The 72,089-nt window shown below is 31.9% G+C and overlaps 6 protein-coding genes across 6 annotated transcripts; 2 read left to right on the top strand and 4 right to left on the bottom strand.

The window, feature by feature from the left end:
• Nucleotides 1-6,607: 6,607 nt before the first annotated feature.
• Nucleotides 6,608-9,212, top strand: LOC124839876 (beta-carotene hydroxylase 2). Its single transcript, XM_047315810.2, has 7 exons — nt 6,608-7,078; nt 7,308-7,367; nt 7,499-7,570; nt 7,885-8,019; nt 8,211-8,336; nt 8,818-8,874; nt 9,041-9,212. The coding sequence occupies exons 1-7, from the start codon at nt 6,692-6,694 to the stop codon at nt 9,122-9,124; spliced, it is 921 nt and encodes a 306-aa protein (XP_047171766.2). The 5' UTR covers nt 6,608-6,691; the 3' UTR covers nt 9,125-9,212.
• Nucleotides 9,213-11,765: 2,553 nt separating this feature from the next.
• LOC124839875 (putative polygalacturonase) lies at nt 11,766-15,431 on the top strand. The gene is made up of 6 exons (XM_047315809.2): nt 11,766-11,960; nt 12,485-12,817; nt 13,783-13,903; nt 14,000-14,174; nt 14,260-14,330; nt 14,474-15,431. Exons 1-6 carry the CDS (start codon nt 11,859-11,861, stop codon nt 15,172-15,174), a joined length of 1,503 nt encoding a protein of 500 aa, XP_047171765.2. The 5' UTR covers nt 11,766-11,858; the 3' UTR covers nt 15,175-15,431.
• A 404-nt stretch (nt 15,432-15,835) lies between these two features.
• Nucleotides 15,836-19,235, bottom strand: LOC124839878 (putative serine/threonine-protein kinase At1g01540). Its single transcript, XM_088112737.1, has 7 exons — nt 18,673-19,235; nt 17,485-17,589; nt 17,263-17,385; nt 17,003-17,170; nt 16,450-16,573; nt 16,149-16,355; nt 15,836-15,916 (listed from the first exon to the last, which is right to left on the bottom strand). Exons 1-7 carry the CDS (start codon nt 19,233-19,235, stop codon nt 15,836-15,838), a joined length of 1,371 nt encoding a protein of 456 aa, XP_087968863.1.
• Nucleotides 19,236-32,542: 13,307 nt separating this feature from the next.
• On the bottom strand, nt 32,543-36,930 carry LOC124839871 (NADPH-dependent aldo-keto reductase, chloroplastic-like). Its single transcript, XM_088113164.1, has 7 exons — nt 36,709-36,930; nt 34,418-34,468; nt 34,198-34,274; nt 34,011-34,098; nt 33,428-33,703; nt 33,038-33,286; nt 32,543-32,840 (listed from the first exon to the last, which is right to left on the bottom strand). The coding sequence occupies exons 1-7, from the start codon at nt 36,826-36,828 to the stop codon at nt 32,754-32,756; spliced, it is 948 nt and encodes a 315-aa protein (XP_087969290.1). The 5' UTR covers nt 36,829-36,930; the 3' UTR covers nt 32,543-32,753.
• A 13,470-nt stretch (nt 36,931-50,400) lies between these two features.
• Nucleotides 50,401-55,247, bottom strand: LOC148199642 (glutaminyl-peptide cyclotransferase-like). Its single transcript, XM_088113918.1, has 11 exons — nt 55,042-55,247; nt 53,369-53,425; nt 52,595-52,630; nt 52,387-52,451; nt 52,041-52,104; nt 51,622-51,739; nt 51,445-51,542; nt 51,214-51,284; nt 51,034-51,064; nt 50,788-50,842; nt 50,401-50,666 (listed from the first exon to the last, which is right to left on the bottom strand). The coding sequence occupies exons 1-11, from the start codon at nt 55,225-55,227 to the stop codon at nt 50,458-50,460; spliced, it is 990 nt and encodes a 329-aa protein (XP_087970044.1). The 5' UTR covers nt 55,228-55,247; the 3' UTR covers nt 50,401-50,457.
• Nucleotides 55,248-64,544: 9,297 nt separating this feature from the next.
• Nucleotides 64,545-68,647, bottom strand: LOC124821687 (VAMP-like protein YKT61). The gene is made up of 6 exons (XM_088114151.1): nt 68,331-68,647; nt 67,924-68,021; nt 67,631-67,735; nt 67,414-67,479; nt 66,778-66,864; nt 64,545-64,837 (listed from the first exon to the last, which is right to left on the bottom strand). The coding sequence occupies exons 1-6, from the start codon at nt 68,521-68,523 to the stop codon at nt 64,787-64,789; spliced, it is 600 nt and encodes a 199-aa protein (XP_087970277.1). The 5' UTR covers nt 68,524-68,647; the 3' UTR covers nt 64,545-64,786.
• Between the last annotated feature and the right edge of the window lie 3,442 nt (nt 68,648-72,089).

The following is a 72,089-nucleotide window of genomic DNA, read 5'->3' as shown; positions in this document are numbered from 1 at the left end:
TTCAAAAACAATTTTCAATATCAGAATGCATACCAACTTGCTCAAATGGTAAATCCTAAGTTCCTCAATTCAGATAATTTCAAACAACATAACCATTCAGATTACTCAACAATTCAACCACCAATGTCATAAATAAATCAATCTCAAACAGATTAAACAAGCAATTTAACATTCTTAAAGAATCTATAATTAGAAAATAAGTTAATTAGTTTCCTTTACTTAATAAACCGATCAAATACTAAAAAACTCATAGAAACAACTCTAAACACATAAGAAACTTTTTTTGTTTCTATGAACAACAAAAACATGATCAAGGTACACCATTAAGACCATTGATCAGTAGAGACTCTTATAGAAGACTCAAACCCCACATGCAAACTAGAATAGTCCACATGCATAAAAAAGCGCACATACTAAGAAAAGCAGCATAAAACTAACTTACTCTATATGAGAAACCAATCAGATGGAAGTGAAGAGCTTGCTTCAAGGATTACTCTGGCGGTATCCAATCTTCCAATAGATAAAGAGATGGTTAGAAAGTTTAGAGAAAGGATAAAAAACTCTAAAAAAAAAGAAGTTTAAAGAGATAGTACGATATAACATAATGAAACGTTTTAAAAACTCTATTTATACTTTAAACTTTTATTATTAAAATAATCTAGTTTCATCATTCTATATACACTATCAATTCTAAAACATCATTTTCTAGGCTCTTACATATTTAAATAAAAAAAATTCAAAACTTTTAAAAAATAAATAAAAGTATTAAAAACAATTATTAACAATTTCACTATTTTACAAATTTTTAAATTATAATTATATAATAATATAGTTTTATGTATAAAACACAATTTTTAGTTTATAGAATTATTACTATGTAGTAATATTCATTTATGTCATTTTTAAATTTACCGATATTCAAAAAATTAGTTTATGAGAAACTTATATACTAAACATTATTCCCTCATGTTTATAATGTTTTCAATCTAAAGAAAAAAAATTCTAAATTAACTTATGTTTATATGTTTCAAGAAAAACATTTTTTATAATTTTTTCTTAAATTAATTGTTGTCTATTTTTATTTAATGTAATATATAGATTTAAAAAGTGATAAATGTAACGCTCTTATTAGACAACTACATTATGCTAAAGATTTCACTAAACATCTAAAAAAAGAGTTATCAATTCAGTCTCTCCACACATGATTTAAGTCCTGACCTATATAGATCAGGATTTAAGTCTTGACCTGTATTATTTGGGTCAGGATTTAAGTCTTGACCTGTATTATTTGGGTCAAAAAAGTCCATAAAACTAAAAAGTTTCTCATTACAAAAGTTCACAAGACCAAAGCGACCACAAAAGTCCTATGAAACAAATCAACCCATGGACTTTTTTTAAACATGAAAAATTATTGATTTTTTAAAAATAAACTATTGGACATATAAACAACAATCAATATGAAAATCAAAACTTCAGCTCAAACCAATTTTGTCTTGGGCCTTCTCGTGTTGCCTTCCTCCCAGGTTTGTCTCGACATTTTTCCAAGTTAACCTGTCACGACCTTCTGCCATCCAAACTTTTAGCTTGGATTGACTCGTCTCGTCCTTTGGCTTGGGATGACCCATCTCAACCTTCGACCCAGGATGACTTGTCTCAACCTTTGGCTCAGGATGACCTGTCTCTATCTTCGACCCATGTAGGTCCGTCTCGACCTTCGGCCTGAGGCAACCCGTCTCAACCTTTGGTATAAGATTATTCGTCTCAATTTTTGGCCTGAAACGGTCTGTCCCAACCTTTGACTTGGCTCGAAGTGTTGTTTTTAAGAGTTCATTAAAGTCTTGTAGTGGGACCAAGTCTACCTTGACCCTGAACTTAACCCACTTTAAGATGAGACATTAATGACTGAGACTTTTATTGGCACCCTCATTTGGTGGCCCCTTAAGAAAGAGCTTATTTAAGAGTGAGTTTGTTAAATTGACAACTCTATCTCATAATATGTTTGTAGTTCTCTATGAAGAAAAATTTTCAAAATATAAATTTCATCTCATTAAATAGAATCAAACAAATATATTATTGTATAGAATACTTGCACAATTATACATTCATCTACCCCTTACAGTGTTGAGTACTCTCATATGCAAAACCACATGCTCTTATGTAACATATGATTATAGTAGTAGAAACCATATATGAAACAACATAAGATAAACTAGCATATTTTGAAAGAACAAAATCATTTATAAAACTAACATTTCACACATCACATTGTTTCACTAAACATTCCAACATATAGATCATACCATTCATATTATATATATATATATATATATATATATATATATATATATATATATATATATATATATCAGTATTGACATTATACACCACTTTCGGAAGACACAAGTCCTAAATTAAACTAATAGATTATGCATTATTTGTCATACTACCTCTTGCTCACACAAAACCACATAATTAGGAACTAATCTTTCTCTAATAAAAGGGTGCATTTTGTATAATTTGCTTGAAAAAATTCTCTTTCACATTAATTTAGGTTATATGAACCTCCATCGACTCTTACTATGTGAGTCTGATGATTGGTAGAATCGAGATAATCTTGCCAAGGAATCTCTATTGAATACACATCCTAAAATATGATAACATATTATTTCCTCCTTAGAAATACTACATTAACATCACTTGCACATTCAATCAACAATATTAGTATATTATGGTTGTTGCTTAGACTCTACTCAGTCTTAGTAGATTATAGGTCTTGCCCTTGCTCTATTCAACCACCCACCCACACACGCAAACTAGGTAAATCATAACAAGTTTGCATAATTCATAAAACTTGACAGATATATTAATTTGATCTATTGGTTCCAATTGGTATTTTTATCTCTTTTATAAGTCATGTTATATACATTTTAGTTCTAAAATCTAGTAACATGAGCCAATTTAACCAATGTAATATACCTATCCTCAAATTATTCTTCAATCATATAAAATAATGGTTTAATCATTTTGAACATCCTTATTTTTGGAGGTTTTTCTCAATTAGGTCCTCGTATTCAAAATGGTCTCAATTAGGTCCTTTATTGTATAAAATTGAATCAATTTAGTCCTCGCCGTTAATTTGGGTAGACGGTGTTAAAAATTGTTGTCCGTGGCAGAATGATGTTACCAAATTTTACTAACGTGGCCTGAGTTGAATTTCTTTTATTTGCATATTTAAAAAACATTAATCAAAACATCTCCAAGGAATGCAAAGGGTGGTTATCAAAAACCCAATAACTAGAATCAAACTTACCCAGAAGAATCCAGAAGCTGAAATGAGTCTTCTTAAACTCATCAGGAAGATCTTCTTCCAAAAGCGGATCGTCCTCCTCCTCATCACCCTTTTTCCCTAAAAACTCGGACTGGGCCAGCAACCTCGACTGCGAGGACAGAGTGAGAGGGTTTCCATTGAATTCCTTGATTCCTTAAATTAGGATTTCAATCTTCCAATTTAGGGATTTCAATCTGCAGATTTTTTTTTCTACGATCGGTTTCCTCTCTTTAACAGTCACGTGCACGCCAGGGAGTTAGTGTTTTCCATAATCACTTTCTGTCCATATTCAAGATTTTTCCCTTTGTTTGCTCTTTCACTTTCTCAATAGATAATGATTTCCCGGTTCCGGGACACCCGCAAATGTACAGATTCTCCACCTTTATTTGCTCACCATCTATTATTCAGTCAACAAAGAAAAAGTCAAAAACACCACTACATAAGAAGACATTGAGAAAGAAAAGAATCTCGACCCCTACCTTTGGGATTCCACCTTGGTTTCACAGCTATCGGATCAGCTTGGTTTTCATCTTTGCCGAAATTGTTTACCTGCAAACGAACGACAAGCAATCGATCACAGGAATTGAAAGAGATGAGAGAGCATATGTAGGGGAATTAGGATTTTGAGAATTACATTGCGGGAGTGAGAGAGAGTGAGAGAGGTAACAGGACAGAGTGAAAGAGGTAACATGAGAGAGAGTGAGAGGTAACAAGACACGTCATTAAAAATTCCGCCACACTATGCCACGTCATTAAAAATTGTACAGTCAGCAAGCCAAACTACACAAATTTTAACGTCATCCAATAAATTTAACGGCAAGGTCAAAATTGACTCAATTTTACAAAAAAAGAGACCTAATTGAGAACTTTTAGAATACGAGTACCTATTTGAGAAAAACCTTCACAAATAGGGACGTTCGAAATGATTAAACCAATAATTCAAACTAACGTGCATACCAATACTCAACAACAATAATCGTGCTTTACAATTCACCAAATAAGTAAATAAATGATAGTAAAATCACGTTCAAACAAATCAAATAATTCATCTTATACTAAAATGGAAAATAAGGTAACTTTTCTTACTTGAATCAAGTCATACTAACTATTGAGCTTAAAGGATTCTAATTCTCATAAGATAATCTACTTATACAAAAAAAATTTCAAATAAATTATTCGAATACATCTTTGTGATCACATCCAAACATATATTTATTTAAATCTAATAAAGTCACATGCATGGAAGTAATTCTTCTATATGTAAGTACATTTTCAAAAATGACTCAAAAATAAAGTAAAAGATGAATTTATTCTATATTATGACAAAAAAGAAAGGTTATACCCTATACTAGAATGTCCAGGACAATTTTTCATATTAAAAAAAAGACCAGTAGAGATGTGATAACTTTGAGAGGATAAATAAATAAAAAATTAAAAAGACGATAATTTTTGATAAATTAAATTTAATGAACTAAATTAATAAGTTTATTCCTTTTAATAATAATCAAATTTCATTTATAAAGCACCACTTTCTATTCTACCTACTTTTAATTAGTGCCGTCAAAATGGATTGAAACCCGTGAGCCAACTCGGCTCACCACGGGTTTGAGCCGAGTTGGATTAGAAAAAAATGCAAAATTTTTTATGCGAGCCAATTTTGACCCGGCTCACTAAGAACCCGACTCACACGGGTTGAACCCGTGGTGGGTCGGGTTGGCTCACCAACCCACCTATTTTTTTTAATTAAATTAAATTAATTATTCAAATCCTATTTTTTTTTATTAAAATCAAATTAATTATTCAAAATGCACAACCTTTACTTAGCAATAAAGCCTTTCACACTACTGTCTTTCCAAAAGTTCTCTTTTACAAATAAAACCCTAAGATTATAGATTGGATAATATTATAGATGAAGATAAAGAAGAAGATGCTTCAAGAGAGCATAACACTGTGGATTTATCCATCAGGACTCCAATTTAATGGATGAACATTATATATCATTTGTTTTATCTTGTTTTTAGACCTATCATGACAGTTTTATCTTGTGCTATATATTTTTGTTAACGGCTATATGTAGTTTCTTGGTCAAACTATGTTTCATTAAAGTAAATTGGCAAAATTTTTGTGCTTAGCTTAGAATATATATAACAATATATTTCTTTTGTTTCATTTTCTTTTATATCAATTGGACCAATTATTAGTGTTTCAATTTGATCGATGAAAGTAACATGTTATAAGAATTTGAGAAGAAGAGGGTGAAAAAAAAGTTAATTAAGTGAGCCAATGAGTCAACCCGTTTAACCCACCAACCTGTGGTGGGTCGGGTCAGGTTCGAATTTTTTCGACTCGCTAATAAATGAGCCGGGTTGTGTTGACTCACTAAATGGCCAACCCGTGGTGGATCGGGTCGGATCGGGCCGGATTACCCGTTTTGACAGCTGTACTTTTAATCTCACAATAACACTCTACTAAATTATTTTATCAAGTGGTGTATATATATGATTGCTCTTATATGTTGACGAAAATTCTTAAATTTTCATTATTTTATAATTAAGAGCAATATTTAATAAATATTGTCTTTATAAGTATACAATCAAATACAAATTGCATAGGAAGATATTTAATTTCCCAGATAGAAAGTACGATAAATATTAACTACTAATTGATTAGTAGATAACAAATATTAATAAAAGTCATTGTTTTCTTCTGCTATGTTTTTATTACTTTATTATCATTTAAGATTTATTAATTACTATGCATTAATATGTAATATTAACACTACATATTCAAGGTTGGTAAACAGGGACAGTTAATATATATAATATATATATTAAAGGAACTGATTTTTGTATAAAAAAATTGATTTTTTTTCTACATTCACCCCTGATGATATTTTTTAATCAGGACTGTTTCTGTCATTGTATACTTTGAATTAGGACAGTTATATTTCTGCGTCTTTCTTTGCATATTAGCGAAGATGATGAAAACACAACCTCCACGCTTTCAAATCGTTTGATTCAAACGTCAGTAAGACTCTCGTTTCCATCCGCATGAATAGAACTCACCTACATGCAAACATAAGTAAAAGAAATAAATAATAAAAATTAAAAGGATTTATTTGGTGAATTAAGGATTTTTATTGTTAAAAAAAATAAAAAATTATCCATTGGTTGTGTCAGCGCATTTCAGCAATATTTTTCTGTTTCTACAGTGCCCCCACACAAAAGAACGAAAGAGAAAAATTGTGGACTCTGTTCATCCCCTTTTAAAACCTTCACTTCAAACCTTTCCTCTTCACACACAACACAAATACCTCTCTCTTTCTCTCTCTCTCTCTCTTACACACTCACACACACTTCAACCATGGCGGTAGGACTCTCCGCCGCCATAACCTTGAAGCCCTTCCTCCGCTACCACCATCCCCACTTTCCCAAACCAATTCCAACCACACTTCCTTTCTCTCCCTTGAGAAATTCCCACCACACAACCTTCTTGAAGACCCAAAAGTTGTCACCTTTCACTGTCTCTGTCCTAACGCAGGACCCCAAAAAAAGCACCCACATGGAAATTGAGGACCAGGAGCAGCCATCACCCTCTCCTCCCCAACTCTTGTCACCAAAGTTGGCGGAGAAGTTGGCCAGAAAAGAGTCCGAGAGGTTCACCTACCTCGTCGCTGCTGTCATGTCCAGCTTCGGGGTCACATCCATGGCAGTGCTCGCTGTTTATTACAGATTCGCGTGGCAAATGGAGGTAAAATTTGACCCCTTTTCTTACTCTTCTTGCCCAGGTTTCAAAAAAGGTTGCATGTTCCATGTGATCCCGATGTTGCAAAAAATTACTGATAAACGAGATAAATGTGATTCTGTTGCCGTCTTTTTTACAATTGTTGCTTGTGTGTCTTTGACATTGTTGTCATGCATGATTGGTGATTTGCATGTGAAGATAATTTGGTTGTGAAATTGGGTTTGGTTTTGTGTAGGGTGGAGAAGTGCCTTGGTCTGAAATGTTTGGCACATTTGCTCTGTCAGTGGGTGCTGCTGTAAGTAGTCCTGTTGACTGATTATGATTTCAATTCATTCAGTATTTTTTTTTATGGTTTGGGGATTCATATCGGGTATGTCTTTTGAGAATTTCGATCAGAAAATTCAACTGGGTATGTCTGATTTTCAGGTGGGTATGGAGTTTTGGGCTAGATGGGCTCATAAAGCTCTCTGGCATGCTTCCTTGTGGCACATGCATGAGGTATGCTTTCAGTTCTTTCATCTGCATCCTGTTTCTTCTTCACTGTTTAACTCAATTTACTCAAGTACTTTGTTTAGTTCATTCTGGTCCTCATATTTAAGTGAATTTATTTTTTAGTGTTTACATTTTATTTGACAGACCAATTCCCATAAAAATGAACATTCTTAATACACTTTTTTTACTAATTGTTTGCACCACAAAGTGTCAAATGATTCGGTTTTTTGGTGAATCCTTGTGATGTCTCAGCAACCAATGACCAGAAACTACATGATCTGCTTCACACAAACTAACAAATTTCTTTACTTCAATTGCAGTCCCACCATCGACCAAGAGAAGGACCCTTCGAACTGAACGATGTATTTGCCATAATCAATGCTGTCCCTGCCATCGCTCTCCTTTCCTACGGTTTCTTTCACAAGGGACTCTTCCCTGGTCTTTGCTTCGGTGCGGTGAGTGAATTCTCAAAAATTCAAACTAAATATATTAATCCTTTTTGTTATATCTTAATTAAGAGTTTGATTGGGAGTGAAATTCTTAATTAACAGTTTTGTAGGAAAAGAGTTTTCATTAAACAATGATTACTGCATAGACTTTATTGTCAAATGAACACTTTTACTAAGATACCTTCAACTATGAACAGGGTCTTGGAATTACTGTCTTTGGGATGGCCTACATGTTTGTACACGATGGCTTGGTTCATAAGAGATTCCCTGTGGGCCCCATTGCCAACGTGCCCTATTTAAGAAGAGTGGCTTCTGCTCACCAAGTAATTATCATCATCATTAGATAACATTATGCACAAAAAATAATTCTTTTTTATTATAATAAATGTTCTCACTTTCTGATCCATCTTTATACTAATAATACCATTCTGAATAATACATCTTCATCTTGGTATATTCTTTTATACAATTCGTGTATGCCTTTACACTTCACTATTTTTATATATTTACATTCTTAAAACCCATATTGTCTATTATTTTATTTGTATTTTAACTTTCGGGAATTTAAAAAATTAATTTAATCATCAAATTATGATTTTTACTCAGTTTTTAATTTCAAGACTCTGCTACATTAGTTTGCTTTAAGATTTGTGTTTTGAATTTAAGATCCCTGTTAAGGAGAAAAAAGAGATAGATAAACATACTTAACATTTTGATTTTCTCAAAGCAAAAGTAAGTAAGTATTTGTGTTAAGTTCATTTTCATGTTCTGATACCCGTGATACTGTTCTTGTCTTTATCTCAGCTTCACCATTCAGAAAAATTTGATGGTGTGCCGTATGGGCTGTTTATGGGACCAAAGGTATGCTGCATTTTGTTTCTTTTCGTTGTTCATGTCTATTTTATAATTCTTTTAAATTTATATTTCAGGTTTTAGTTTTCTATTCTTCTTGGAATTATTAATTTTCTGTTGATTACCTCAAACTTTGATCATTAATGTCACTGAAAATGTTAAATATGGGATGCAGGAAGTTGAAGAAGTGGGAGGGCTAGAAGAGCTGGAGAAAGAGATAAGTAGGAGAGCAAGATTATACAAAAACAGTTCATCATAAAAGCTAGTACAAATCCTTAGCTGTTTCAAAGAATCACCAATGTAAAGCAGAAATCTGAAATAAATTGATCCAAAAAATTTTGCTAGCATATACATATATAAAATCCTTTACAGCATGACATAACATCAAAGATAAACATGAAATAACAATAATAAAGAAAAGGTGGTGGTTGCAAACATTTCTGCAAACATTTTCTTATTCTGAGGTTTATTCTCTGTGTGATGAAGTCCAAAACATGGTTAAAAATAGGTTGGAATTGGATGAGGTCAATTCAAAACAGATTAAACTTTATAATCTGATTGGCTAATGGATTTGTTTTTTTTATTATGGAAAGTCTAATATTAAATAAAAAGTTAGAATTTTTTATTTTTTATATAAAATTAAGTTGATGTGGAACTCATTCTGAACTGAACTGACTGTGGTGCCTAAAATTTTGGCTTTGGTTTTGGCCCTGTCCCTAGTTGACAGGGGTAGGGAGCATTTGGCCAAAGTCTCTTTCTGTGGGGCATTGAGCTATGCATGCCACTCAAATGGGATTTGGCACCATTAATTACATATACCTGAAAGGGTAGGGTATGGATTACTTCACTCAAACATTGGCACACAATCTCAATGTGGATAACAATCATTCATTAGGATTTTCCTTTTTGCATAAAATGTTAGCATATGAGAAATAACACATTATAATAAAAAATAAGACATTTTTTATTCAAGTTATACATTAAATACAAAAAATAAGACATTATAATAAAAGAATTATAATAATTCACGTCTTCCCCTAGTAATAAAACAACACCCTTTCTAGTACATCTCATATTAACGTTGTGTTACTAGAAGGAGACAAATGACAAATAAAAGCAGAAGAAAATGTACATTTCATCTCTGTATAATTAGGTCAGAATCACGAATACCATTGTTTTGTCGTTGTTATGCTTGTTATCTCAAACCATTTTTAAGATAGTCATGTTTCATATTTGATTGGCCATGTTTAAATATCAGTTTTGATTATGATTTTTGTATGAAATTTTTCTCTGACTCTTGAAAAAAATAATTTAAATTTATTTTAAATCTTATAAAATTGACGAAATATATATCTATTTCTATAATTTAAATTATTCTTATTTTTAATTTACATAACATCTCGGACATCAACAAACCCTGAACTATAACTACTATTAACATCATTCACCTTGCCACTTTTTGAAAACAAGCATTTTTATGAATCAATACAAGAGACTGAAGTGATTTTTAAAGAATGTAACTAGAGAAGGATTAATACTCAAACAAAAGAAAAATAAAAGTTTAAATGTTTTTGTTTACCAAATTAAAAATTCAATTTTTAGTTCCTGTAATATCAAAATGAAATATCCACGTCATCATTAATTTTAATATCTAACAAGGAAAAAAAGTGGATTTTAGTATTAGGAAGTAAAAAGTCACTTTTAAATTTGAAAATAAAAAGCAAAACTTGACCTACATTTAAAGGATAAAATAAACATCAATTAAGAAAAAACTTTGTGTAATATTCGTTCAGTTTATATATTCTCTTAAGATCCAAATACTGAAAATATGGTCAAATAAATTAAATATAAACACAATATATCTTTTTTTTTTCAATTTTTACTAAAGGCTTTGACAAAATCATACAAATCGAGAAAATAATTAATTAGTCCATTTTTTATTTTTTATTTTTCTATTAATGTTTGGAAAACACATCAAGAAAATTAATTAATTAATCTATTTTTTATTTCTATTTTTATTTTTATTTTACTAATCTGTGGAGTCTAATGTGAGAAAGATAATAATGTCAATTACTATTTCTCAAACTCTCTTCTCATTAAAAGCACCACATGTAAATCATGTCTTTAATAAGGACACATAAGGAAAAATAAAAATTAAATTTATTAAAATTATAAATTACCTTATTTTAATCACCATTTTCCTTTTCAAAATCCTTTCTTATAATAGACACGAGAGGTATTATATTGTATGTACTATCCACATAATAACAAGTGCTACAAGGTGACATGTTACAAAAGCACACTAGATAATTGAATTCACTTTGAACTCTAATATTCAACTCATGTTTTCAAGTTTGAACAAAAAATCATAACAATTTTTAAAAATAAAAAAACACAACATAGTGACACACCATGAAACAAAATATCCAAACACATAATATATATTATAGCTAACATGCATTTTTTTTCAATGATACACATAAAAATGATGGACATATAGATTCTTTGTAATTATTTCATCATTGTTATTTCATTTGTAGACGCATTAGTAAAGTAATGCTTCTTCCTAAAGTTTAGCCTTTTTGAATAATGTAACTTACAAATCATAATTATGCCATATCACGTTCTTAGAGTCGTGCAGTGTTCCAAGAGCAAGAACTTTTTGAAAGAACTGTCAACAATGGAGCAAAATTTCTACATGTGAACCTACCTATCATGATAGTTGAATAAGTAACTGTTCAAGATCTTCCCAGAAAGGAAAATGGGGTTTTAAAAATGGCAAGACATCATGGTACATTCCCATACACGATAACATCTTTTGCTGTAACTGCCATCACATGTGACCATACTGTGGTTTCCTGACACGTAACTACACTTCTTATATTCTATAATGTAGCATTGCATCTCACCACGATCCTCAGATTCTCCGATAATCTCTCCTCAGATATACTCTTCTCCATTCTCCACAGTAATTCTAATAATTTTCTTTAAATATGATCCCTTTGTCTTCTGTGCCACCAAGGATATTAAACCGAAAGAAGCATCACAGTCACAGTCAAACTATGAAGCTGTGTCCAAAATTCAGTGACTCCTATGTAATTGTTATTTTCTGTGTGTGCATTGAGCTTTCCTGATATATACAATGTTTTTTTTCTGAATTTTCGTAGTGTATTTCAGTGTTGTAGAAACCCAACACTGACTATACATGAAACAAATTCATAGTATATAAATGGTGTAAACAAACGGGTTTTACAGGATTAAGTTAGGCTTTTTCTTAACATGGTTTTTTTGTGAGATTTATTGTTTATTGGGTCTATCATATTATTGAATGTTTAATTTCATGGTCGATATGCATGTCTGTACGCGTGAAGGATGTGTTGGATATCATTTTGGTTCCTGTGTTTGCACGTTCATGGAACCCTCTTCTTCCTTTTCTTTATTCTTATGTACATAAAGATTACTTTTCAAGGCGTTAAACAGCGGTTAGAGTTCTCTCGTGAACTGATAGTAGCCATGGAAACCTACAAAATACGTTAGAGTGGTTTAAATTTTAAAACCTTAAAATAATGAATTAAGGATCAGTAAACTGGTGTTTGAGTTGTCTGGTTTTATTGTGCAGGTTGTTGGGGTGATCTTCACAGTTTTGTTGCTGGGATTACAAGGAGTGAGGATTGTTGAATGCAAAGTAGCCAATGAATTGGATTACCTTGAGTACCCTGCTATCAGCTGCAGAAAACACACAGCATTTTTGACTGATTTTGGTGGTGTTGGAGATGGAAAAACATCTAACACCAAGGCCTTTCAATATGCCATTAGCAACCTCAGTCATTATGCATCTGATGGTGGAGCTCTACTTGTTGTGCCACCAGGGACATGGCTAACGGGAAGCTTCAATCTCACAAGCCATTTCACCCTTTTCCTCCAAAGTGAAGCCACCATTCTTGCATCTCAGGTATTTTATTCATTCTACCCTCCTCTTTTTCTGAATTAAAACATTCTCTTCGTCTTTCATTTTTTTAATTATCAGAATATTTGACGGTTTCATGTTATAGCATGTGGCCAATCATGTAATTATTGAGATGCAACACAGGTTACAAAATTGTACTTTTGTTTAACTAATAAATATATAATATGATCTCGTTTCTGCATGCACATATGTGCACCCTATTTTATAGTGTAAAAATACATTGATGAAAGCTATTGTTGGAAACCTCACATTGATTAGAAATAAGAAAAAATTATATTATATAAGTGGGTGTAGATATAATTTTAATTACAAGCCAGCCTTATCTTAATCATAAGTCAGGATTGAATTAAATTTAAAATCTATTTCTTTAGTATCAGAGCAACCATGCCATCTGAAACGTATTTTAGTGAAATTTGTTGTTTGTTAAATCTATTGGACTATTTACTCTTGAACCACTATTATACTAAAGATATTGTTGGAGATTCCATGTTAACTAGAGATAAGACAAATTTATATTATATTATGTAAGTGAGTCCAAACCTAATCTCAATTACAAGTCAGCCTCATCTTAATTATAAGTCAGTATAAGATTAAATTAAATTTAAATTTAACTTCTTTAGCATTAGAGTGGCCATCTGAAACCTATTTTAACAAGAATTGTTGTTTGTTGATCTAGTGTGCTATTCACTGTTAAACCACTATTATCTATTAATGTCTAGTCTTATACTCAAGATGTATATATCTTGGGAGAAAAAATGTTATTTTCTTTCTGATGTTGTTATTTGTTACAATTCATTATTGGAATTTGGCTACCTAATATCATTTCACTTACTTTTCTCCTTTTCTTCTAACTATGAATTATTGGCACGTTAGTTAAGCTACATTTGACATCATAATCTATAGTTATTTATTTATTTTGATGTTTATTGACCATCGACTCATATTGACAGGATGAATCAGAGTGGCCAACACTTGCTGTTCTACCATCATATGGCAGAGGAAGAGATGCTCCCGATGGAAGATTTAGTAGTCTCATTTTTGGAACTAACCTCACCGATGTAGTAATCACTGGTAACTACTAGCCCTATAACTAAACAACTATTAGAATTTGTTAAGGTAATTTCTCATTGGAAATCCCTTTTCATGTCACTTTTTTGTGTTCATAAGGTTACAATGGTACAATTGATGGACAAGGATGTTATTGGTGGGACAAGTTCCACAAGGGTGAATTGAAACTCACCAGGCCTTACACAATTGAGATTATGTTCTCTAATCACATCCAGATATCAAATCTTACTCTGATCAATTCTCCATCTTGGTTTGTCCATCCAATTTACAGCAGGTGTCACAATGATTTTCATTTGTATACATGCTTTAATCTTAATGCTCAATATTTTCTGTTGTTCTTATCATCCATGTCTCTACAGTGACATCATAATTCAGGGACTGACCATTCTTGCTCCTATTGACTCTCCTAACACAGATGGAATAAATCCAGGTGATTTATATAATTCTTTTACTATAATTATAAACAGAAGATGAACACAGTGGCATTCGCGTGAAAAATTTTCAATTACTACTAAACAATATTGGTGCTATGCAAAATTTAGCCATTGCCTAACTATGTCCTCGTTTTAGCAGATTCTTGCACCAACACTAGAATTGAAGATTGCTATATTGTCTCTGGTGATGATTGTATAGCAATAAAAAGTGGGTGGGATGAGTATGGAATAAAATTTGGAATGCCAAGCCAACACATCATAATTAGAAGGCTTGAATGTGTATCCCCTGATAGTGCTATGATTGCTTTAGGCAGTGAAATGTCTGGTGGAATCCAAGATGTCAGAGCTGAAGACCTTACAGCTATCAACACTGAATCAGCAGTTAGAATAAAAACTGCAGTTGGTAGAGGTGGATATGTGAAAGACATATTTGTGAAAGGGATGAACTTGAAGACCATGAAGTATGTGTTTTGGATGACAGGTTCTTATGGCTCACACCCTGACCCTGACTTTGATCCCAAAGCACTTCCCAACATTACTGGAATAAACTACAGAGATGTCTTTGCAGATAATGTAACATATTCTGCAAGACTTGATGGAATTGCTAATGATCCCTTTACAGGAATCTGCATTTCTAATGTCACTATCCATAGTGGTGATAAGAAATTGCAATGGAATTGCACTGATGTTGAGGGTGTGACAAGCAATGTGTATCCTAGGCCTTGTGAATTGCTCCCAGAGAAGAAAGAGAAAATTGAGTGTCCTTATCCAGATGACAAAGTGCCCATCGAAAGTGTTCAGCTGAAGACTTGTTCCTTCAAAAGTGTGTCATTCTTTTAAGAGAATGATATAGTCATTCATATGGGAGTTTTGAAAAATCAAACTTATAGAATAAATGGTATGTTTTTCTTATTACCCAAATGATATTTTTAGGTTTGGAATATCATGATATCAGTAATAGGTGTCAAACGATGATTTCATCAACTATGGTGATCCTATATGTGACCAGAAATATAGTGGAAAATTCAAGTGTATTGGCTCGTATAAACTGAAAAATCCATGTTTCGATAAGAAGAATACTAAATTGCATTTGATTACTGCAAGGTTGTCACTGTCACTGTTTGAACCATTGCTATAATTTGCTATAAATTAAGAAGCAAAAACACTAACGTGAATTTGTAATTTGTACCCTGATTGGAAGACACTGTGTGGCTACTTAACAACTGCTAAATTTTAAGGAGCTTGTTGAAAAAGTGGTTACATTCTGGCCCTACTTTAGTTTAATCTCTCATGCACTACAGAGGATGAATGAATAAGAGGAAGAAATTTTCTACGGATCTTAGTAAATTGACATTTGACTAAATGAAGTATGCACAAGAATAAAGCTCAAGTAACTCATTAACAACATGAAATAATTGAAAACTTCTTTCAAATTGGTGTGTATACTATAAGAACAGTACTGTTGTTTTCTTGCCATTTTCTGAAGGTAAATTGCTGCTGTTTACATCTTGGTATCACCTATTTTTTTCTGATTTTCTGTCCAGTGATTGGCTTCTAAAGTCTTCATGGCAATTTGACGTTCCTTCAATAAATGAGGAAGAGGGAATTAAAAATCAGGTCCAAGTTAAATATGGTTTTGGTTACAAAAGATATTTAGTCCCCATAAAAGTTTTTACTGATTTTTAATCCTTGCAATTGATTAAATGAAATGATTTCTGTCTCTCATTACAAATGTTTTTAGCATAACTTTGTTAGATGTAAGGACTAAAATGAATGAAAGTAGGACCTAAAAATGAATAGATAATGGTTATTACCTCAAAAAGAAGAATGTTGGTTTCAAGCATGCAAACCACATCTCTCATCTTGAGTCTAGGATTCACATCAGGATCTACACATCTTAGAGCAACCAAAGCAACCTGTTTAAGTGCCTTGGAAGAAGGCATTTTAAGCAATTTTGAATCTATTGCATTCTCCATCTTCCCATTGGAAATCATTGATTTGAACCAGTCCACTATATTAGCCTGCAATTTGGAATCATGTTAGATTCATTATCTGAAAGACAAGTGTGCAGAAATGAAAACCAGCAACTGATGAATCCAACACGGGTAGTTGTACCTGTGTATGGCCGTGATATGAAGGGAATTTTCCTGATACAATCTCCATAATAAGTAATCCAAAATCATAAATATCATTACCCTCAGTTAAGTTACTACTTGCATGACAATCTGGAGCTTCATAACTGGAGCTAAAAAAATGAAAATGAATTTGAAAATTGAGTGTTAGTTGAATCAAATAAGAAGTCTCTTTTTATGATCCTTCAATGTTGTTAGAATGGTAAATTTAGTAATTTTTAATAATTATTTTAAAAGTCATAGATAACATGAATTCTGAATGAATGACAGTGTAAAAAATATTATACAGACAAAACAGAGAAATTAACATCATAAAGTATTGTATGATAAGAAATGGTTCACCATGTGTATTGTATGAAATTATGTAGTAAGTTTGTTTGAAGTCCCACGTTAATTAACTGGTGATAAGGTCAATTTACCATATACAAATAGATGCAACCGTTTATTTTATAATTGTAAGACTGAGTTAAGCTTAAAAGTCCATTTGTTAATAAAGATAATTAATTTGATAATTTTGTGAAGGAAAGACAACTGACCCCAATGCTTCCACTTCAAGTATAATGTGACTCCTTTTGGAACTGAGAACCTCAACAAGGCCAAAATCAGATATTTTTGGATTCCATTTGTGGTCCAGCAAAATATTACTAGTTTTTAAGCTGCCATGGAGAATCTTTGGTTTAACTTCATCATGAAGGTATGCCAGTCTGCATAAATAATTTGCCTTTAGGTACTATTATATCAATATTTTTTTTTTTGTAGATAAAGTTATAATGAATACATAAACATCTGTTCTCACCCTTTTGCCACACCGTGAATTATGTTCTTTCTTATATCCCATGTTAGAGGGCTGATTTGTGCAGGAAATTCATGAAGCCAGTGGTGCAGACTTTCATGTTCTACATATTCAGAAACTGACATCCTGATAGAGAAAAACAATTTAAATATTCAGGATGTTGGATATGATCGAAACTTGATATACAGAACCTTTTAGCTTTAGAAATTGACTAGTAGTATATACCTGTAAGCACCCTCTGCACAATATCCAAGTAATTTGACCAGGTTATTGTGCTTTGCAAGTCCAATTGCTTCCATTTGGGATGCAAAAATTTCCTCAGGTTGGTGACTATGAATCAGGTAAAAAGTTCAAGTCATTATTCACATGTTTGCATCAAATTCAATGGAGACATATTTTTCACCATTAGAGTGTGATCATTCATTCTATATAATATAATTGTTTGGTCAACCATGAACCCAACCCTCAACAAGTCTTTAAATCCCACATGAACCATCCCTCAGGTTATAAAAAAAATTAACACTAAGAATAATTATACTAACCTTAAGTTAAATCATAACCATTTGGGTCGTAATTAAACTAACACTAATTAGAAACTGATCTCAAAATCTATAAATACATGTTTGCTATGTAGGTAGTTGATTACTTTTTACTATACATTTATTGCTAGTCCTTTCGAATAAACATTGACTTTGGCATTATAATAGAAGCAAGGCCCAATTTGGCCCAACATAGGACATGTAAAACCAAAACAGAAAATAGCATATCAGAAGAATATACCAAACAATAATACTGTATATAGGACTTTTATGTCCGATATATTCTTCTATTGTAATATTTTCTGTTTTGGTTTCACATGTGCTTTGTTGGAGGCTAAATTGAGCCTTCTATTAGAGTGTTTTCTACAAGTATCACCTGAGTTCGACCGAATGACAAGGAGATTAGAGACAAAACCTTGACCTAAGCTTAGAGATTAGAAACCCTTTAAGTAATAGACTTAACCTCGATCTCATATACCAAAACACATTCTATTTGATCAAGTGTCAGCAAACAACAAACTGGAACAAAATATGCATAACAAAATATAGAAGGAAGTTACTTCATACTTTTGTCAAGCAATATGAAGAAGTTTTTCTTGATGATTCTAATTAGATTAAGCTTAAAAAACCCATTTCCGTCTTCACTAAATTCCATAAATTTAGCAAAGCAATAGTGAATGCATTCAGGAATGCAGATTACAAACAGGATTAAAGCATCATGTTAAAATTTATTGTAAGTTGTTACTAAGAAATCAAATTTGACAATCACATAGCTCAATAAATATGCATCTTTTTCTCATCAATATGAACTAGTAAACCCTATAAAATTGAACTGAATAGGAATTTAAACAAAAATTCCATACAAGTAATGTACCTTTTACATACTAGCCTCTTCACTAGCACTTGATAATTACTTGGTAACAAACCAAGATATACAATCCCATTATCTCCACTTCCAAGCTCATTTTCTTTAGAAAATCCATTGGTAGCATCCTCTATCTCCTTAAGGCTAAAGTTCCACCCTTTACTTTTATCATTGACTGTGCAACATAACTTACCTTTTGATCCCAAACCTTCCAAATACCTATCATTCGAACTGTCATATCCCATTGGATAAAACTGACCAGGTATGAACAACTCATGATTGTAATAACCCGATGACAACTTCTGAAAGTTCATACTATGTTCTGAGACATTCCCTGATGCTGATAGTAACCTCTTGTCAAGAGAGGAAGAGCTAAAATCATCATTGTGGTGCTTGCATGCTATTGATTTAGGTAAAGAAAAACGAGGTTTGTATGGTTTTTTACGAGGATAATATACGAAGCAAAAGCACAAAATGATGCAGCTCACAACAATGAATGCTGATATTGAAACTGCCACAATCAAAACCCACAATGGTATGCCAGTGAATGGTGTTGATAATGAAACCTTCATTTCTGTGATGATGGTTTGGAAGAGAGAGAGTATTGTGAGAGTTGTTGAGTTTGATGCGGAAAAATTTAGACTATTGGAAATTGAAGCTTCGTTATAGGTTTTGAAAGTTTCTTTTTTATCAAATATTTCTGGTACTATTTGAATATAGTTTTCTGCTAACGTTTACGTCTATTGTTTTCTGTGATTTATTTTTAAATGGCTTGTTTATTATAAATAAAGCATTTTAAATATAGAAAAAAAAAAGATCTTTCTGGAGGGTAATATTGTAGACATGGCTTTGTTTAAAACAATACGAGAATTTCATAAGGATTTCTAAATAGGCATGTTTGTTTAGATAAAGAAAAACATTTTTTAATAAAAAAATTAACATTTTCATTTTCATTTATTTTCTTATCAAATTTTTAGTTTTCACTTTTAATGTATTAAACTTACCCAATTCAGTTTAAGTAAGATTTTTTTTTTTCTATCTGATTTTACATTTTATGTTTAGAGTTTATTGATGATATGTAAGAAAATTATATTCTCAATTAAAACTATCTATTATTAGTAGTAGAAAAAACTATTTGTCGGTATAACTTGAAAGTTTATAATATTTAAAAGTTCATTTAGATGTTATAACAAAAACAATTAAGATAATACACGAAATATAGTTTAGTCATGTTTTTTTATGATGAAACATCAAAAAGGTAAGAAATGGAATAAAAATATTGGATCAATTTATGATTATTCATTATAAAACTAGATTTATCTTTTAATAATTATATAGATCTAGGTTTTTTCTTTTAAGACGAATAATCAAAATATGGAGCAGGATTGTTTATGTTATTGTTTGTCGTTTTTCGCATATTTATTTGGAATACTCTATGATGTGATATAATTTAGGGTTCAACTATATAGAGAAATAAATAAATAGAAAAACATACAAGATGAGTGTAATAAAGAAAACTATGAGAAGTTTGACGTGATAAAATTAAATTAAAACGACAGACTTTGTATTGGATTATGTTGAGAAGGATTTATTAAGAACATTCAACATTAAATAAGGCATGAGTTAACTCTACTATTCAATTTTTCACTTAGGATGTAAACTAATTTTTTCAAGTAAAGAAGAAAGCGAAACCTAAAAATTTAATCATTCATATTATTTCATGTACGATGTACAATAAAATAGAGTATTAATACAGTGTAAGCACTAGGTAACTTAAGATATAATTTTAAACTTTACTTTATGACTCTAATCATATAGATGAGGGTATGAGATGGTGAGAAATTGATTAATGTTTCTATTACCCGTGTGAATGTAAGAGTAGTCACATATCTCATAAGAGTTTTAAAAGCTACCTTAAGAAATTCTAGAAAAACATGAACATGACCACTTTGGAGACATCCAATTAGATCTTACAAGTGTTATTTTCTAGAGCTAGTACCTAATGTGTCTTTCCAAAATTGTCTAATTAATGATATGGATTGTGTTGAATGTTATGTAATTAATTAAATGAATTATTTATGAAAATCAAGAGTTGTTATGATGAATGTTTTGTGTTATGTCTTAATTTAGTTTAATTAGCTTATTCTCTAATTATATCAAACTGCAAGGCAAGTATGCTGGAAGCGAAACCCACATCGACACCTATGGTTTCATCCCTTCATCTGGTCAGTCATGGCTCTATTGTCTTTCCCGATGCTACGCTCTCTCCTTATCATCATGCGTTCTGAACTTGCTTTCTCCTTCAACAAACTCTCCCAGTTCATTCACCAGCCACATGACAAATCATTGGAAAGCTCTCAAACGAGTTTTAATTTACCTAGTGTCGAAAAATGCTCACAAAAATAATAAAATCAGGATATTATAAGAAAGAAAAAAGAAAAGTAAGAAAATAAGAGAAAACAGGATAATGAGAGAAAAATGTGTGTTTCTGGAAGAGTAAAGGTCTATTTATAGACCGTATGAAGGCCTTAGCTTGCAGAGAAGGAACAAGAAAATCGGGCACCGGTTCATTTGCAACGAGCTTGCAACGTTCAAAACAAAACCAACAAAGTTTGACCGAAACTTTGGCGAAGGATCCACGAGAGAATCTTTGATATTTTTCGCAGTTTATAACAATAGCCCACATATTACAAAACATAAGAAAGAAAGAAAAACGAACAAAAGAGATAGAAAAAAAAATATTCCGGATTTCATAAGATGTAATGCATCAGAACTAGTGTAACAAACTATATGAATCAATCTTAGATTGAGAAACTTAACATACAGTGTAGTTGATATAGTAAACTATCTGAACCAGAGACACTTGACGTGTGTTAAAGGTTTATCAATCACAATCCTTGTTGTTATTGTTGTGATTCGTTTACTAGGTCATGTGTGTGCTCGATATTCATGAGTACTCTAGATCTGATGCAAGCGACCCCACTCGTCACTCATATAGGTGATTTCATCAAGTGTAAATGTTATGTTTATCACTATTCTTACTTCTTGAGCTGTTGTTTTAATGGTAGATTACCTCTGTTTGTTGTTTTTGTTTGTGCGAGTAGATGTCCCTGATGTAGTATAGAGACGTGTAAGGATGGGGAATTCTTGGGTTTTTATTAAAGGATTTTATTTAATAAGCTTTGAAAATGATGTAACCAGATATTATATTTGAACATTTTATGTTTTTATCTTAATTTCGATTGTTCAATTAATAAAGTTTTTATTAGTATTGTTTTTTCACTTGAAATATTTTGAAATTGATCACAACTTGTGACATTCTGAAATGGGGGTGTACATAATCTCAATGTCATGCATATTGAAAAACTTTTCTTTGACAACATCTTCAACATCATGATGAATGTTAGTGAAGAAACAAAAAATAATGACTACTTAAGAAAAAATTTAGCTCTATATTGTGGCTGAAGAGACTTGGAGTTGATCTCGCAAGCTAATGGTGGATTGCTTAAGCCAAGAGCAAATTACACCTTAACAAAAGAGGACACTAAAGTAGTTTGTCGGTAGATGGGAGAGCTTAAAATGCCTGATGATTATACTTCAAACTTGGCAAAATGTGTAAGACCCAAGAAATTTAGAGTTTATAAATAAAATTTGACTAATGATTTATTAGAATTTGCATGAGTTTACAAGGTGAGTAGAAAATAAAGTTCTATGATATTTAATTATTTTGTTGATATAAGTGTAACACATGTTATAAATAAAATGTGAAACCTTTGTTTGATTTTACTTATATTTTTGTTTAAGGGCAAAAATGTTTTTTCCATTTTTGTAATTGAGGTGCGAAAATTATAAATAAAGGTGTATGAAATAAAGAAAGATACTTTAAATAATAGAAGTTGAAAATTTGAAAAATAAATAAAGGGTTAAATATGTTTTTAGTCCCTGAACTATCAAACGATTTTGGTTTTAGTCCCTACTTAGAACTTTGATGGTTTTTAGTCCTTATTGTTTTGAAACTCTGAGTAATATTCCTTAAAATTGGACGGTGTTAAGTTTCAGTGGATGTGGCAAACGGCGTTGCCACGTGATCACTGATCTGCTCTATTCTCTGTCTACCACATTGGATGTTTAAGTGTTTGAATTGAGATTAAGTTAGTTAATCACTTCGTGAGCGCGGACGTCGTTTCGAATGGCGTGTGCAAGAAGCGGAAGGTATCGCGGTCATGGCGGTCGCACCTGGCGTCGGGGAGCTGGAGCCTGAGCCGGGAGCAGGGGAGCAAGCTGCTCGGGAGGCAGTTCCGCGACGATATCCTGTACGTTTGCGACTGGCCGAGTTGCGTGCACAAGGAGGAGAAGAGGAAGTACCGCCTCTTTAGAGGCGTTTTCAAGAACTTCAAACGCACTAGGGTTTGGAGAACCATTCACGACGGCAATAAGAGGAAATTTCCCCTTCACGGTTTTCTTTTTCTTTTTATCATCGCTCAAGCTTCTTCTTTCTGTGTTACGGCAACAAGAGGAAATTTCCCTTTGGTTCAGTGTGTACAATCACTCCACCGTTTCCTCCACCAACATTAACATCAGTGCCACCTCCTTGTCCTTGGTTTCCCTTTTCTACACCAACATTTACACCACCATTCCCTACATCTACCGCGGTCTCTTTCTCTTCCTTCCAATCTGCATACTTTGCAGGTTTAACTTAAGAAAACTGTAATAATCTGAATGAGAAAAAGACAACTCACCTAATAATCTGCATACGTTTTCAGATTTAAAAATGTATTTCCAATTATGTAATGAATAAATTTAGAATTCGTTTTCAGATTCATTTTAGAAACCTGTAATGCATTTTCATATTAGAAATCCAAAATGCAATTTTAGATAAGAAAATATATTTTGAATTGGAAAATCCAAAACATGATATAAAAAATTGCCCAATCTAAAAGTGCTAACCACGGGCAATTTTTATTTTTCTAACAGTGCATGAAGAAACAATGGAGTGGAGGAAGAAAGAGTCTTCCTTAATCTTAAAAACAAAGAGACTGTCGAAAAGCATAGCCTGAAAAAAAAATTGAATTAACTAAAATAATTGTGAACTATTCTTCATTTTTTGTGTTGTTTTGTAGGAATTGTACTGACCAGGATGTAGCAAATCAGTGATGGCTTTGGGCATTGATGTGGTGGGAAGCATGGACTTCCAGTAAAATTTCCTCTTGTTCAACGTACACGATATCGTCGCGGAACTGCCTCCCGAGCAGCTTGCTCCCCTGCTCCCGGCTCAGGCTCCAGCTCCCCGACGCCAGGTGCGACCGCCACGACCGCGATACCTTCCGCTTCTTGCACACGCCATTCGAAACGACGTCCGCACTCACGAAGTGGTTAACTAACTTAATCTCAGTTCAAACACTTAAACATCCAACGTGGCAGACAGAGAATAGACCAGATCAGTGATCACGTGGCAACGCCGTTTGCCACATCCACTGAAACTTAACACCGTCCAATTTTAAGGACTATTACTCAGAGTTTCAAAACAATAAGGACTAAAAACCATCAAAGTTCTAAGTAGGGACTAAAATCAAAATCGCTTGATAGTTCAGGGACTAAAAACATATTTAACCCATAAATAAATTATGTTTTCAAAACCACTTGAGATATTATAGAGATATTTTAGTGAGCACTACTTAGGTGGTTTCTTTTAGTTTTAATATAATTTATTTTTAAAAGATAAAAGTGAGTTTATTAAAAGAGAAATAGAAATAAAATAAAGGGAAGGCGTAGAAAAATAGCTACGTAACATTTGAGTGAAAAGAACTATGAGACAAAGAACTTGAAGAGGAGATAACAGAGACGTAGGTATGTGGTTGATTGATCTTCAATCTTAAAGTTTTATAATTGATTAAAGTATGGAAAGCTTACCTTTATTTTATTATTTTATTATATGATGAATTTGAGAATATATTTGGAAATATGAGAACCTTACTTTTCTTTACCGTATGATGAATGTGAACATCTTTTTATGATTATGAAAAGCTAATGGTGATTAATTTAATTGAATGTTTAATATCATGATTGAATATTTTGGTGTGATAGGATGATTTATTAATTTTTGGGTTGATCCTGTAATCATAAATAAATTGTATTGTTTCTTGTACGTTATCACGTTATTATGCATTTGGAATTCAAGTAATTGAATTCTAAGTAATTGAATTCTACGTAATAGAATTCTGTAAGAAATCACATAATTAAATGCTATAAGAATTCACATAATTGAATTCTATATCAAGAGAGATTAGAAGTTTGTTTTTTTTATTTGGAATATAATAACGGTAGGGTTTCGTTTAATTGAAATTAAAATTAAAAATTAGGGTTTTGGAGATTCTTTTAATTTAGGGTTAATTGGAATTAGGGCTAGTTTTAAAAACTAATCCCTGATCAGTGATCAAGTCAAGGGCGTTGCTCCCTCCACCACCATCCTATACTTCCTCCACCTCTCCACATTATTTTAAATACAATTATATTCTTAAGTTAAAAAGATTTTTACTTTTACCCTATTTTAAATAATTTGAAACCCTAATTTTACTTTCACAACACCCACCCACGAAACTCTCTTCCCCTTTCCCCATTTTCGTTTCACCTCCCCACCTCCCGCACTTTCATTCCTTTTTCTTTCTAGTTTTTTTTTTGTTTGAAAGCTTCCATTGTCGCCGTGGTGTGAAGGAGCGTCGCCACCGTGGTGTGGAGGAACATCGAGGAGCGTCCACAGCATCAACCAGCGTGAGGAAGTATACATCAACGGAGGTGACATCCTTCAACGGATGTCCCCTAATAAAACAAACTCTAAAATACAAAAAAGTAACCTTTAAACGGAGGTGACATCTTCAACGGATGTCAACATCCGTTTAAGGTAAAACGGATGTTGACATTCGTTGAAGGATGTTGACATCCGTTGAAGGATGTTGACATCCGTTGAAGGATGTTGACATCCGTTGAAGGATGTTGACATCCGTTGAAGGATGTCACCTCCGTTTAAAGGTTACGTTTTTTATTTTAGGGTTTTATTTCAAGGTTTATTCGAATACGAGGAAGCACGACACGCACTGCCCCACTCCACGCACTGCACCACGAGAGCGACACTACACCACGAGAGGGAGACTGCTTGATAATTCTTTCCACCACCACCAACTTTTGCAACTTGTAGTATCTCACAACGACGAAAGAAAGAGAGGAAGAAATATAATGTTAAAAGGAAAGAAAAATATTTTACTCATGTACGAGACTAGAATAGGTTATTAGTGAAATAGGTTGTGAATGGGTAAAATTAAAAAATAATAACCCTAAAAATAAAATTTTACTGAGGGACAAAATAGTAAAGGGAAGGTGGAGGAAGGTGTGGTGGTGGAGGGAGCAACACCCGAACAATAATAATCATAATTTTAATTGGGCTAGCTACGGCTTACAGTCCCAAGTAATTGGAGTGTGCAGAATTCATAATTATTGACACTAATTAATAAAATAAAATTAAAAAAGGAAAGATGAAAATGTTAAATTATAATATTAATTATTATAATTATAAGAAGAAAATTTATTATTATTTATTTAGTAATTAATTGGAAATCAAATTAATTTATTGGAAAAGAAAATTAATTTAGTGTAAAAAGGAAAATAATTGATTTTTAAAGTAATTAAAAATCAAATTAATTAAAGTAATCATGATTTGTTATTTTTGGATTGGGACGTGATTTTTAAAATATCATAAAGATTTATATTTGGTTGGCAAAAAACTATATATATATATATATATATATATATATATATATATATATATATATATATATATATATATTAATGTGTGAATGATGAAAAGGGAGGTGTGGATAGTATTTAGTTTGACTATGGGTTATGTTTGGTTGACTTTCTGTATTAAGAGTTGTAAAACCAATAAGTGGAGATGCATAGAATGAGTTATGAATTTTAATGTATTGAAAGTTAAGTTGAGGTCTTGTTAGTCGTAAACATTTGAAGAGAGGGATGTGTCTATCATGTACCTAGTAAATCTTGAGTTTTGAACTATCTATCGTGTGTTAATGAGCCTGTATGGGGAAGCTACATGCGATATGTTTATGAATCTGTATGGGGAAGTTACAGGTGATATGTTTATGAACCTGTATGGGGAAGTTATAGGTGATATGTTTATGAACCTGTATGAGGAAGCTACAGGTGGTATGTTTATGAACCTGTATGGGGAAGTTACAGATGGTATGTTTATGAACCTGTATGGGGAAGCTACAGGTGGTATGTTTTTGAACTTGTATGGGGAAGCTACAGGTGGTATGTTTATGAACCTGTATGGGGAAGCTACAAGTGGTATGTTTATGAACCTATATGGGGAAGCTACAAGTGGTATGTTTATGAACCTGCATGAGGAAGCTACAAATTATATGGTTAGGTACAGGAGACATACCAAGGTCCTTATTGATGATGTTGGGAATTTGTAGTGATGATGTGTTGAAGACGTTATATATAGGATAACGTTGATGGTATAATCGTGATAAGGTTAATGAGGATACTGATGATGGTAAGAGTGTAAAAATGATTATGTTAGTAGGATAACACTGTAGATGATTGATTTATTATTGAGTTGTGCTTGTTTCCTATGTACAAATTTTATTGTCATTGGTTGTGCTATGGTAGCCTACCCATATTTGTTTGTGTTGTGGTTGTGTGTGTGTTTTGCGATGATCATATGACATTTGGTTATATGGGAGCAGAAGATGTTACAGAAATGCATGATAGAGACGCGAGAATGGGCAGACGACTTGGGTTATCTAAAGCTTTTGTGCTATAAATTTTAGAAACAATGTAATAGGGTTTGCTTTATTTCGTTTGATTTTATTAATTTCGGTATTATATAAGTTGATTTTCGCGATGGTTTTATGATTTTAAAATTTTAAAATTTTCCTCATAATCGAGACATCCCAAAAATCGGGATGTTACAAAATATGCTAATAAAAGGGTAGTATTTATGGTATAAAGAGTCATGATTGTCATTATTTATGGAGACATACTCCCAATTGCGTTTAGGTCTTTGTCAATACACGTGTTAATTCTCTAATAGTAATTAATCACTTCTTCAAATATTTATGCTTAACGATGCTAAAGGAGAATTCACTAAGAAAGTTGGAGGAAAATATTCCACTTATTCTTTACAAATTGGAAAGAATATTACTTTTTGCATTTTTTGATTCAATGAAACATCTTCCTATTTATCTTCCATATGAAGCATGACTTGATGGACCAGTACAATATAGGTGAATGTATCCATTTGAAAGGTTTATAGGAGAATTAAGGTATTCAGTAAAAAACAAAGCAAGAGTGGATTGATCAATCTTTGCAGCTTACTTGCATCGTGTGACAACATACTTTTATTCACATTATTTCAAAAATTTCATGTTATCATCCAACAATGTTAGGAATGAAACATAATTAATGGCTAACTAAAACATGTCACTCAACATTATTAGTGTTTCGACAAGTTGGCCATCGCGTAGGCAAGAAGTTCACTAATTGGTTAATTGATGTTGAATTCAACTTTGCTCATGTGCATGTGTTAATCAATTGCTCTGAACTTAAATCATACCTTGAGTATGTTCTAAACTCATTCTTAACTTGTTAATCCTAAAATTTCTATAGTTACTAATTGTGTTCATATTTAACAGCTTCTTCCTTGTGGCTGAGCAAGTCTTAGAAGGACGTTCTTATATTTGAATACACTTAGAGTTTCCTCACTGGTTCAGATATGAAGTATTTATATGTTTCCGATAATTAAAAAAGTAGTTGTTATTACACTTGATGTAACTTTTGATTGTGACATATTTCTAAGTTTATAACTAGTCATTAAATCCCACAATTCAAGAGTTAAGGGATTTGAAAAATTGACCCATAAGATGCGTCAAAGAATGGCACACGTACTTTGCCAATAGGTACAAAGGAAAGAAGACAACTAATTTTGGTGTGTTCGTCAAGGGCCTCACAATGGGTGGTTATGATGATTTATATGGGATAATTCATAAAATATATGACCTAGAGTACAACACTTCTACTTATCCAAAGAAAGTAGTTCTTTTTTGTGAATGATTTGATCCTTCTAGAAGTAGTACAAGAATGAATCCTAGGTATAATATTGTTGAACTAGAAATGAGTTTAAGATATTGACTGTTTGACCCATTAATTCCAGCAAGTAATGTTAGACAAGTTTATTATGTCTTATATCCACCATTTCACAACATTAGCAAACATGGTTAGTTTATTCCAATACAAACCAAGCCTAGGGATCACATTGACTCAGATGAGGTTGAAGAGGATATCCCCTACCAAGTTGAGAAAATGTCACATCCCCATGAAATTATTGAAGTTGAACGTGTATCTGCATTTCATGACCCTGATGGTGATGTTGAAGAATTAGAAGGAGAAATACAAAAAGAAAAAGAACCACTAGTACAAAAACAACTTATAACGTCACGTGTTCAACGTCCAACCACTGAATAATCAACGTTAAAAATGAGCGATGACTTTTTTGTAAATAAATGCAATTATTAAACGTCGTTTAGAATTGTAATTTGACGTAAAAGGATATAAAACATCGAATGACTTTTAAATTCGTCGTCAAAAGGTTAGTGAATTCAATAAAAATTTGAGCGGGAGATTGAAAATTCATTAACTTTATCTTAGCGCGCGATACCCCCTTCTCTTCTCAAACTTTTCTCGAACGAGGTTTGACGAGCATCACATGTAATCTTTCTTTCATTTGATACAAATACATGTTAATTAATTACTTTAGGTATGATTTTTGTTACTTTTAACTGATTATTTTCGTGCTCTTGTCCTTCATAAGCGCATTCTGCTTTCTCTCACACTGTGACAAAACTTTATTTCGAAGAACCCACGTTTTGAAGATTAGTTTTCGTTTTCGTTTTGAAGAACTTATTTGTTAAACTTGATTGTTGTTTTTTTGTTGAACTTGTTTGTTGTTGTTGTTTAGTTGAACTTGTTTGTTGTTATTGTTTGATCGAACTTGTTTGTTGTTGGTTATTATTGTTTGTTGTTAATACTACACTACACATTCATAGTTCACACTTTATAAAATACTAAAAATTGAAATTTGTTGTTTTTTTGCTTTTTAGGTCTCGTAGAGTTCTAAAGAAGGATCACAATTAATTAAATAAAACAAAAAAATTGATTATTTGACGTTGAGTTAACGTCGTATATTAACAAAATTCGACATTCCGTAAAAAATTTTAAATTCGACGTAAATTTAACGTCTCTCACTAGTACAATAAAGAGAAACGGCATCAGTTGCTTATGCTTATAGGCATCGGTTCTACAACCGAGGTATATCTGGGCGAGGTAAAAAGGTTAAACTTTATGCCTCGGTTATAGGCCGGGATAAAATGAGACAGGAATATGCCTCGGTTCTTAGATAACCGAGGCAGTAGAGTGTATTTTTTTTTATTTTTTCATACTTCAGACTCTCATTCACGGTTCATTCATTCTCCTCATTCGGTTCATTCATTCTCAATCATTCTCTCATGCCAAACAAACCCAAGAATTCTCCCAAAATTTCTTCCAATTTTAGCTCCCAAAATTTCTTCCAATTCAACTCAAAAATTTAAAACAAACAAGAAAACTGTAACAGGAATCAATCAAACGGTGGTCCATACTCAATCAGCAATACAGTGTCATCAATGTCCAAAGCCAGAGGAGCAAAATGCGTCTCACAAACGGCGGTCCATACTCAATCAGCAACACAGTGTCATCAATGTCCAAAGCCAGAGAAGAAAAATGTGTGTCACAAAGCAAATGGCATACCCAAATTTCTTCCTCTTCGCACATGGTGAAACAGAGCCAGAAGCATCTCCCCCACAGATCTACCCACAGACCATGCAGTTCCGACTACCACCAACGGCGTGGTTCAGCTTCTTCGCGCCAGCTAAACCGTCGATAGAAGCATCTCCGACCACCACCATCTCCCCCACAGATCTGCCCTCCGCCACTCCATGCGCGCAGATCTGCCCTCCATGCGCCCAGATCTGCCCGCCGCCCCCTCTATGAGCGCAAATCTGCCCACCGTCACCTCCCTCCGTCACCGCTGCGTCCTCGTCGCCGTTGCGTCCTCGTCGCCGTCGCGTCCTCGTCGCTGCGTCCTCGCCGCCGCCGCGTCCTCGCTGCGTCCTCGCGTCCACCGTCGTCGCACGTCGCAGGAGAAGAGGAAGAGAAGAAGAGGTCGTCGTTGGAGAAGAGAAGAGCGTCCTCGCCGCAGCCGCGTCCTCGCCGCCGCCGCGTCCTCGCTGCGTCCTCGCGTCCACCGTCGTCGCATGTTGCAGGAGAAGAGGAAGAGAAGAAGAGGTGGTCGTAGGGAGAAGAGGAAGAGAAGAGGGGAAGAGAAGAGGGGAAGAGGATGAGTATTTTGGGGGAAAAGTTTTTCTGGCTCTCGATTTAAGGCCCGCACAGTCGAAGCCAATTATGCCTCGGTTCTATCCTCCAGCCGAGGCTGTATCTTTGGTATATGAGGATTAGGCCTCGGTTCACTCTGACAACCGAATCAATATCTTCTTTAGACATCGGTTTCTTAACAACCGAGACATATAGTGCTTTTAAAATTACGAGACTGCCACCGCGTTTTGATATGCTTCGGTTGCATAAAAACCGAGTCATAATGTCCGAGTTTAAAACGTCATTTTTTACTAGTGTCTTGATATGACGTCGTTCACAAATTGACCGTTAAAAACCCAAAATATTCGACGTTGTACGTGATTTTTGTACTAGTGAACATGAAAAAGAAGAAAAAGAGCATGATGACGATGATAATTATGATGATGACGATGACAACAATAACCATTATAACGACAAGGATGATGACAATGATTGAGTTAGAAGATTTCTTGTGTTTTGTCAAACTTTAAATTGAAATACAAAGTTATAGTGTATAGCAAGTACAAAGTTGTATGCATAAAGTTTAAATTCACTTGTTTTTTATGCTAAATAGGATATCCATATGTTGTGACAAAAGTCAATCATTATAAGTACACATGTTTGTTTAACTTTATTTAATAATATATGCGTGACTTAATCCTTTACAATATTTTACTTTATTTTAAACCATTTCATTACAATAATAACAAGATAATGTCCATCACATGCTGATAAAGGTATGAGGATAACAAAACCTAAGAGGCAACGACATGCACACTATATATTAAGGCTTCCTTCAGCACTACCATCCACAACTACCCCCACTCCACTCAACGAAAGGTTATCATGTGCAGCACACCCTCTTTTGGTATCCACAATAGACCCTCCTCTTCAACCTACATCAGACCCTCCTATTGATCCCACAATATTCTTTATATTACTTAATAAATTTTGTTTACAAAAACCTAATATATCTTAATTTGGAAAATTCTTTATCACTTTAATTATATCAATAAATATTTTTAATGTTAGTGTTAAGTTAATCATGAATAAAAAAAATAGTTAGGAAACATTAAGGATTTGAAATTAAAAAATATTTTTATAAAAATTAAAAAGCATTAAATTTACCTTGAACTAAAATTATATTAAATTTTAAAAGCAAATAGAATAAATAGTCAGTTTAGTACAATAAATAATATGTTTCTATTTTAATATAATAAAAAGTTATAATTTTAGTTAAAAAATTATTTTTTTTAATTTTGTTTGAATTTTATTGTTAAAATAATTAAGTATATATTTGATTTTTATTCATTGTCATATATTATTATTAAATAAAAATAAAAATAAATTAAATTATATAAGATTTTTATTAATTGTTATTTCAATTTTTTTACTTAATTCTGTAGCAAACGCATCCTTAATGAAAATCACACAAAAATCACTCAATTGTATATCAAAGAGAAATATGAATGAGTATCAAGATGCTAAGTTTGATCCAACCAGTAATTTAATACAATTTGCTAAAATCAACAATTGAACAGTGCACCTATTCTCAGAACCGTACACCAAAGCCAGTGACGAACTCCTACTCCACGTTCCATTCACTCTATCGAACTATAGCAGATTGCTCAGATTTCACCATCCCATAATTCCTCGACAGTTTTGTAGGCACCACAAGTTTCATGGACGAATGTGGTGCCCCTCAGTAACCTTGCCTGCAAGAACAACCACCCCTGTCATAAAACTTGACAATGCTTCCATCAAACTGAATTTCAGATCAAAGTGGCATACTTATTAATTGACAAATTCCAACTATTATGCTTGCAAAAATATAGGAAAAAATACAAAGAGGGATTTGCTAGATGGATCAGATATAAACTCTTCCTCTAGGTTGACAATTAAATAATGTTACCTGCTGAATCTCAGAAAATTTAGCGAGTAAGTCCGCAGGGATAGACCAGCCAAAAATATCAAAATTCTCCTTTATCCTTGCTTCATTTGTACTCTTGGGAAGCACACTATGACCCATTTGAAGTCCCCAGCGAAGAGCTATTTGTGCAGGAGTTTTGCCTAGCTTCTCCGCAGTCGTATTTAAAACTGGGTGCTTAAGAACATCACTTTTATGCCAGGGTGTTCCAGGGGAACCCAAAGGTGAATATCCCTAAACATGTACAATAAAAAGATCACAGATGAAATAAGAAAAATTAGATACGAGATAATGTTTCATGACAACAAACAGGCTGGTTTATAAATAGCGACCATAATGCGAAGACAATTCTAGAGTCTAGAGTTATAAACTTACAGAGAGGTGGACACCTTTGGATTTGCAGAAAGCTCTCAGCTTCTCTTGCTGCCATGAAGGATGACACTCCACCTGGTTGACAGCAGGAGGAACACGAGCAACTTCAAGCAAATCTGCCAGCTTTTTGGTGGAAAAATTGCTCACGCCTATAGCCCGAGCCTTGCCAGAGTCAAAGAGTGCTTCCATTGCCTTCCATGTGTTAGGTATGTTTGCTTGCACAAGATTTTCAGGATTAAAGCCTTGTGTTCCTTTTTTCATTGGAGTTGGCCAGTGGATCTGAAAAGACAACCGAGTTTTCAATTGTGTATATCATCAGTATCAATGCACCCAATTTTGAAAAAACAAAAATCTAAAACAAAACAAAAGCCGCTAAACAGTGCAAGAAATGTTAATTTAATTTTTTACTTATACTCATTAGTTAGTTATTTAAGGCTTACGAGATTTAACTTTGACAGTCAGGGAGATTTAGTTCGTAGAGTAATTAGAGTTACTTTGTGGGGCTGCAATAATTAGAGAACTAAGAGATGTGGATTTTAAATAACGAGATGTTGAGAAAATTGTGAGCTTTAGTGATATTACATACAAGATACAAGTCTACATAATCAAGCTGCAAATCTTTCAAAGTCCTGTCCAATGCCAGCGGTACATCTTCTGGAGCATGATCAGTATTCCTACAGATCATCTTAAATCCTTGAGTTATAAGCAGTGAAGACTATTAATTTAGCTTAAAAACGGAACTAAACTGATTAATCTAGAATCTAAAATCAAACCAGAGTTTAGATGTAATCCACAAATCCTCGCGCTTCACTACACCCTCCTCAAACAGCTTCTTCAACATAGAGCCAATCTGCATCAGATTTAATGAATCATTTCCTTCACACATATGACCAATCACTTTCAATCATTTACTGAAAATAGCTAGTTGTGCTGTTTAATCGATATAACATGACACCAAATGAGCAAGAACAAACGCCTAGTGGTGACAATTACCTCCTTCTCGTTCTCATAGATGTGAGCACAATCGATGTGGCGGTAACCAATCTGCATCAAATTAATAAAACCAAAGATCCTTGTAATGAATCACAGATTTTCAAATAGTGAAAGAGAAACTAGTTGGTTGTTGCAGAGTGCAAAACAGAGAATAATAATCTTATTTAGATAAATAAAGAATTTATTATGATAGAACAGAAAGGTACAAGAAGTCCCCAAAAACTAAAGAAATCAAGACCGAAGATTAAAGGAACAAAACTAGAAAACTAAGAAAAGGACCACATGTAGAACACCACGAGGAAGCAAGAAAAGCTATTGAATTCATTACAAAAACGGAATTCAGTAAAACATCTTAGGAATCTCTCTCCTAGCGCTAAATCCTTTAAAATTAACGCACAGAAGTACTAGAGATCCTAGGGGGAAACCCAATGTTCAAAACTCAATCTGAATATATAAAGCAGATAGAAATCTTTGAATTTGAAGTAAATCACTCTAATCAATTCCATTAAGAACAATATGACTTAACCATAGAGTCAGAAATCGATTTCCAAAGATTAATATAAAAAGAAAGAAGCATTATTAGTTGACATTGAGAAACTGAAAATAGGATCGCTAAATATAAACCCAAAGACTCAAAGCTTCTTAAATGGATTAGAAGAAAGATAGATTGAAACCAGCAACACATAAAGTGAACTTAGAGAATTTCCTATCATGCAAATTTCTTTAGAGAAACTTCCAGGAAGGAGCAGATCGAGCTGAAGAATACAAACGAGTAAGAGAAGCATTGTGCAAACTAATAAAATTGCTCGATATAACTGTCTGAACCAAGGTTTTATGCTAATAACTATGTGGCGGGACTACACTATATCGGCAGTGCTATAATAGAATTTGACTCGATAAAGCAAGTGATACACTTCAGATGATAAAATTTGTTTATAACTAGAATAAATCAGCTGTTAAGGTTATCATAGATACATAGACAGAGTTGGATTACGATTTCAGATTGTCTTGTTTTAAATTTTCTCATTATCCAAAAAGCAAGGGTATGTTGGCAAATGCTAGTGAGGTTCGCACACCTAATTTTATTTTAAGTCAACTATATTAACAAGAAATTATAGTTACGACTTTATTAAAATTCATCTAAACTGTACCTTGTTAATTTATTCTAAGTAGAAAAAAATAAGTACATTAACAATTTACTTTGTCCTAGAACAAGTAATAAAATTCAAAGTAATAAAAGTAATACAGAGCTGACACTAACACGTAAGAATTCATATTAAAATATCATGAGTATAACTTCCCTAAAGAAAAAACAAATTTATAGAAGATTTCCAGCCACAATTATTCACGATCACCACCAAGACATTTGTCAGCCCGATTAGAATTATAGTCGTCATCAATAATTTCATCACCTTCAGAAATAAACTTATGCATAAAGATAACTTTTTAACTTTTTTTCCAATGTTAATGAAAAATATTAAATAATATTTGAATTTGATTAAATAAGAGTTTAAGTAATATTCAATTTTTTATATTAGGTATAGAGTAAGAACAAGTATTTATATATCTATTTTGTTGTTGTACCAGTTTTAAAGTATTAAAATATTCTTAATTTAAACTTTTATTAGTATTATATATATATATATATATATATATATATATATATATATATATATATATATATATATATATATAGATAATTATTTAGTAAATGTTTAAAGTGATACAAGTGTACTACTCCCAATTACAGAAACAACCATTTCACAAATTTCCATGTATCAAATATTCAAGACAATAATAGGTATGCGTTTTCACTTCAAACGATCTACTCTAAAAAAAAGCTGAGGTATATACTGAAATTCACACACCACCATACCGTCCCATTGCGATACTAATAACAACGACATCAACTGTAACGATGACTATAGTGGTAGTGATCGTCCTTAATTAAGGTATTTTAAATGGATGTCCTGGGGTATACATATAATGGTCACGAAAGTGGTAATAACCACTACTCAATCACGATGCAATCATAAAATGCTCAAACACATCGGCGCATGTATGATCATAGTCATTATTCTTCTACAATCATGACCATTGTGAGAGACCAAACATCATTAGTGACATTTATCCGCATCTCAAGAGTTTTGGAGTGCAATTACAGTGAAACGATCACACACACTCATGAACAAATACATGTTAGCGTAACGTAACGTTCAGTATCAACAATCATCAAAATAAAACCAATCAAATCAAAATTGAAAGGAGAATCGAAATGGTAACGAGAAAACCTTGATGGCAGCAGCGACGGCTTGAGCAACAACGCCGGGATCGGATTGCCAGGTTCCCAAGGCGATGGCAGGGATCTTGGCTCCCGTGTTGAGGTCGAAGAATCGAATATCGTTCGACATTTGTCTCGCAAACCGAAAGCTTCAACGGTGCCGCTGAAAAATGGAGAAAAAGAGAATGGACTTTTCTTGCCTCACTGTGGGTGGCAGAGTCTGTTATAGAGTTTGTTTCTGTCACTGATGAAATAGAATATGACCGAGTAATGCCCTTTTTTTTTTAGTTGTAAGGTTAACTTTTTTTTTAGTTAAATTTATAAATTGTATTTTATTAATTATTAAATTAAATTATATATATGTACTTCGCACTTATAGTTTATAAATTTGATATAAAATAATATTTTTAACGGAAAATTATATTACAGTTTCTCTATACAATTCTATAGAAAACACATGTCGGGATTTTTTAGTCTAAGATCAAATACAGTTTTAAAATATAAAAACATTCAATTTAATCTTATTTCATAATATTAATTTTTTTTTCGGTTTTATCATATTACTTTAAAGAATTTTAGTTAATTTAGTTTATATTTTTTTCAAATAAGTTAATACATTCTTTCGTCACTACTAATACTATCAATGCTAATATGACACAAATAATAAGGAACGCTGGTAACATTTTTATTACCAATTTAGTGGAAGAGATTATTTTTAACTATTTTTCCAAAAAGTAGCTTTAAATGAAGATTATTCAAAATAATGAAATAAAGTTAAAAAAATCATTTTTTTAACTTTTTCATTTTTTATAATACTTAATTATTTTTTTATATGGGTATGATTAGACAATTTTTTTGTATATAATATATCTAAGAAGATAAAAGTATTTTACACGAAGGGGAAACGACAAAAATTATTTTTGTTTATAGGCAGCGGTTCCACAACTGAAGTATATAAAGACGACGCAAAAAGGGTAGGCTTTTTGCCTCAATTACAAACCAAGGCAAAAACGGGTAAGATTTTACCTTAGTTCTTAACTAACCGAGGCAGTAATATATTTTATTTTTATTTTAGGCCTCGGTTGGTACTGAACCGAACGGTTCGCACCTCGCCAAGCCCTAGCCGCGTCGTCGTCATTCTTTCGCTGTCATCACAGTGCCCTTGTCGCGCCCTCGCCCTACCCTAGTCGCGTCTTCACCGTTCTTTCGTTGCCATCGATGATCTTCCCAAGTTGGTTGTCTGCAAGAAAGGAAGAAGAAAGAAGCTTGAAGCTTCTATGTTCGCGGGTTCGCTCGAGATAAATGGCAGAGAGAAGAGACTGGGAATAGAACCTCTGAATAGGGTTTGTTGAGAGAAACCAACAATAGGGAAAAAACTGGTGTTTCCCTTCTTTGCAATACCAACCTAAAACCAGTGAGAAAGGGGGAAGAAGATAGGTACCCCCTAGCAACCCTCTCGCGCGAGACAAAGAAAGGGAGAAGAACAAAACCTCTGTTTGCTTCTTGAATTGCAGAACGCGTCTGACATCTTCTTCCTTCTCTCAAGGTTCCAATACAATGCAGGGGACTCTATTTGCACGCGGAAAGATGAGTTAGGTTGGAAGATGAGCGCGAGAAGAAGGCACATGGGAGATGGGAGAGGAAGACGCTCTTGCACGAGAAGAAGAAGAACGAGGAGGCGTGCGCTAGGGGAAGAAGAAAACTGTGTAAACTCTTTTCATGTTTGAGTAATTTGAACCAGTGAAAGAGTTACTACCTCGGTTCCACAAATAACAGAGACAGTAAGAACACTACTAACTCGGTTTATCTGATAACCGATGCCTAAAGACCTAAAAAAAGGGATTGAAACGTTCAATTTCAAAGAATGAACGTTCGGTTTTATGCTTCGGTTTCGTAGATAACCGAGGCAGTAGAGTGCATAGGCTTCAATTCTACAAGTAACCGAGTCAGTAAGGCCTTTAGGTCGTGGTTTAGAGAAGACTGAAGTCGTAGAGGTCGACAAAAGGGATTGGAACGTTCGGTTTCAAAGAATGAACGGTTTTATGCTTCGGTTTCCTAGATAACCGAGGCAGTAGAGTGCATAGGCTTTGGTTCCTAGTGAACCGAGACGTATAAGTTTGTCTTAATTACAAAAATGTCACCGCGTTTTAATATGTTTCGGTTTTGTAAAAACCAAAACGTATAAGACGCGTTAAAAGACTGTTTTTTACTAAGTGAATAAACTTTTTGAAGTGATCTTATCTAAGATTAAAATTAATTTGTGTGTCAAAAATAAAATGAATTATATTTGTGTTTATTGTAATATTTGTTTTTCGTAAAAGTATTGATAGAGTTGTACTATTATGTACTACAACTTATTATTGTACATTTGAATCCTTAGTTTTGGGTGTAAATCCGTCCATAGGAGACATTTTCTTTTTCACTTGGAAGACCGGAAAATTAATCAGTAACATTTTACAGGTTTGTGATAAAATATACGAATTATACATGCTCTAGATTTTACGAAACCTGATTAATTTATTTTAAAAAGTATGTATATGGGTCTCGTTTAAAACAGAAAATTATGGAAGAAGTTAAGTTGTGATACGAAATAGTAATATTATTTGGAAGAAGTAGCCAAAAACATGCACGAGTTTTGACCATCGTAATAAAGTCATAATATGTGATGACAAGTGTAATATAAAGTCACTCCCTTACATAATTTGATTAAAAACATAATTAGATTAAACATTAATTTGTAAAAAAAAACGTACATGCACGAGTTTCCTTCACTTCATTGTCACCTGCGCTTCTCCCTTCTAACCTTTTATTCCTCTTCCTTTACATCTTGTTCTTCTCATCGTTAACCAATATACATAGTTTGGTTGTGTTAAGAAATTGAAAAAAGGTACATGGAAAATTCTGTCTTATTAAAAATGGATACTTTATTTTGATGTTTCTCGTATGTGTAGAAAGAGCGACCAAACGAGGCAAAGAAAGACAGAGACGAATATTTTCTCTTTTAATTTTATTAATGTATGAATTTTCCTAAATTTGTATTTATCAAGTTACATTTATTGTTTTTTTTTTTAAATTGTTCTCTAGTGTTTGCCCTGTTTTGTTCATTTTGAATATGGTTTTGTAGAGGCTTTAGGCTGATCTTATTCTGTTTTTATTTCTACATTTGAAAAAAAAAATCCTAGAGGCCAAGTTGTGTGCTTACTTCTCAAATTTAAAAATTCTCCAAAATTTTCATAATACACTAAAGTTGTTACACATAATAATGATTTCACTTAATAATCAAATTACTCTAAAGTTGTGAAATTAGTTCAAAACCAATTACTCTAAACTCATCATAAAATTACACAAATTCAGTTCAAAATCAATTAACATTGAATTCGTTAGAATGTATGATAACTTCAGTTCAAAATAAATTATACTTAATTATGTTGTCAAAAGTGAACATGACTTTAATTAAAATATGATACCCATTGAAGTTACTAATGGCTTGCACGAGTTCTCTTATGTAAAAGTTTTAACAGAAATCGTAAGTACCTTGTACAATTTCTTCTAATTAATTAGCGTTTAACTTTATGTTTTTAATCAAATTATGTGAGAAAGGGTTGACATCATATTACACAAAAGTCGTCATCATGTACTATGACTTCATCACAATGGTTAGAACTTGTACATACATTTGGTGAGCTCTTCCAAACAATTATTAGACTTTGAGGACAGAAACGTAAAAATCCAAACAAAAGCACTTTACTCTTTTAAAGTGTAATACCCACGTGACAAGAGAGAGAAACAGAGAAACTGAGAAATGAGAGGAACGAAAGAGAGAGATGCTCTGCTAGGGTTTTCACCCTCCTTCAGCCAACACCGGACACCACCACCACACCCCGGAGCACACACTGGAATCAGCCAAGTATCAGAGTCAGAACACAGCAGACAAAACAGAGAATGCTCAGGTACTGTATAATACTTCTTTTGAATTTTCATTAACCTCAAATAGAGTATGATTACAGCTTTTATACATGAGAATAAACTGAAAACTGAAATATTGTTTTGTTTAAACTAACACTCCTCCTAAACAAAACATGATTTTTGATGAAAAAACCCCTTTTCACCGATCGAATCGGTAAAACTTTGCATCTGATGAATCTAAGCGTTTTCCACCGATTAATAATCGGTACAAATGCTTCCTTTGGTCTCGGAAACGATTTTCACCGATTAAACTCGTGAAAACACTTTCTTCCAGACGAATTTCCTTCCAGAGATGAAAACCCTAGGTTTTCATAGTTCTGTTCTGTAGATCTACCTTGATCTCCACCTTCTTTACTCCGATCTGCTTTCTAAGTATTAGAAAGTGTTCTCCTTTCAGTGCCTTAGTGAATAGGTCTGCAATCTGGTCCTCAGATCTGCAGTATACAACTTCGAGCTTCCCTTTACTAACTTGTTCCCTGATGTAGTGGAAACGAGTTTCAATATGCTTGCTCCTGCCATGTGATGTAGGATGTTTGGTCAGGTCTATGGCTGACTTGTTATCCACAAGTAGTTTGACCTTCCCTTCTACTTCAATCTTCAATTCACTCATCAATGCACTCAGCCAAGCCGCCTGACAAATCGCTTCACAGGCTGCAATATATTCAGCCTCACATGAGGAAAGAGCCACTACTAGTTCTTTTATAGAGCTCTAGGAAATTGGTGCTCCATTCAAGAAAATTACATATCCTACAGTGCTCTTCCTATCACTTTTGTCTCCACACCAATCTGAGTCAGAGTAAGCATTAATTCCTACCTCTCCTTCTGATTCCCCTCCAGGTAGTAAAATCCCAAAGTTATGTGTACCTTTTAGATATCTCAGAATCCGTTTAATGGCCATCAGATGAGAAATTCTAGGATTCTGCATATATCTACTAACCAGACCCACATTGTAACTGATGTCTGGCCTAGTATTGCACAAGTATCTTAGGCTTCCAACCATTTTCCTGTATTCAGTAGGATCAACCCCTTCCTCTTCAGGATCCTTCTCAAGTTTCAATCCCACCTCTGTTGGAGTATTTGCAGAATTACAATGATTCATGTTAAACTTGTTTAACATATCCAATGTATATTTGGACTGATGCATCACCAATCCCTCATCAGTTTTAGTGAACTCAATTCCAAGAAAGTAGTTTAGTTGTCCTAAATCACTCATTTCAAATTCTTGTAACATTTGGAATTTGAAATTAACAATTCTTTCAACACTGCTTCCTGTGATTAGCATATCATCCACATATAAGCACACTATTAACATCTCTTTTCTTCCACTGTGCTGATAACTCTGAACATACACTCCATGTTCAGAAGCACACTTCTCAAAGCCAATGTTACTCATGACTCCATCTATCCTCTGGTTCCAAGCCCTAGGAGCTTGCTTAAGTCCATACAGAGCCTTCTTCAATCTATATACTTTGTCAGGATGCTTCTTGACTTCAAATCCTTGAGGCTAAACCACATACACTTCTTCCTCCAGATTACCATTTAGGAATGCAGACTTTACATCTAGTTGATGTAAGGTCCAGTTGAGTTTTGTTGCCACAGAAACCACCAATCTAATTGTTTCCATTCTGGCCACAGGTGCAAATACTTCTCCATAGTCTATTCCTGCCTGCTGCAAGAATCCTTTTCCCACTAGTCTAGCCTTGTACCTTGTCACCACACCTTGTGGGTTTATTTTAGACTTATAAATCCACTTAAGTGCTATTGGTTTCTTGCTGGGAGGCAGCTCAGTTAATTCCCAGGTCTGGTTCTTCTCAATTGAACCCAGTTCTTCTAGCATAGCCTTGTACCACCTTTTGTCTTTCACAGCTTGTTCAAACTCCACTGGTTCGGCTTCTGCTATCAAGGCATAGTGAACAAATTTTCCCTCTGCAGAAATAGTTGCATCAAAGGCTAGATCATAATCCTCAAATATGCTGGTGGTTGAGTCATTCTAGATGACCTTCTTACACTCTCCTCCCTCCTAAATACTTTTGGTTCTGCTGTAAGTTCATCTTCCAACTCAATAGTTGGTCCTCCATTTTCTTTTGACTCCCACTACCATGTCCCAGTCTCATTAATTATCACATCTCTGCTAATAGAGGTTGTCCCTGTTGTAGGATTATACAGCTTGTATCCACCTGTAACATGATACCCCACCAGTATCAATGGAACTCCTCTATTATCCAGCTTCTTTCTTAGTTGTCTGGCACATGTTTGTAACATAGGGAACCAAAATATTTCAGATGCTTTACATCTGGTTTTGCTCCTGTCCAGGCTTCCTCTGGAGTAACATCATTTAATCTCTTTGTTGGAGATAAATTTAAGATATAGGTGGCTGTCATAACTGCCTCACCCCATAGAAAATTAGGTAACTCCTTGCTCTTCAACATGCATCTCACCATGTTTAAAATAGTTCTGTTCTTCCTCTCTGCAGCCCCATTGTGTTGAGGTGTGTAGGGAGGAGTCACTTCATGAACTATTCCCTCTCTTTCACAGTAGTTTCTGAATTCAGTGGAGGTATACTCCCCTCCTCCATCTGTTCTCAAAATTTTTAACCTTTTTTCACTTTGCCTTTCCACCATACTCTTAAATTTTTGAAACTGTTGTAGCACCTCACCTTTTCTTTTCAATAAGTAGACCCAACACTTTCTAGTCCAGTCATCTATGAATAACAGAAAATACCTGCTACCCCCAGGTGTTTCTACTTACATAGGTCCACATACATCTGAATACACTACCCCAAGCTTTTCTGCTGATTTCTGGGGTAAGACCCTTTTAAAGCTTCCCTTTGTCTGTTTGCATTGAACACATTCCTTGCAAACTGTTTCTGGTATATCAACCTTAGGTAGACCCATCACCATCTTCTTTTGGCTTAACTGAAACAGATCTTGGAAATTCAAATGTCCAAATCTGAGGTGCCACATCCATTCATCCTTACTCTCTGTAGCAGTAAAACAGTTGTGATCTACTGCCTCCATTACTACTTTGAAAGTTCTATTTTGTGATAGCTGAGCCTGCACAACCACTCTCCCATTCTGATTGAAGATACTAAGACAATTATCCTCCATCTTCATCATGTAACATTTCTGTAAAAGTTGTCCCAGACTTAACAGATTGGTCTTCAAACCTGGTACAAACAGTACCTCTTCTATTATTACTTCTCTACCATCTTCACCTCTGAGTACAACTCTGCCAGACCCCTCAGCCTCCAAACTGCTGTTATCAACAAATTTGATCTTCCCATGTTCCACCCCCTGCATTTTCACAAACCAGTCCTTTCTCCCGGTCATATGAGTGGAGCATCCAGAGTCTAGGTACCATACAATATTTTCTGGTTGTTTTCCATCATCTTGGGCCATCAATATCACTGCTTCACAGTCTGATTCTTCCTCCTGTGCCAAATTTGCCAATTTCTTGGGTTTATTTTTCGCCCCTTCTCCTTTGCAGCACTCTTTTGCATAGTGACCCAGCTTCTGACAGTTGTAACATTTAACCTTCTTCTTGTCAAATTTCCACTCAGCATCAGAATTCTTTGAATTTTTCATTTTTCCTGACCCACTGGACTATATACCTTGCTGATCCTGTGAGTCTTTCCCTTTCTTGAATCCTTTTCCACCGTTCTTGAACCCTTTCCAGCCTTTCAACTGTGATCTGGCCTGTAAGGCTTGTTCATGACACTGTTTTCGCTCATTGAAGTGAAATTCATGAGCCTCTAATGAGTTCAATAGCTCTTCAATTTCCATAGTTTCCTTCCTTCGGGTCTCCTCAATTGCAACCACCACATTGTCAAATCTGGATGACAGAGTCCTCAAGATTTTGTCAACTATGTATTCATCCGAAATCCCATCTTTACAAGCCCTCATCTTATTCACCAATTCTTGTACCTTATCAAAATAATCAGCCACGGTTTCACTCTCATCCATGACTAAAATCTCAAACTGCCTTCTCAATGCCTGCAATTTCACCTTTGTGTTTTTGTCTCCATCACCATAGGTCTTCACTAGGATGTCCCATACCTCCTTAGCAGTAGCAGCCTTGGAGATCTTGTTGAAGATCTTTGGGCTGACACACTGATATAGCAAGAATCTTGCCTTGTTGTCCAGTTTCACTTGCAGTTTATAATTCTTTTTCTCTTCTTCAGTAGTCCTATCACTCAACTCAGGTAACCCTTCTTGTATCACCTCTGAAACGTCCTGGAAACCAAAGATGGCTTGCATCTTGATGCGCCAGTCATCAAATTGCTTCCCATCAAATACTGGTAATGGTCCCTATATTCCTCCAAATCCTGCCATCCTTTCTTGCTGAAATTTTGTGGTTTCTTTGATTTTTTCACACAGCCAAAGATTTTCTCTTATGGATATACTCACTTCCAGACAAAGATTACACACCCACTTCACACTTTCACCAGGAAACAGTCGTAGCTCTGATACCATATTAGACTTTGAGGACAGAAACGTAAAAACCCAAACAAAAGCACTTTACTCTTTTAAAGTGTAATACCCACGTGACAAGAGAGAGAAACAGAGAAACTGAGAAATTAGAGGAACGAAAGAGAGAGATGCTCTACTAGGGTTTTCACCCTCCTTCAGCCAACACCGGACACCACCACCACACGCCGGAGCACACATCGGAATCAGCCAAGTATCAGAGTCAGAACACAACAGACAAAACAGAGAATGCTCAGGTACTGTATAATACTTCTTTTGAATTTTCATTAACCTCAAATAAAGTATGATTACAGCTTTTATACATGAGAATAAACTGAAAACTGAAATATTGTTTTGTTTAAACTAACAACAATGTCGTCATTACGTACGTCTTAACCTCTTTCAAAATAAGTTAATTCTATTTGGTAAAAAAACTTACTTTCACTACAAGAAATATTGAAATTAGCGACAAATATTTAATAATAGATGCATTTTTGTTAATAATAATTTGTTATCGGTGGATTTAATGACAGGTTATGTCACGAAAATATTTGTCGAGAATTGCATTGATAAAGTATATGCATAAAATATATGTTGATAACATCGTCGTAAACTACTACATCATTACCAACAAATAAAAGTAGTCCATAATCACTTGAGAAAATTTGATTAAAAATTTTGAAGGTATGTTTCCCTCTTTGAAAAAAATCTTGGAGAGAAAATAGAGCCTCCTTCCGTTAGTGCATTGTGTGATGCAACCTTGTCTCATCGGCCGCTATCGTCTTCGTTTGTGTGGTCGTGGTGTGTTCGCAATGGTAGTTCTCTCATTCTTTGATTTGGCAAAATCGTTGTCTTGTAACTAATTCTCACTATTCTTATGTTTTCTAGGTCATTGGTGAGGCGCGTGACGTCATTCAGAGACTTAAGTCATTAATAGGTGTGACCATTTTTATCTTTCTTTGTTGAGAACTAATTGCCCGAATGTTCTATTTTTTATTGGTCTTTTATGCATTAGTACATGTTTCTGTGCATGCGATTAAGGGCAAAGATTGGACCACTCAAACAATATTCAAAAGTTATGAGTCTATCGAGAAGGAGGTTATCCATGGGTTACACAAACACCAATAACATTTAAGTCAACTATATAATGGATCAATACCACTCTTTACCCAAAACCTTAAGACAATAGATTAATGGGTCTTTCACCTTTTTATACTGCTCTACTTTTTCATTTCTATCTAATGTGGGACTTGAACTCACACTTGGATTCCTTACAGGTTTTACTGCAAAACTAAAAAGAATAGTAGAATCCTTGCTTAGGTCACGAACTGAACAAAATAGGGTGTATTAGTTTGCAATTTGGTAGTAGCATTAGTTACCTTCTTGAACCAAGTAGGATGAAAATAGTGATAAAGGGAAAGAAAACAAAAGCTTATGTCAGATGGGACAACTGAATTTTTTCCTATTTCACTTTGAAGCGTAACTCAATGACTTTAAGTTTATTTTATTTTTATGCTTCAAAACATTGACCAAATACGTAAATACTATAGACAGTGAAATTTTACAATGTTATGTAAAATGACTTAAGCTTGTGTATCTCTGTTGTGTTTTGTCATTCTTTAGTTCTATAAACATGATGTATCTCTAATTTTCTTTTGTATAAGTTTTCATCACAACCTAATAATACAAATTGTGTTTTCCTCTCTTCTCCTTTTCTTCAATACCTTACATACATGTTTGTAAATTAATTAGCATCGCTTTTTTGTTTTAAGGACGTTAATGAGTCACTTAATCTACTTTTACTCCTAATTTCAGGAGAATATAATACAGGTACAAAAATTAAGAAAAAATGCACAAAAAAACCTTTTACAAATATAAAAAATTCATAATGTTTCAATAATAAGCTAATAAGAGATTTATGAAAATATTTTATTAAAAATAATAAAATATTATACATTCACTTTATAAAAAACACATAAAACTGTTGTTGTATAAGCTGACAAAAGAATAAAGATCATGAACAAGGATTTCTTGAAGCGTGTAGATCATTATCCTTAAGGATTTATCCGCGGTGTATTACGCAAGCCCCAAGGATACAACAGAACTTCTCAATATTTCTGAGGATCTCATTACTAACAAGGAACTCTAAAGAGAGTAAAAGAATAAACCCAGAATAGAAAGAGATAAAAAAAGAAAGAAAGAAAAATTAAGGAAAAGGCTTGTAGAATAAAGTTTCTTTTAGAGGAGAAAAGAAAGCTTTGGTTGTGTGTTTAAAAGCTGACTGAATGCTCTATTTATAGAGATAAAAATAAAAAGGGAATGACCCACTAGTGCCATGACTTGCGGGGTACACCTCGCATCACAGTTTCACGCAACTCATTCAAGCCAAACTTCCCGAGGCTTGCAGTGCAATATCGCAACGTTAAAAAAAAATAACGTTCATCTGAAAAAAGGAAAAGTATTTTGCAGTACTTTATTCTACATGTACAACAATCCCCAACATATTGCAAAATATAAAAAACGAAACAAAAAAAAATTATTCTGGGTTTCACAAGATGTAATGCATCAGAACTGTTATAACAAGTTATATGAACCAATCTTAGATCAAGAAACTTAACACACAGTGTAGTTGGTGTAGCAAGCTATATGAAATAAAGACACTTGAGTGTGTTAGAGGTTTATCAATCATAATACACCCCCATAATCCTTGTTGTTATCGTTGTGATGCGCTTACTAGGCCATGCGCGTGCCCGATATTGATGAGTGCTCTAGAGATCATGCCAAGATCTCATGCAAGCAGCCCCACTTGACACTCATATACGTGATTTCATAGTGTATGCTGCAAATCATACACGACCCATAAAGGATATAAAGATCATTAAAAGCTTTGTTTAATTACAAAGTTTAACCTCTCAATAATGCAGTCTCTAGCACTTTCACACACCATAGGAATGGACATATTTGATTTAAAATCAAATTAGTGCTATCAGAATTAACAAGTGACTTGTTTTTACCCATATGAACCTTATTCATGAGATCTCTAATCACAAAGGTTGGGTTACCATCACTTGTTTGTTTGCCAGTGGCTTAAGTCTCATTTCCCTCGATGTTTCTAAGATTATATTTCTTCCCAAGGATTTCGTTAGAGGATCTGCTAGATTTCGTTTTGACTTCACATAATTAATGGAAATAGTTCCACTCTTTAGCAGCTGCTTCACCAAATTATGTCTCAATTGTATATGTCTATTATTTCCATTGTAATTCTTGCTTTTACCTATAGTTATTGCCGATTGGCAATCACAGTGTATTTGACACTGATGAGGTTGGTTTCATTCCTAGTGGAATGTTTGCTAAGAAGTTTTTCAACCACTCAGCCTCACTACCATCCATCTCAAGAGCGACAAACTTAGATTCCATTGTTGATCTTGCAATAATAGTTTGTCTGGCTGATCTCCATGTAATCGCACCACCCCTAGTGTAAATACATAACCACTAGTGGATTTTGTCTCATATAAATCAGAGATCCAGTTAGCATCACTGTATCTTTCTAGTATAACGAGAAATCCATTGTATTCAATGGCATAATCCATTGAACCTCTTAAGTATCTCATAATCCTGGAAAGTGCAGCCCAATGTTCCTGATTTTGACATTGAGTGTACCTACTCAGTCTACCTACTGCATAAAGCAATATCAGGTCTAGAAAAGCTCATCAAGTGTAGTAAGCTCCCAATTATCTGGACATATTGAGGCTGAGATAATGATTCTCCTCTATTTTTCATTAATTTAGAGTTAGCATCATAAGGGGTACTCACGGGTTTGAAATCAAAATACCCAAACTTTTTAAGAAGTTTCTCAATGTATTGTTCATGGGATAGTAATATATTATCTCCCTTCCTTATGATTATAATACCTAAAATCACATTGGCTTCACCCATATCTTTCATTTCAAAGTTCGATCTTAGAAATAGTTTAGTTCTAGCAACAATATCATTGCATATACCAAAAATTAACATGTCATCCACATACAAACTTATAATGACACAATCACCATTTTCAAATTTAGAATACATACACTTATCAGCATCATTAGGTGAAAAACCAAATTTATTTTTTCGAGTAATTAAGTAAAATTACCTATACCCCCATAATTTATAATATTTAAGATTGGTAAACCAGAAAATACCTGGTTGTGCTTCTCTCATTTGTAGGTAAAGTATTAAAAAATTACTCAAGTACCCAGCCTCATCTTCTTATTTCTGTTTCTTTCTCTAGAGAGAAATCTTCTCCACCTTTCGTCAAACATTATAAAAGCACGACACAGTAAAATTTGGATTCATCATCCTAACTCCAACGAACTCCAATTTGTCGTCTTGTCTTCCTCTTCTTCATCCTCATCCCCAGTCCATACAAATGCGATCATAAATCACCATTATTGCAAGCACCTTGCCAGCCTACAGAAGTTCTTCTAAAGAAGACCTCGACTTTTAACACGCCCCGGATATGATTTCGCGAAGGATCGTTTGAGTTCCAAAATCAATGGTTTAGCTCTCCAAAGGCATGTTGTTGATGTCAGTCATAAGTCTTTAAGATTGTTGTATAAGTTGACAAAAAGAATAAAGATCACGAACAAGGATTCTCTGAAGGGTGTAGATCACTGTCCTTAAGGACTTATCCGTGGTGTATTGCGCAAGCTCTTCAGGATACAACAGAAATTTCTCAAAATTTCTGAAGATCTTAAAACTAACAAAGAACTTTAAAGAGAGTAAAAGAATAAACCCATAATAAAAGGAGATAAGAAAAGAAAGAAAGAAAAATTAAGGAAAAGGCTTGTAGAATAAAGTTTCTTTTGGAGGAGAAAAGAAAGCTTTGGTTGTGTGTTTAAAAGCTGTGCCATGACTTGCGGGATACACCTCGCATCATGGTTTCGCGCAAGCCATTCAAGCCAAACTTCCCATGGCTTACGGTGCAATATCACAACATTAAAAAAAATAACGTTTATATATGCAAAAAAGAAAAGTATTTTGCAATATTTTATCTACGTGTACAACAAAAACATCATCTCCAAGAAATATCACATGAAGATTATGTTATAATTTGCTGTAAAACTTGGTTTGTTACATAATAAACTCTCAACCTACAATTTTATTGGAATTATATTTTACATTACTTTTTTCATGCATAGATAAAATAAATACATATTTAATATAGGACAAAACACAATTTTAAAAAATAAATTGAAAATAAAAAACATATTTAATCTAATAAGAAATAAAAGATAAACTTACAAATTTATTTATTAAATGTCAAAATATCTTCTATCTTACATTTATTCCAAAGCCAATTTTAAAGTCCTCAACCAAGTTAAGGTCTTCCTTTTGATTTTGCTTAGTACATATTTTGTTAATGAGTTTGAGCTCCCTTGTGGTGGATAATAAGGCTCAGGCAAGCAAAGTTCCTCAATGGTTCCTTCATCAATGGGTGTCGTTATAGGACTGACCTTGATTTCATACAGCTTTGGCCATAATTTTCCAGTTACTGTAACAAAACACATGTTAAACTTATCTGTGGTTCAAATTCAATACGAGAAAAAGTAAGAACATTAATTGAATAACAAATTTCAAATCGATAATTTAATAATTAGAAGAAAAGAACTTACCAAATATACGCTTCTGCTTACCATCCCAAGCTATCCCATTCAAAATGTCATTCTCCTTAAAGATGAAAGATATGAATATAAGTGCAACAATATCAACTTTAATGATTATTTTTTATTTCGAAAAAGAAATTAGAGTAACATTTTGTTTGTTTTCATATAACATATTTTTATATCATAGTAACATTACGAAAGTGCAACATATATACAATAAATATAATCTTAATATCAAAAGAATAAACTCCTTACATTGATCTCTCCAGCATCTACAAGTTCCTTCCTGCGTATGATAGACCAAATGTAACTTTAAGCAACTAACGAATAAAGAAATTTTCTGTTTTTATATACTTCAATAAGTAATTTTGTTAAACTATTCATTCCTAAAATACTTATTTTATGTTTAAATGGCTCTGAAAAAGAGAACATTACTTTAAATTTTGGAGGAGAATCCATCCAAGAATTCTGCCATCATTGGGAGATATTCTCACTATGCAATCAGTCTACACAAAGAAAATGTCAATCACAAACAAAACTCTTTCACTATGCACTAAAAAAAAAATACAAATTTATTGATTGAAAAAATACAAATTTGACTATGCACTAATAAAAAATCACAAACAAAACCAACTTAAAATAATAATGAAACAGAGAGAGACATACGGGTAAAACATTAGCCCAGACTTCACCATTTATGTATTCCAATTCATTGAGATTGTATACTTGATGACCATTATAGTAGATAACATGTTTTGATAGAGCTGCAACAAATATGCTGCCAATGTTAATTCCATCAAATACAACACAAGTTATGAACACAAAAAGAATGGAACTTCATACCTTTAAATGTTCGAGGATGAAGTTGATACAACGTTGAACTGCCATCACTTCCAAAAAACACTTTTCCATCAGTTGCCAGACCCCAACCATCATTCATATCATGATTAAATCTTCCAATCTATACAATTTTTTATCTTTAACTTTTAGCATGGATGTTTAAAAATAGGATAATGATACTTTGACAATATTTTTTTGATAACATTTTAACACGATCTACGTGTCATTCTGTGATTGGTCTATATTGGTGTTTATGATTATTATTATTGATTGTGCAACAATTTTGGACCAATCACATAATGACACGTAGACAGTGTTAAAATATTGTCAAAAAAATATTGTCAAAGTATCATTGTCCTTAAAAATATTCCTAAGCAATGAAAAAGAGAAAAGTAAAAGAGATGAAAGTTAAAGCGACAAACTTGGTTTGAATTTTTAGGGTCATATATGAAACCATCTTTCCTCAACCAAGTCAGTTGATACAACCTACATAAAGTGCAGTGGATATTAGAATGCATCCAAATATCGAATTTTAGAGTGAAAATAACTTATTTTTCGTTTTTAAGCCTTAGGATTTTAGAAGGAACAAGATATTTGACACCAATAAATAATGAAAGAGCAAATATAAAAAACTAAAATATTAATTTCAATCTAAAATTTTAATACAACAAATTTATGTGTCTTTAACTTATATATTATCTTACTATTTTTTCTTTACCGATCGACCTAAATAGAAAACTAAAATGCAACGTGATTATCTTTTAATACCTCTTAGTGAAGAGAGTTAAACCTTCCCCAAATAAGGAATCATCCATCTTATGAATATTTTGAACCTGCATGTCACAAATAATCATTACAAAATTTATACTTCTCACTGAACTGCATAACTTAATACAATGTAGTAATTTGAAATCCAAATCAACTAATAATTGGAACAAGTGTATAGTAAGAGCTTAAGAAATGAGTATATTTGTACCTTTCCGGTAAGAAGAGCAACTTTTCGAACAGATGACTGAAACAACGAATTATTGAAAGGTTAAATGCAATTTTAAAACAAGTATTAATTAGAAAAAAAATAACTGTTTTCTCTTTTATCTCATATTTAATATTTTAATTATTTATCTTTCAAAAAAAATAATTTTTATTTTAATTAGAACATGACTTTGTACTTACTTTTAGCTTATTTAATGTATTTAAAAACTTGTTTTGTTTTATTAAAATTATTTAACTGAAAATTAGGGTTTATCATTAAACTGACCAAGATGATGCTTTAAGCATAATAATCGAACTGTAATTAAATCCTTGATCTACGGATTTATCCTTTTAAATTCTCATTTGAAATCTTTTATCTAATTTCTTATTTCGTTTAATTTATGAAGTCATTTTCATTACAGAAGTCAATAGATAATCTCTTAATTTACTAGTTCGAATTTCACATCTTCCAACATAAATATTTTTTAAAATACTCATACATTCTTTCGGAAGGAAAAATTCAATCCAAGAGTAATTGATATGGACTGAAATCACTTTTTGAAATAAAAATAATTAAAATGGAGATATATAATTTGCTAAAGAAATAATCTAGTGGTTGAAAAACTCTCCTTTGATGTTTATACTTAAAAACATTTTATTTTATGATTTTTAAAATACTATTTTTAAAATTTTAAAATCTTTATTATGAATATTAAAAAGGATTAAACTAATATAAGAACTAAAAATAATAAAATGGTGATAATATAAGAATGATTACCTGCCCATAAAGGCCAGTTGACTCAAATAAGGTGTCATTTCCATAATAAAGAAGGCCCTGAAATCAATAACAACAAACAAAACCAACAATCAAATAATGTCCAAATCAACATTTTGGTATTTCATAATTAATAATAACATAAACTCTCTCTTCAACATAAGGCCAAATATTCACACAATTACTTGAAAGGGTGTCAATTAGTTTTATCTATGAGAGATTGTCAACAAAACTTCTTTTTTTCTCTTTTTAAGACTTTCCTCCTCTTTCTTTCTATTTTTACGTTAAGTTACTAAAACTAGTTTTGAAAAAAAAATATTGGACAATATTAAATAAAATTTTAGCTTTAAAAACATTAAACATATGGAAACTTTCAATTTGTCAACACAACTTATTCTCATTAGGTTCTTTGGTTTAAGGAAAATAAAAAATAAAAAGAATAAGGTTTTTTAATTTGAAAAGTAAATAAATATATTTTTAAGGTTTAATTAAATTTTAAACTCTACTAATTTTTTATTTGATGGAGTATCTATGCTCTTTTTGTTTTTCAACCGAGTCTTAGTTCTTTATTTACTTTTTTATATTTGGGTGATGAGATTATTATGTTACTTATTTGTTTTAAAATGTTGAAAAATTAAAATATAAGAGTTTATAATATTTAATAAGGAGACCATCATATTTCGAAATGACTTTTACGTTATCACTCATATTAATAAAAATCGGTCATCGTTATAATCATCAATGTGAGTGAAGGTCATTATTTCACTTATTATATAATACGTTTTAAGTGAAAATAATAAATATCTTTTGTCATTTCACATTAACTATTTATTTGTTTATATTAATTACAGAACAATCATATTTTTTAAACTTCTAAAACAAATATAATTATCATCACATAACCTGGTTAATAAAATATAAAATCGCAAAATTGAATGTTTATTTCGTCTAATTCAAGAGACAAACTTTTCTAAGTGGAACTCTCTCTACTAAATAAATAATAATTTTGTCTTTTTCTGAACTCTTTACTCGTTTTCTCACTCTCTTTGTGTTGTTGTTTTTTTAAAAAGAAAATAGAATAGTTTTTAAAAATTGGTTTAGAGAGGAAATATTAATAAATTTGTACAATGTTTTTTCTTAAAAAAAAGGTAAAAGGTCGATGAAAATATTCATCTATGTAAGAAAAGCAAACCTTTCTATTTTTTTTAACACAAACCATTTTATTAATATTAAAAAAAAGTTACAAAGTCATCACCAATTTAGAGATGAGACATTGAATCGAACAGAAGAAAAAGAAAGTAAAAAGAGAAATAAATAAATGATTTAAATTTTAAAACAATTAACAGAATTCGATGAGAAATTTGTAATAAAGACTAAAAACATATATTTTATTTTTTAATTATTATAGCAAATAAAGACATAAATATTAATAAAAAAATTAACCAACATAATTGCTTAAGTTTTTATATTCATTCCTCATTATAACATACTTTCTTTTAAAGACATAATGAATTATATTTTGATTTCTCTCTTCAAGTTTTGGGTTATATTTTATACTCTCAAATTTTTGTGTTTATACATATCAAGTAAAGTACATTTTGGGTTTTGTCTCTGGGCGTACCGAAAGAGAGTTTGAAAGAGGCAAAGAAGAAAAGAGAGAATAGAAATTGAATGACCTGGGTGAAGGCTTGTGGGTCGTGAGGGAAGACATTGACGATGGAGAAGTTGGCATAGGAAATTCGGTGTTCCAACGCCCAGCAACTGTTCGACGAAAGGACTGATAAGAGAAGGATGAGGGAGAGAAGGAGAGAAGCAGCCATGGAAGGTGAGAGTGTTGGTGAAAGGGTGAAAGAGGAACGCATTTAAGGAGTTACGAGATAGCTGCTAATCCTATTATACACCTCACAAGTGTAAAATGTGGGTGTTTCTTCAAAACAATACTTACAGGTTGGTACGCACGTTTGTTTTGTCTATATTGTTTATATTGATTTATTAGATTAAAAAATATTCATGTTTTATTTATTATATTATTAATAAAATATTTTTATAATTAATTTTTATATTATTATTGATTTTAATTTAATTTTATAAATATCATATTTTAAATGATTCTATATATATATAAATATATATATATATATATATATATATATATATATATTATAATAAATAATTTTAATAAAAATTAAATAATAACTTTTAAATTGTATTTAGAAAATTAATTATAAACTAGATTAAAATAATTTATTTTTAAATATTATTTTTGAAATATTTAAAATTGGTAGTTACAACATATCTGTTTTACAAAGTTTTAATTATTTTTTATATTACAGTATTTTATTTAACAAACTATTGTGTGTATTATGTGTTTATACGATAATAGTAGATATTTTTGGTATGGTTATATCTTACATGTTTCAAAGGTGCACTAATGTTTTTCGAAATTCTATTGATATTTTGGGTAAAAATTATATAAATTTGTTAATGTAATTTGTTAGGATTATTCATATTATATCTTATTCTTAGCCATAAAATTACTCTATTATATTTTAATATTTGAGAAAAATCATAAGCTCTTATGGTTACTTCATTCTCAAACTCATGACAGTAAGTTAAGGCATTACAAAAAAAATGTAACTTACGGATTATTATATATAAATGAAAATATGTAGGTAAGTTTTGCATTACATATTAAAATTTACTGACAAAATTATATTAGTAGGAAGTACGGATTTTTCAATATGTAAGTCAAAATTAATTACCTATGAATTAAATTTGTTGGTAAGTTTGACATTTTGAGGCAAAAAACACTTACTTAGATATCTTACATACCAAATTAAAATATTTTCACTAAACCTAATTAATGAAAAAAAATCTTTAATTTCCCGCTTTCGTGTTAGTTGCAAGTTCTTCTGAGTTTCGCTATTTATTCTGATTGAGCTTGCCTCTCTTTCTTTCCATTGAATTTGAGTGTTCTCTCATACCTCATCTCCCTACAAATACATGGTTGAACTTCCATTTGTCTCTTTTCCCTTTACTTCATCTCCCACATAACCTAAGCTTTGTGTTTTATTGTCTTAAACATGTGGTATCTTCTTACTTCAAGAATATCATATAATATTATTAAAATGGGTTGAAATTCGTAAATTAATTCAATCTACCATGAGTTTGGACCAGGGTTGAAAAGAAAATTAAAATTTTGATATAAGTCAATTGAGTTCAATCCACTAAGAATCTATCTCACTCAGTTAAACCCATGGTGGATTGAGTTGGTTCACCAACTACTTAATTTTACTTTTTGTGTTTGCTTTTAGATTATATTTGAAATTTAAGATTATTTTGGATTGTATTTGGATTATATTATATATTTTTATTTTGAATTTTCTCTAAAGTTTAACACCATTCTGGATTGAAATTTTTTTAAATATGAAATAGAAAAATTTGTTATTTTTCTTAAAATTGAAAAAAAAAATTGTAATTAAGTGAGTCAGTGAACTAATCCGTTTAGCCCATGGGTTCATGGTGAATCAAGTCGGATTCAATTTTTTCCGACTCGTTAATAACTGAATCAGGTTAAATTAGCTCACTAAATAACTCGATAAATCGAGTCCGATAAACCATTTTAACAACACTAACATTATAAATGCTAAAAGATTTATAAATAGATAATCATCGTCATGGTCTATTTGTGTCTAAACTATTCTTGTCTAAAAGCTCTGATGAACCCATAAAACCTTAGGTCCCCAAATCGAAAAGGTGTAAAATCCTAATAGTGGATCTCAAACTCGAATGGTGTAATTTTTTTTTTCATGTCAATCTCTCTTCTTTCCTAATGTTAAACAAATTTCACTTTATGACATAGGTAGAGGATATCAATCTCTCTTCTTTCCTAATATTAAACAAGTTTCTAACATAACTTTAACTATGAAATATGTGTTAAATTCTCTTTAATTACAAATAATGTCATCGAGTATTAACCGTTTCAACACAAAAGTGTTACTTCTTACATCATTCCACGTCTCTCTCTACACCCGCACATTTTTTAAAATTTGTAAAACTATCGCTCTATTTCAAAAAACCCTTACATTCTTCTTCTTTTCTTCAACAGATTTCAACAAAAATTCTTTCAATCGTATTTTAAAATTTGTTTAAAGATTTTTCGATCCTTCTTCTCTGAAAAAAAATTAACGGATTTTAAAATTTATTAAAAAAAATTTAATAGATTTCGAAATTCGTTTGAAGAAATTTTTTAATCGATTTTAAAATTTGTTAAAAAAAAATTTCAGTCCAATTGCGATGGTAGTGGTCCCAGGCAGAAGCAGGATTCCTCGTTTTTTGTCTTTTATTGTTCATGCACCTAACTTTCTTCTTCGTTTATCTCATTCTTTAGACATGTGTTTTTGTATTATCACACCGCATCTATGTTACGTTTTTTCTACGCAAATATTTCCCACACAATAATCATAGAAGGAAATTTATATCTCAACAAAAAAAAAAAATCAATATATTTGGTGGTTTGGGGTTTTTGTTCTCCATGTTTTCAGTGTAACTATTTAATGTGCATGATATTAGATTCGTTATTTTTATTTAAAATTTCACGACATAATTAGTAGTATTTTTTCTTTACTTGTTATTTTCTTATGAAATGCTTTATTTTTTCCTTTTATAGTGTTTATTACGAAGTAACATTGTTTTCTCTTTCATTTCTTTTTTTATATTATTTATTGTGCAGATTACTATATTTCATATTTGAATATAATTAATTTCACTTTTTAATAATATTTTATTTTACAATATATTATTTTAAAGCTTTAAGTAATTACTTTAGATGGAATGACTTTATTAGTTTCCATTTTATATTGATCTAAAAATTACATATTTATTACTGTTAGCATTGGTCAGTTATTTAAGATCACATTTGTCCAAGATTTATTTAAGAAGAAAGGTTGATATAGTCGCTATGCAGTACAGATAATCTTTCTTGGTTTACATTGCAACACTATGAATCTATCCATTCAAAACGATTATATCATATGTCCTTTTGACCCAATTCACTTCACATACTCAAATATCATTTAATTAGTTGTGAATATAGTTAACCTAATTAATTTGGTTTCATACACTCAAAGACCATTTAATTAGTTGTGAATATATAATTAACCTAACATACATGGCTACATTAACTCTGTTTCTTATGGTTACACAAGTTATTCAGTTGTCGTGTTATTTAATCAAATTAATATATTGTTGAGTTAACCATCTCTATAAATACCATTAACAATGAAAATCGATACTCATGTTTCTAAGAGGAACCTTACACATATTTATTCACACAGGTAATCAATATTCATGTCTTGTAACCAAATTTATTTACACAGGTAAGCTAGCTTTGAGAGAGACTTCTAACAATAAATTAATTATTCACGTGTGACATTGGATGAATATAAAAGTATGATATCACTTAATCAAACTTAACATAGCAAAATAGACTTTTTATAGTGATATTTTTTACTTATTCAAATTCATCATGTATAAAAAGTTGCACAGTAGTAATGTCATAAATATGAAAAGTTTTTTTATATTAGTTGGACTTAAGATATAGAAAGTGACACGACAATAAAACTTTAATAAAGTAGACAATTTTTTTATGTCAGAACCAGTATAAAAAGTGATGATATGATAAAAGTGTAATAAATTATAAAAATTTTCTATATCAGTTGCATCCATAACTAGTATAGAAAGTGGTGTGATGGTAGAACTCTGATAAATTACAAATATTTTCTATATCGATTAAGATTTATAACCAGTATAAAAAGTGACACGACAACAAAACTGTAATAATAGATGACACTTTTTATACCAGTTAATCACTCGTGTTTACGGTTGTAGTGGATGGCGCATTCCCTTATTTTTTTCACATTGTTGGTTTCATGGTGTGGTCTCCCTAATATCACGTTATTGCTCTCGTTTAGGTTTTTTTTGTCATTGCTGGTATGTTTTGATGAATATTTACATATATTTAGTGTTGAGGATGTTGAGTTTGCTAGTATTTAATGTTACATTGCATTTCTTATGAGGAAAATTAGATATTGTGAGGTTCTCCATTTCTTAGAGCTTTACATGTATGTGCTATTGCATTCAATTTATATGATTACCCTTCTATCTTAGAACTAATGAGAAAACAATGAGGCACATGTGATCAATGGGTTTGAATCCATGCAAATAGTGAGGCTGCAAGTGATGCACACGCTTTGAATATATTAAATACGTTATTATAACATTATTCATTTTCAATGTTTAAGAGCAAGAAGGATAACATATATGGATTTATTGACCTTGTTGCCATTTAGGGAGTTGAGAATAAAGGTCAAAAGGTACCTTTGAAAACGAAAAAAAAAATAAGTCTACTTAGCACATTATTTGCAACATTAAGTATGTTTTTTTTATAAATTAAATTTTATTTATGTAAATCTTATTTAACACCAATATTGTTTGAATCTGCAAGGGTCATTGATAATTGCTAGTTATTCTTCCTCAACCGTCTCTTGTTGTTTTCCTATGTTCATTACATAATAAACCTAATAATTTGACAATTAAAAGTAAATAATAACGTAAGTTTTTTAATAATTTATTTTTTGTGTACACATAATTTAATTTTACTAAGCTTCATACTAGACATAAATTTCAATGTACATTTAACTTTTACAGAGTGGTTGAGGCTTATTCGAAGTTGCAGGAAACACATATTGCCTCTCGAAAGAAGTTGCAACAACTATAAGTATTTAATCTTATATAATATTGAAATACAATTATAAAGTTTATGATATTCTATGAATTTAACTTGTACTACTCGTGTCAACCGAGGAGCTTTGAGTGTGAATATTATGTCATGAGACACATTTATAAAATCATATTCACAAATGTTGTTGATTCAAGGAATTTGGTAATGTGAACATTTTATAGGTAACATTTTAAGCATTTATCACTACAAGTTGACTCAAATTGTTCATTTTTTCTAGTTTTTGTGTACATATTAGAAGTATTCATTGTTTGATGAGGTTAGCAAGTATTATTTGATGTGTAAATAGTAGGAAGTATTATTTTATTCCTTTTATATGTTATTCAAACTGTTTTGAATTGTTGTGGTATAAATTTTATGCTGGTTTGAATGTGGTAGGTAATACATACAAATCTACAATTAAAAAAACGAGACTTTTTATACCAGTTAATGCTCAAATCAGTATAAAAAGTGACATTTTTATACCGATTGATGTCTTAATCGGTGTAAAAGACAAAGCTTATTATGTTGTTAATGTTCCAACAGATATAGAATGTCAAACTTTTTATACCGATGAATTAACTACTAATATAAAAATTCTTAATCATATACAAATTTATCTCTCTCCCTAGTGAACTTTCTATACCAGTTACAAAACCAATTAAAAAGTTGAAATCTTTTATATCCTTTATTTTTATACCAGTTCAAAAATCAATATGAAAAGTCATTTTTAACCAGTATAGAAAAGTTTTTACACAATAGTGATAGTTAACTAACTTCTATAATGTTAAGAAATAAACTTTGAGCATAACTTAATCTTTCAAAGCTAATATGTAAAATGAGTTTGCACCCATTTATACATTATGAATTGAGATATTAATTGGTAGTCCGATAGAAGTCCAAGTAGAATAATAAACCCAACAAACAATAAATTTCGTTAGGATAAGTTATAGCACATGATTATGATACCATGTTAAGGAGAGTTTTACACCCATTTATATATTGTGAATTGATTTTATTTCTAGTTGATACGAGACTTCCAACCATAACTTAATTAACTAGTCATTTTCATCAGCAAATACAAAGTCAATTACATGTTTTGCCAGAAAAAATAATCTATTAGATTAATTGTATGACGATTATGGTTTCTTCTTATAGTCATTCATTACAAGCTACATGATATGAAATCGATAAATATTGAACATACTCGTTTCTAAAATATAAAATTCCTCTATTTGAATGATAAGGATTTATAAATAACCCTTTTAAATATATAGATGTTGTTAGCACATTTTTAGAAACATGTTAAGAATTCACATGATTTAAAGTGGTAAGCACAATACTTGTAAGCACAAGTATTGTCTATATTAAGTTTCTTCATCGCTTAGACATGTCAATTTGTTTTTCCTCATATGGTTTGGTCCTGACTTACATGGGGGTTAGGACCAGAAAAACTCACAATGCCAAAAAGCTCTTCTTTAAAAAAGTCATAGGAGCCAAAATATTCAATAAAGCCTTGTGGGTCAGGGTTAACTCATATACATATCTTCTTTTTAGAAAAAATATTCATTTTAAATACAAGAAAAAATTATATTAACTCTTGATCTGTTGCAAATCTAAGTGTTTTTAATTATTCAAAAAACTATATACAAACATTTTAATCACACTAACATAGTATTATAAGAAGTTTTAATAAACTTGATTGCTTACTTATTTAAGAAAATTACACAACAACCTAGGTTGTTGAAATCCTTTATTAACTAAATATATTTAACTTTTCTTGACTAGTTAAACATATGTTTAAAGTATATAAGATAGTCATATAATTTTATTGTGTGAAAAAACATCTAAATCTAAATCAAAACTAAATAAGGCATCTCAATTTGAAAGATCAAAATAATAAATTTATAAGTAATAAGTTTATGAATTTTTTATAACATGTTTAGTTTTTATTTTTTTAATGTATGACTTAAATTTATATTTAAATTCTATCAGTTATTTATTTCTCTTTAATAATCAATAAATATATATATATATATATATATATATATATATAATATTTAGTAATTATAAAAAAGTTTTAGTGTGAATTTTATTAGAATTAATTCAATATTCTTATATTTTGGCTAGAGTCCATGTTTTTTGTGACGTGTTTAGAAATTTACCACAAGGTACTACGTATTGTTTTATTAAATGATATAAGTTTCTTTCTCTAAGAAATTGATAAAATTAATAAATAAATTATAATTAATAATTGTATTAAAATATATATTATATATTTTATTTAATAACATAATAATAAGTATGATATAAAAATATTAACTCAAATATAATACAATTATAATATATTAAACTTTCTAATAAAATATATAATTTTGTGTATATAAATAAATGATATATTATCAATGTTAGATATATCATTAATATTTGTATTCAAGTTATAATTTATATATAGTAATAACTATAAATACGAGTTTTTAAACATAAAATTAATTTTTAAAATATAAGTTAAAACAAATATATTAAGAGAAATATATATATATATATATATATATATATATATATATATATATATATATATATATATATATATATAATGAATTTACTACAGCAGACATCTACCACGAGATCTTCTTCCACTGGACAAAGTGCTTATATTAATCAACTTGGTGTTGTTTCTAAAATTGAATTATATGATGTGACTCTCTACTTTGGGTGTTTGGGTGCCTTTATCATATTAACACTCTTATTACTCAAGGAGAAATTGGCTTGTAGACATGATTCATTGGTTTGGGCTATGAATGATGAAATGTATGCTTTAGAAAAGAAAAAAAAATCAAACATGGGTGTTTATTGGTTTACCTTTGAATAATTAAGCATGTTATTGAGTGCAAATGTGTATGCAAGATCAAGCATCATGCAGATGGTTCTAAGGAAGGATATAGGGCTCGTTTGGTTGGTAAAGTTTATTCTATCTTTACTTTGAAAAACCAGACTTCCTTCACCGTGTTTATGGTTACAATATTATTCTTAGTGAAAATAATCTATTTGCCATTTCTCACACTACAAACTGATTGGATGTCACTTTTAAGATAAAATATTTCAGTGGTTTGAGATATTCCTTTGGTTGAGGTTACTAGTGGAGCTTCTAATATCAATATTTGTTAAAGAAAATATGGTTTGGATTTTCTCTTTGGCACTGACACGTTGAATTCTAAACTTGTTTCTACTCCTTCTAGTTACTGCACTAGATTGCATCAATCTTTTGGGTCTTTACTTTCGGACTTACAGATATCTTCATATAGAAGCTTGATTGACATGTTGATATATATCTTACCAACACCAAACCTGATATTACTTTTGTTGTTCCACTCCTATGTCAGTTCGTTGCTTATCCCACTACTGACAATTACATAGATTTTTATTGTATTTTTCGTTACTTAAATTTGCTCCTACATTAGGAATCTTCTTTCCTTCTACCAATGAAATTCAGCTCAAAGCTCTCATTAATTATGATTGGGTTGCTTGTATTGATACTTAAATTGATTCCTCTGTATATCATAGAGATCTAAAAAGCAAGTCATAATTTTACAAAGCTCTTCTCAAGTTAAGTATCGTGTTCATACTAGTGTCAGTTGTGAAATTCAGTGACTCATTTGATTCATGAATTTGGTGTTTCTCCTCAACCTATCTTAATGTTCTGTGACAATAAATATACTCTTCACGTTGCAACAAACCTTGTCTTTCGTGAGTATCAAATATATTGAAATTAATTATCAGTTAGTTCGTGATAAATTGCTTTCTGACTTGATTAAAGATTTTCATTTCATTTCCAAAATATACATGAATTCCGTAGCTTTAATGAATATTAGCTTTATCTCTATTATTAATCAAAATAAATGTTCTTATAAATTATTTAGAATTAATCATATTTCTAATTAATATCCGTCTTATCTTTAATGTTAATTAAAATAAATCATATCTAATTAGTATAATATAATCTCTAGTTTATATTAACCTTATCATTATGGTTAATCTTACTATAAATCAATTAATATATTATACCTTATTTTTTTATATAACTTACAATCAATATTATAGTTAGTTTAAAATAATATCCTTTTCTTTTATATATCTTTTATTTATTTCTCCGTCTCTTAAATATGATATATGATATGCCATAAATTTTACAGTATAAATCGAAGACTCATTTATATAAAAGTTTATTCACCAGCCTACCAATCAGCATCTCAATTTCCATCTTTTACAAACCAAATGTAAATTCTAATAAAATGGAGCATATTCTTGTCTGAATAGGATGGCAAAAACCACCCCAAGGTCAAGAAAAAAAAAGCGAAAGAGGGTGTCAATGTCAATATCTAACAACAAACTAACATGGAATGACTCAACCAGAACAATAACTTATGGATACTATAAATTATCATAGTGAACATCACAAGGTAAATGGGTATTTGAATTTGTCACACGGTAAGACAATACATATATCAGGTAAATCACATCATAATTTCACCAACCAAACAATGTAAAGTGATAGACATATGAAGCTATTTTCTCCTGTCCAACAATAATCTCCATGTCGGAACAGGATTCAAGTAAGCTCGCAGCATATTGATGGTCAAAGCTTACAATATAGTACAACACTGATTGGTTTTCTTGGCTTGTTTATAGAACATCTGTTTCAAACGTCAACATCAGATTGAATCAGTAAAACGAACTAGAGGAAAAAATAATACATTCATGATTAACACAGTTATCTTCTAAGGATAAACCAAACATGGTGCTTTCAAATGCATAAAGAAATCATATTCTATGCAAATGAAATAATCATATAGCTCACATATTCATATTACGTCCAAAAAACACCATTTTTACATCAATTTAGACTCAAATTAAATTAATCGATATCTTAATATTCAAAGGATGAAAATGGCCACTTTTCTCTCTTTCAGAAACCAATGTGACATCTCAAATCTTTAGGCACCAAAATGGTGTTTAATTCAATAATTAAATAGCAAATAAGTAACAAAAAAGAAATTATTGAAATAATTACAAGCATAAATATTGGACCAAGCCTTATAAATTTACTACTTTATAGAGTATATATACTCTGCAAGAAATGATTGAAACAATGCGAAAAAAGGAAAAAATAATTGAAGAACCTTTTGCATTTTAATTTTGTTCAGTTTCCTAAAGCTAAAAAAATGAGAAAAAAATATATCATCTAAATAGACTGTAAAACTATTCAAAAGAACAAGTGAAGAAATAAAATTTCATCTAAAGATTGTGCTGACTTAGGGTCTGGATGGACTTCTTCACAAGTACTTTCAAGAGAAAAAATACCAAACGAAAAATGAAATAAGTTTCTCAATTAAATAAAATTAGTTTATTCATAAATTAAGATGTACAAGCTCTTCAGTATTAGCTTCCCCAAAATCCAACTCTTTTAACTTTTGCACAAGGCTAATTTTATTTTATGGAGAAGCTTATTTTATCTTTCTTATTTTGTTGTCCAACCAGTGCTTATGAAAAATTTATCCTTGCAGAACCTTAGTTACAATAAAAATATATTAATTATAAAAGTCAATAAAACCTACCCTCACCAAGAGATTCTATTCTTCCTTCTAAAATAATACAGTAGCGGAGACACAAATACCCACAATTTTATTATACTAAAATAACACAATTTAAAAATAACAAAACAAAAAACGTATAATTTTGTAAAAGTGGTTTCGAAAGGATTGTGTGGTAAAATAAAAATATTTGTAAGGCGACCAATTTATATCTTTATCAAATAATGACTTTTAGCCTAGTTAAAATTAATACCAAAAACAATTAAAATAAAACGTGTCCCCTTTATATAATGGTAAAAACACACTAGGCAGCCGTGACAACAGTGTTTTAAGACAAAAATGCACATCCTAAGAAATATTTGGAACACCACGACCTTGCCAATAATCTTATTAGAAGCATCCCTCAGTTTGCAACAAACAGAGCAGGCTGCACATGTCAACCCACTGGCTTGTATAGGCATATCCCGCATAACTCAATAGGATTTCTTAATTATCCATAGATATATAAAATTGTCTGTATGTTGAATATGACTAAATATTTACATTCACTATTTCATAAAATATTAGTACATTTTTTGTTGATAATTGATTGCACAAAAGAATTTATCAATGCATGTGCGAGTTCAACTATCAAGTTGTACTGTCATCAATTATGAATGATTTGAACTTGCGTACACTAATATACTTATAAGTCTAGATTTTATTTTGTATTATACTTTAATTTTTTTTCACAGTTTATTTTTATTTACTTGCAATAAATAAAAATCTTAAGTTCCGAACTGGCATGTTATTTATTACACATCTTCCATATTAATGCATTTTGTATCTACTGGAAAAGCATATAGAGAAGTTTTGAACAGCAAGAAAAGAGATTAATCACAAAGCTACACAATACATTTATCATGCACGCATACTCAATGATGACCACAAACATGTAGACAAGACAAAAAATATGTCAGACAATAATAGATGCCTGACTATATGTAGCATTGCTGTACTAGTCCCAAATGCAAATTTGTGTAACACGAGTTGTTTAGATGTACCTGGGATGCGGCACTCAGATCAGAACTCTTCTCAACTAAACTGTCCAGCTTCTCCCCTCTAGCCAGCACACTATCAATAGTCTTATGCTGTTCATAAACAGGAAGCAATCATATGGTCAAAGAAATCTACATGCCAGAAAACTGGAGAATCTAAACAAACCTATTATGTAGGAAGAAATTAACAAAACCTCACAACCCACCTAGAAGGCCCAACTCTCAACTACCCATTTATAGTAACATAACCAAGTAAATGCACATCAATAAGAAACAGCAACTAATCAGGAAGAAATAACTAATAGCAACTAAATTATTGATGAACCACTGATAGACATAATGTAAAATCGAGGGCATCTTATCACAATGCTAGAAAGGGACAAATTAGCGTTACTTCGTTGCATTTGAGTTCATTTAAATGATACTTAACTCACATGCTGCTGGTATTGTAATCTAAACCTAAATGTATTTGGTTAAAAGTGCCAGTTTCTCAAACGAATTTCAAACAAAAAATACAGACATATACCTATCATGTCTATAATTGAACAACTACATGACAAAAATATCTTATGTAACTTTGGAAGACAAGAGATGCAGGGAATCGGTATACTGATTTGCAAATATAAATCAATGTATGCTTACAAGGATGATTTTTGTTTCATCTAACTCTCTCTGGATTTTCAACAATTTGTCAGCCTCTGCAGGATCCTGATGATTTGACAGGAACAGATAAAAGGGGGTTTGAGGCATAAGTAATGGTGTTAAGGATACCAAAATGTAACAATTTATTAAACAGAAAAAAAAAATCAACGAGTCCTTTAGCTGCAGCTCACAAAATATAGACGAGGAATTTACATGCCTGGAATTTTGTCAGAGCTTCATTCAAATAGGGCCATGGTTGAGTACCGTCTTCCTGTACAGTTCTCCATGACTCACCAAAAGCTTTTTGATATTCATCTATCACCTGCATTTTTATAGTTACAGTCAGCTCTTCCTATAGAATCTCCACTAATTAAATAAATAAAACACAAACCCCTTACACAATTATAACATCCTCAGAATAGTTATCATGTCTCATCCTAACAAAGGAAGCAGCAAAAATCCGTCAATAAAACACAACACTGAACACACACGCGATGCTCTGACTCTCACCTGGTTTAGAAGAGAAAAGGCACTTCGAATCGGGTAATGATCATCCATAAATCCCAACGCACAAAGACCATTTCTGTTATAGGTGTGCACCTTATATTCTGCAATCAAAAAAGAAAAGAACACGTTTTCAATCATTCACAATTCGGCAAAAAAAAAAATTAAAATCGAACCCTCCAGAAAACCAAAGAAATCACCGCAGATCAAAGAATACGGTTATATCACATCGCCAATTTTAAAAATTACGATTTCTATTACTCTGAAGGGGAGCAAAGAGGGAAAAATATGATAAACCGAATACGGGTCAACAAAAACGACCGCGCAATGACCCAAACGCGCGATCGGTGTCGGTAAGCAACAAGGTGGGAAAAGAAAGAAACCCTAAAAAACGGAATCTAAAGGACAAGAACCTTCGTGTTGTACAGATTGGCGTTGGCCTTGAGGGGTGCGTTTGGCGACGGTACGACCGACAAAGACGATGAACTCCCTGACGCTATGGCGTTGAAAGTAGCCGAAGTGGCTAACATCGGAAGCGTTCGCGAGAATCACGGGATCGGAACCTTCACCTGTGCATTTAAGCACCAACAACGCTGTGATCTTCATCTTTTCTCTATCTCTCGCTCTAGATTTTCTCTCTCTCTATCTCTGAAAAATTGTAACACTACAACGAGAAAGAAAGACAGCAGATCGGAAACAGAAAAAATGGCTCTCTCTATTACAAAAAATATTGACGTGTGTAGTTGCATAATTTTATTTATATAATAACAACACTAACCATAATTATAACTAATTATTATTATTATTATTATTTGTCTTTTTGCAAAGAAATATTTTGTTATAAAAGTCAAAGAAAGCGTTAATTTTCTTGATTCTCGTTTTTAGAGTATCTAAATAACAAAATAAAAGGGAATGAGGAAATAATATAACTAAAAGACATTTTTATTGCACTAAAATCGAGAATGTGAGTAAAATAATAGCAAATGAAATAAAGAATAAAAAATAATTTTTAATTGATATTGAATGTTTATGTTGGAAGCTTCAAAACTAATCTATTCCATTTGGGCTTCTTCTTGCACCCCAATTTTGATTTCTTCCGACAAACCCAAATTTTTTATAATGGCCAAAACACCCTTTTGAGTTTTACTAGGTTTGCGTCGTCGCACCTCCTTTCTGGTCCTGCACCTCTTTTTTCACTTTTTTTTCCACCATTACAAGCTCCACATTCTAGTAGCATGTGACTTTCATTGCGACCTACTTTGTTCTAGGCACATCGTTGGTTACCTCTAATTACCTGCACCGTCATTTTTGTCATTCTCCAATGATTATGCTCCTCCTTTTTGCTTTTAAAGCAAAAATTGTTTTATTTCAGCAAGAATTTGTTTGTAAGGATGTTTTTTGGGATTAGTTTTTTTCTCACACAATATGTATTTTTTTTTATATTTACGAGATGGCGTATTATAGTTAATTAATATTTACTTGAATAACAGTTGAAAAATTGAATTCTGACTTTTTAGTTAATAATTTTTGTGAAAAGATATGTTAAAATTTAATTTTTGAAAAATCGAATTCTGATTTTATTTTTTAGTAATTTTTGCAAAAATAAAGGTTGAAAATTTTTAACGATTTTCAAAATCCTAAATGAAAGTTTAAACCAAAACCGTTGAAGATTTATATTAATAAACTTCAAAAATTGTTTAACTTATTTTTTGATTTAAAATTAATAAATAATTAATTTAGTTATTATTGATTATATATGAATTTTAAATAAAAAATTATTAAAAAATTATGTTAAACAGTTTTTGAAATATGTTACTATAAACTTTTAATAATTTTCGAAAATCGTTTAAGCCTTGAACAATTTTCGAAAATATTAAAAGTTTGAACAGTTTTCAAATTGCAAATTGTTTATGTTTTTAATGATCTTCGAAAACTGATTAACGGTTTTTGAAAATCATGGAAGATTTCAACTTACATTTTCACAAAATAAAAAAAACAAAATTAGAATTCAATTTTTCAAAAATTAAATTCTAACTTATCATTTTATAAAATTATTGAAATAAAAAATCAGAATACGGTTTTCTTTAACTAAATTCTAATCTGTTATAAAATTGTATTATCCATGTAAATATTAGCTACATTAAAATATTAAAAAGAAAAAAAACTATTATTTGAGAAAAAAAATGTTATTGATTGTAACTTAGAGTATAAGTTTTTGTTCCGATTTGATAGGGCATACTGAAGTAGAAAATTCGGTTAATGGTATCGGATCCAGAGAAAGATAACTGGATTATGTGTTACCAAATTAGATGGTGTGTTTGGAAGTCTTATTATTGGATTCACGAGTCTATTTGATGTTATCGAATTGAGAAATCCAATTTGATGTTACTGGATTTAATTATTGGAATTAGTAGTGCAGAAAAGGCCTTTAACGTCAAGCACATAACGTCTAATTACCGAAAATTCAATGTTAAAAATGATCAGTGACAGTTTCATAAATAAAAAAACTATTTAGACGTAGGATATGGAAGGATCCATGTCGGCCCCACTCAATGGATGCTAAAGATATGCGAGAAAATAAAAAAAAATTAATTTTTCTTTGGCTTTAAATGTCGGGGCAAGAGAGCTGACGTCTAAAGTCTATTTAGACGTCGTCTCCCAACATTGGACGCCAAAATGGTCTACTACAAAAACCCAAAAGTCACTTTTTGACTTCATTTAGACATCTGATCCCACCACCACGACGTCTAAAGCTTACTTAGACGTCGACACCCCAACCTCGGACGCCAATTTGCCTGTAGAAGTATCCTAAAAGTCATTGTTAAAAGTTTGTCAGTCAGCCCCGATGTCTAAATAGTCTTTAGACGTTGGCCCCCTCAACCCGAACGCCAAATGAGTCCGCCAAAATTAATATTTTAAACCCCTTACACGTCAGCTAGGGAGGGTGGCCGACGTGTAAAGGCATTTAGACATCAGCTGGGAGGGGGTCCGACATCTAAAGATCTGCTATAACCAACCCGCGAACGCGAGCCAACAGTTACGCGCATTCACTGTTCATCGTCTTCCTCACGTTTTCTCTCCTCCGCATTGCATTTCAGGTTCGGGATTTTCATTGTTTAAAATAATTTTTGCTCTGATTACATTACTCTTTGATGAATTATCTTTCATTTGAACCGATTAAAATGCGTTTTCGTTGCGTTTTGGTACAATTCTTGGCGTGCTCTTAAGCGACTCATTTAGGCCATTTTTTGCGCGTTTTTGAACGGTGGTGCAGTCACCAAAATGTTTTCCTACTCCTCAATTTCCCTCGACTGCATTTTTCATCCGTTAAGAAGGTTAATTTTTTTTTGTTAGTTTTTGTGTATGCATGATTGGATTTTGGGTATGCATGTAATTGAGTTATTAATGATAACATATATGAATTTTTGTTTTGGGAAATATGATTATTTGATGTCATTTTGCATTATTTGATAAAGTTTGTTGTGTTATTATGATTGGCATGTTAAGTTAACTCTTTAGATTGAAATTTCGTAATATATTGTTGAGTTAATTTTGAATATATTATAAGTATGAAATCATTGAGTGAAACTTAGTTCATGTTTGAGATTTAACACAAACGATTACTCTTTTAATCGTTTGTATTAAATTTCAAATTGTCCGATCGGACATTTTGAAAAAATAATTTTTCATAATTTGCTATAACATGTACGTTGGAGTTTATGGATAAGATTGATAAAATTTTGACTATATTATTTGTGTTATTCTCTGGATGCATATCTGATTGTGGTCATTACTGACCACACTCATTTTGTGCATTTAATTGTGATTTTACATTTATGAATATACATTGTTTGACAGGATAAAAGGTTAGCCGCCCAAGAAAGAAAAAGGCTAAATGATGCACAACACGTGTTATCACGAGGTGGTTATACATTAGTTGAGAGGAAGATGAGAAAAAGTTGAGTAGAGGCCTGAGAACTTGAGTCCCTCGACCTAGCACATGCACCTACTAGGTACAAGATGTGGAAGGTTGCTCGGACTAAGTCTGATGGGATCATAACATCTCCTCAACTGCCTTGATCACACAACGAATTGTAAGTTCAAATTCTAAACATTGATTGGTTGTGTATTTATCATGTCATGTGTTTTATGTAACAAATTTTTTTGTTATA

This window comes from Vigna umbellata, chromosome 4, assembly GCF_029865625.1.
Source record: "Vigna umbellata cultivar VRB3 chromosome 4, Vumbellata_1.0, whole genome shotgun sequence".
Taxonomy (NCBI): Eukaryota; Viridiplantae; Streptophyta; class Magnoliopsida; order Fabales; family Fabaceae; genus Vigna; species Vigna umbellata.
This window is presented reverse-complemented; position numbering and strand designations above follow the sequence as displayed.

Coding starts and splice junctions, on each gene's coding strand:
- LOC124839875 (XM_047315809.2), top strand. CDS start 11,859: ATGATCCCTTTGTCTTCTGTGCCACCAAGGATATTAAACCGAAAGAAG. Junction 13,904..13,999: donor CACCGATGTAGTAATCACTG/GTAACTACTAGC, acceptor TGTGTTCATAAG/GTTACAATGGTACAATTGAT. Junction 14,175..14,259: donor GTCCATCCAATTTACAGCAG/GTGTCACAATGA, acceptor ATGTCTCTACAG/TGACATCATAATTCAGGGAC.
- LOC124839878 (XM_088112737.1), bottom strand. CDS start 19,235: ATGAAGGTTTCATTATCAACACCATTCACTGGCATACCATTGTGGGTT. Junction 16,574..17,002: donor CTTGAAGTGGAAGCATTGGG/GTCAGTTGTCTT, acceptor TTTTAGCTCCAG/TTATGAAGCTCCAGATTGTC. Junction 15,917..16,148: donor CCAACATTCTTCTTTTTGAG/GTAATAACCATT, acceptor CATTTATTGAAG/GAACGTCAAATTGCCATGAA.
- LOC124839876 (XM_047315810.2), top strand. CDS start 6,692: ATGGCGGTAGGACTCTCCGCCGCCATAACCTTGAAGCCCTTCCTCCGC. Junction 7,368..7,498: donor CTCTGTCAGTGGGTGCTGCT/GTAAGTAGTCCT, acceptor TCTGATTTTCAG/GTGGGTATGGAGTTTTGGGC. Junction 8,337..8,817: donor GAGTGGCTTCTGCTCACCAA/GTAATTATCATC, acceptor TCTTTATCTCAG/CTTCACCATTCAGAAAAATT.
- LOC124821687 (XM_088114151.1), bottom strand. CDS start 68,523: ATGAAGATCACAGCGTTGTTGGTGCTTAAATGCACAGGTGAAGGTTCC. Junction 68,022..68,330: donor CCAATCTGTACAACACGAAG/GTTCTTGTCCTT, acceptor TTTTGATTGCAG/AATATAAGGTGCACACCTAT. Junction 67,736..67,923: donor CCTTTTCTCTTCTAAACCAG/GTGAGAGTCAGA, acceptor ATAAAAATGCAG/GTGATAGATGAATATCAAAA.
- LOC148199642 (XM_088113918.1), bottom strand. CDS start 55,227: ATGCGTTCCTCTTTCACCCTTTCACCAACACTCTCACCTTCCATGGCT. Junction 52,631..53,368: donor CAACTGGCCTTTATGGGCAG/GTAATCATTCTT, acceptor TCGTTGTTTCAG/TCATCTGTTCGAAAAGTTGC. Junction 50,667..50,787: donor TAAGCAGAAGCGTATATTTG/GTAAGTTCTTTT, acceptor GTTTTGTTACAG/TAACTGGAAAATTATGGCCA.
- LOC124839871 (XM_088113164.1), bottom strand. CDS start 36,828: ATGTCGAACGATATTCGATTCTTCGACCTCAACACGGGAGCCAAGATC. Junction 33,704..34,010: donor ATTATGTAGACTTGTATCTT/GTATGTAATATC, acceptor TTGTCTTTTCAG/ATCCACTGGCCAACTCCAAT. Junction 32,841..33,037: donor AATTTTCTGAGATTCAGCAG/GTAACATTATTT, acceptor TTGTTCTTGCAG/GCAAGGTTACTGAGGGGCAC.